Below are 72,089 nucleotides of genomic sequence, written 5' to 3'. Positions count from 1 at the left end.
CTTTAAATGTCTAGAGCAGATTCCTTTCTGAGAAGTCTTGCAAAGCTCACTTCTGCTTAAAAAAATTGCTAGCAGCAAATAATTTTTACTAGCACTGTAGAGCTAATGGAACTGTAGGAGAGAATTCTGTATTCTTTTCTGATTCATGCTTCACAGTGGAATTGTTAAGTTCCAGTTGCAGAATTTTTTTTTTTTTTCCTGGTGATGATCTATGAGCCAGAGAAGATCAGGGGCTGAATGGTTGCAGAGCTGGCACTCATGAAAGAGATTTCCTGGTATAAACTGAACAAATCAGACCAGAGTCCACAAATATGGACTCTCACACTCTCTTTTTTACCAGATCATTTTTTTCCTGGTTTATGTGTGAAATTTGGGTACTTAAATGAAATATGAAATAGAAGGCTTTGCTGAGCCCCAGTCCCACAACATGACATGCCTGGGCAGAGTGCTACACGTACAGGGAGAGAGGCAGAAGAACTCCATGTGGATTAGCTGTCTACCCATGTGCTGTGCATTAGGAGATACTTATTGAGAGGTTATTGAATTCTACTTATTGAATTCTGCTTGAATTTTTTTGTGCAACTCTTTAAAAAAACTCTTTATCTTGAAATCCTATCTTCCATCCATCTTTTTGGTATCCTTTCTCAAATTAAATGTGGTTTTTGATATCTCTTCCACTGCAGGCAGATCCTTATCAGAAGTAGGAAACAGTGGTATATTGGCTCCTTGGAGTGTTGGGGCTGACACTACCAGGTGCTTTTATGCCTTTCTATATAAAAGAGCATAGTACATGGGAAGCTGTTTTCACCCAGAACCAATTACAGCAGAAAGTGACCTAGAACAATAAACTATTGCCTTGGATAACACTGCCCAGGCCATCAAAATGTACACAGCAGTAATGAGGATGCACTGTCATTTCAGTTTTTTAATTTCCTTTCAATAATTCTTGGTCCCTGTGTTGGTTTAGTCTTCCTTATCCTAACTTCCACATTTTCTCTTGTGCAGAAATCTGCCAAATTATAAACTTTAAAATAGATGGGAGAAACTAAAGAGGAAGTGAAAGGGAGAAGGGCTTTTCAGAGAAGCATCTACATGCAACTGAGGATGAAATCAAAGCCTCTCTGCCACCAGGCTGAACAGAAAGGTTCATATAGGAGGCCTGCTGGCCCAATATAAAGCAGCTAAAACAATAGTGCTCTGAATTCTGGGAAAAGGCAGCAAGCTCAATTTATTTTGAAGTGTCAAGTAATTCAGCCATTCTCCATTTCAGGCCTAAAGAAAATCCCTCAAGAAATTCAATTTGTATCCCAGTGCCCAGCTATACCTTCTTTTCCCCTTTCATGTTGGCTGTCAGTGAACACACTGGATGATACGAAAATGAGACAGCAGGATGTCTTTTGAAAGTAGATATAGAGGAAAATTGATGCAGCAGACATAGAATTAGCTCCATGCCTCACCATGCTGTGGAAACCATACAAGTAAAAAGGGGTAAATATTGCCTTGGCCCTGAACAAATAGTGACCAAGCACCTGGAACTGGAGAACACAACACAAAACCTGTGTGAATAGGATCTCAATTTACATAAGTTCTGAAGTTTCTTTTTTGCAGTTACCTCAGTATTTTTTGAGACTGTTGGTGGAAGGGGAGAGGAGAGCCAGCAAGTGCTCAGAGGTGGGACTAGGGAAACATGTCTTGAAACAATCTGGGCAAACCAGCAGAAGGACAAAGGAGCAGGAAAGAGCTTGGCAGTGGGTCAGGAGCACAAATATAAATCTTCTGCAGGGTGCAGGATAGGGAAGTTTAAGGGATATTTTAGATTTAGAAACATGACTCAAATGTCTGGTTTTGAGCCCTTTTCCAGTCCCAGGATTTGGAATATGGTCTGCCTCTCACCTTCACATGCAGCAGCCTATGCTTGCCATGTACCTCTGCCAGTGGGAGGCAGACAAAATCTCTCTGTGACAACACATCTCTGCCCCTGAGAGGAGGGGATTTCACTGATTCATGTGCTTAGTGACTTGTCTTTGAAATACCCATGGGTGGGGCGGTGACTCCTACTCTGCCGTAAATCAAACAAATGCCAGCAATGTACCATGAAGTGTCCCAGGAAACTTGGTCCAGATGCAAACACTTTACCTGTTTGTTAGTTCATATATCACTGCTTGCAGGGATGGGACCTCACCTTAGAGTGAAATTCTGACAGAGCAGGAGCACTCATGGCAGAAAGCAAGTCAGCAGGATCCCACTTCATGTCTAGAGAGATGAAAAGGCTATTGTTTCTGGCAAAGACTGTGTTTTGAACCTAGGACTGTGAAAACAGTAACAGATTTATGAATTCCTCTTCAATACATGAAGCCACCAGCCTTTAGCCAGCACATGTGAGGAACACATATCCTATAGAAACATTGAGCATGCTGGGGATGTTGCTGGGACTGAGGAGGACAGCTAAGCTCATTCCTCACTCTTCGTGCCCATGTTATATATGGGAATAACAACAAGAAGTTGGCAGAACACGGTCAGATCAAAGGTTTGCCTAGGTCAGCATTCTAGCAGGAGGCAGTAGAAAATCCTTAGGGAAGATCTTTAAGAATGGGAAATGCAGAGACAGGCTCTGGTTGGCATCCTGTCCTGGCTTCCAGCAATCAGCAACTTAAAGGCCTGGGGTTGTGTCCAGACCACCAAGTTTAACAGCCACCACAGACTCACCCTCTCTGAATCTGTCTAATCCCTTTTTGGATCCATTACCCCATAAGCTCTGTGATAGCTGCACACACAAACCCAACTTGGCAACTACCCACATGCCTTTGTGTGGATGTGAGGATCCAAGCAAGCCTGTACTCATTAAAGGAAAAGAAAATGTAAGAAAACTTGGCTCTTAAAAGCCTTTCTTCCCTCCTGCTTTTGAGTCTGTGTTTTCCTGGCTCCTCAGAGCACTATGTATTGTCACCCCTGCTTTCTTCCTCCTCTGAGCCCTTCAGGAGGCAGATGCTGTAGGAAGCCTGGGCAGAGAAGTGGTAACTGCTATGGAGCACTCTGATGATGAGCAGCTGCTTACCACAAGCAGCACTGCCGGCAGGGAGCTCGTCAGAGGCTTGGTTTAAAATGGTCCTGATGCTTTATTTCACACAAGTGGAGGTGGGCTGAGGATGATCCAGATGAGCCTAGTAAAGCCAGGTCATACCTCATCTGCATGCTATAGCAAATAGCTCCCCCAGGGCCAAATTTTTTTCTACAGCATTTATGTGTTTCACTCCTCCTTGTTAACCTGGGAGAGAAGGAACTAAGCCCTTTAAAATCTGTCCCTTTGGCTTTGCTACTGGAGTCCCCACATCCTTAAAGAGTTACCTCATCTTGAAAGACTGGAGGTGTAAGCTGTGGCTTTGTTTGCTGACCTGGGTTTGTACCTGGCCCTGTCTGTTTCCAGGGCAGACATTCCTGATTGCTGATGCCAGTGGAAAGCTTTGCTCAAGGCTGGTAAGCTTGCACAGCAGCAGTGGGATTTAGCAGATGTTTTTATGTTAGTGCTAAACCCAACCATAGTTATAGGCCATCACTATGAAGTCCCCACCACATCAAGCCATGCTAAACACCAGATTCCCAATTTTGAACCATGTGGGTCCCACAAGTTGAAGCAGTTTTATATTCTGATTTGTCCTTATTCATGCTGAGCACTGTGAATAAATCCATACTCCATTAAATACAGTACTAATCTGGTTTGGTCACTGCAGAGTTCACACATTTATGGGTTGATGATATGTAACCATGAGGATCATTTACGTTGTGCAGAACAAGGCATCACCTGTCTCTCTAGGATCCATTTGCCTCGCAGCAGCCTCACCTCAAAGTTTCCTTCATCACCAAGTTTTCAAGAGTGTTTTTGAAGACTTTGGAATCTCCTGGAGACACCATAAAATTGCTATTGGCTACATAGGGAATTGAAGGTAAAGAGTCAGACAGTTCAAAGGAAAAAAAATGGCTCTAAGAATGTGGATACCTTGTGCTTCTACAGTACTGCTCCCCTGGCTCTGGTCTGCTGGGTGATGAAGACAAAAGAGAAGAGAATCATTCCCAGGGTTTTGCACTCCACTTCTTTGATCTGATATGGCCCCTCAAGCCACCTCACATGCATTTGCTGTGCCAAGTTATGGTCCACTCCACCTGCCTTCCTCCATCTTCCACAAGGAAGTTTCTCGTACAGTTTTGCTCTGAGGTTTTTGGGTTTGCTGCTTTTGCTGTGTGACCTGTAGCGCTGGTGATATGGCAGATGACAAAAGAAATCAAAAGCAAAGGAGCAGCTCTGTCAGACACAGCTGAATGCAATGCATCAGCCCTGCCACCAAGAATGAGAGAATCCCAAAGGACAGCCCATGCATAGAACCATCATAGTCAATGAATGGCATGGACTGGAAAGAATCATAAAGATCACTTAGTTCCAACTCCCCTGCCATGGGCAGGGACACCTCCCACTAGACCAGGTTACCCAAAGCCCCATCCAGCTTGGCCTTGAACACTTCTAGGGATGAGGCATCCTCAGATTCTCTGGGAAACCCACAACAGCACTTCACCATCCTCACAGTAAAGAAATTCTTCCTTATATTTAATCTAAAACCAAGTCCTTTCAGTTGAAAACCATTTTTCCTTTTCTTATCACTATATATCCTTGTGAAAAATCATTCTCCAGCTTCCTTGTAAGCCCTCTTCAGGTACTGGAAAGATGCCAGAAGGTCCTCTCTTCTCCAGGCTGAACAGCCCCAGCTCTCTCTGCCTGTTTTCATAGGAGAGGCGCTCCAGCCCTCTGATCCTCTCTGTGGCCCTCCTCTGGACTTGCTCCAGCAGGTCCCTGTCCTTCTTATGTTGGCGGTCCCAGAGCTAGATGCAGCACTCAAGAAAGTGTCTTGTCAGCCTTACCAGAGTTTTCTCCTGAGGTGACTGGCAAGCTAGATCTGTTCACACTGAGGACTGCTTGGAGACTTTCCTGGCACTTTTTTAACACCTTTTTTTTGTTCTCACTTTTTATCTGCCAGCAACTAAAGCCAGTTGGCCTTAATGGAGAACAAAAAAAAAGGAACAATGAAGAGTGGCTTTCCAATTAGCAATGGCAACAGACATTCTAGGATTAGTGTTTTGTCATAATACATGGAAAAAAAGGAACATAAATTGAAGAAAGCCTGATATTAGGCACTTTAATGAAAAAAGATGATGAGTTTTCAGTCCAGACTTTAGGAATGCCAATACTGTGTAATAAAGGTAAACAGAAGTGTTCAGTACTTTTGGTCTCAAGTTCCAAAATGAAAAAAGATGAAATTTTATTACCTATATTTTTAAAATCAAATACAGTCTACAGCCTTTCTCTTTGGCTGCTAATATAAAGTTCAAGATGAGCTATATATCATTACAGAGTGACTGCCCTTTAAAGAGGAAAGAGCCCCCAAATTTAAGTTTGCTAATATGACATTCATGAGAGACTATTTTAATAAAAAACATACAGCATGAGACAGCATGAGGGCAGGTGTCTTCAAGCTGGATCTGCAGCCATAATTTAAGTCCTTTGTGTGATACAGAAAGTTCAGAGTAACACTGACCATGGGCTTTGGATCGCTATCCTTGACTACATTCAGAGGTGAAGCAGAGCACAAAGTTAAGCATGATGAGCCAGAGGTTCAGCAGTAGGTGACCCATGTAATACCTTGGCTAAGAAACTGAGATTGTGTCGTCCCATAAAGTCTGGGACAAGAAGCACCTAAGGGTCATTACTTACAGCAGAGATTTTCTACCTCAATTCTTTGAGATCAGGAATGCCTCCTATTAGTGGACTTAAATTCACTATAAAGCAATGTGTCTTTCCCTTAGAAAAACTTTGAGAGATCTGCAAAAAGGGAAGAAAAAAGTTGGAAGTCATGAATCTACAGAATTGTGTAGAGCTATGGTTGCTAGCCCTGGCATCTGCATCTCATGGTGATGGGTTCTGTCACTCCTTGATGTCTGCACTGACCTAGGTAAATATTTTGCCAATGGGCAAAATATTTTTTCCTTTCCTGCTGCAGGCATTCCCAAGGTCAGACTCTATAAACAGTTCATGGTTGCTTGGTTACTTCTTGAAGCAATTTAGATCCTTCATCATAGGAGCTCCAGATAGGTGACAGAAGGAAAGTCCTGATGAGGAATGGAGTAATTGTGGTGAGGCTTATAGGCTCTGATGGGGCTGGAAAAACAAGAGCATTTTAGTGTATCTGAGAAATTCGCATGTTATAGACCAGCTCAATGGGACAGGCAAGGAAGGGACCAAGAGTGATTGGATGGCCACAGTCATATGGTGAATTAGCAGCTAGCAACAGGAAGGAAGAAATGGATTCTCAGGAAGGAGAAGTTACCTCTAGCAGCCCAAGCTTCTAGCTCTCTTGTTAGCTTTTATGCCTGGTTGTGCCATTTCATATATGTTTTAAATGAAGCAGAAGCATTTGTGTCTTCTGGCATCTGGTGTTAAGACTCCAATACCTCTGAAGGATATTCCGAAGACGTTCTGCAAACTCTTCCACTAGATATGAAAAAAAGAGCTTGGCCTCCTATTCTCAGAGGAATGTTGTCTGTGTCTCAATGACATAAGGAGAGAAGATGAGGATGTCATAATCACTAAATCATTCAATTATTCCTAAAGGGTAGATCTTTCACCCCAAGAGTTGAAGAGGGATTTCAGTTGTGAATCTTAGGAATATTTTGCCTTCTTGGACACTCCATTTCTATTTTCTGTTCACTGTCCTACCAAAGGGTGCCTCTATAAACAGAGAATAGATAAAAAAACATTTGGAATATTTATGCTATTAATAAGAGCTGGTGGCTAAACTGCATTTCCTTGTAATGTTAAATCATCTGTGATCTCAAGCATGAAGCTTCTCCCACAGGACACCCAAGCATCTTCTCCAGTTATCAAAGACAGCATGTCAGAGGGCCAGGCATCAGGAGGACTCATTTGGGAGCAGGGGGCCAGCTGACAAGGCACCCCTCTGCTGTTTTGTGACCACCAGGTGATGAGCAAGCTGCCAACAGAGGAGGCCAGGTGGCTGTCCTTTGAAAGAAGGGCCAGAGAGTCCAGCAGAGTGGAACTGCAGATGGATGGCTGGGGGGCAACTGGGCCCTGAGGGGGGGAGCCAGATGTGGGGCTTCTCTCTTCAGTCCATGAGAGATGCTGCGTGTGCCCCCAGCACATGTACTTTTGGCATTTCTGTGATACAAACCATGCCATAGATGGAGGCAAGGGACTGCAAACCTTCTGAGCAGAAAGGAGTTCTTGAGTCCTTTGAGATGTTACCTCCTCAGGAGAGCTGGATGACCTCCTCCCAGCCCTATCTCCCTCCTCCATCTTATGAACTGTATTTGAGCTTAGAAAGACTGGTAATGGGTGTGCCTAAATTAAGGCCACTGGAATTATTGATTTTCCCCTTGGGGAGGAGATAATCCATTAAACTGAAACAGAAAAAAAAAGGAATTCCCAATATTCAGTGGAATGAAACAATTCATTCTGTTTGACTGAAGAATTCGAAGTGACCCCAAACAAATGCTTTCCTTCCATTGCCTTGGGGCTTTAAAAAATTCAAAGAAGGAAAGACAGACAGCCAAAGGGGGAGGCTGGGTGTCCTAGCCAAAGCTATCAAGATAAATGCTGCCTTCCTCCTCACTTTGTGGCTGAGGCACTTCAACAGTAGAGTGGGGGGCAGGAGAGGGAGAGGTGTTGGGCTCTTGCCTGGGATGTGTACAAATGGGCTTCAAACTCTTGGCTTCCCCAGCTGAGGCTAATGAACCTGCACTGAGATCTCATGAGAAGATGAGAGGATGGACACATGCTCCGGGCGTTGATGTTTCTCCACTTTCTAAAAGGTGGTAAGGGGAGTAAATGTTTAATGAGGACTTGAGACTGGAGCTGAGGGAAGTGACATCCAACTGCAGCCAGAAAATACCCATCTTCTTTTGCCTAATGACCAAAACCCATAAATTAGTTAGGACAGCTTTGTCCAGGATGCTGGGAAGAACATGCTGATGGTGGGAAGATTAATCTTGGGAGTCCCTGTGCAAAAGGGGTATTTGAACCTATTTTCTCTGTACTAGTTAGACAGGGAAAGTTCCAAAATCAACCCCTCTTTGCAAAAGGAGCCCAAATCCCCTTGAGAAACCAACTTCAGCAGATGGAAATGTTTTGTAGCAGAAATGTCAGCACAGAGGATAAATAATGCTGGTGGCCACCCACCATTGGCTTTTGGCAAATCGATGGTGTGCCCAGCTCCTCATCTTGGAGCTTTCTCCTTTTATCAGCATTGCCACAGGTCAAGCAGGATGCAGGACAAGCACAACATGGGAATTTAGTAACCCTTTCAATACACAGTGTGTGGCACATTTGTTACCTAGACCCACTGGCTGCTAACTGTGTCATTTACTTGGGCTGCTTGTTCTGCCAAGTCCACATGGGCCATCAGTAGAAATGCAAACACGTTCAATTTTTTTTATAGGCTTTCTTATATTTTTCTTTTATGGAAAATACATTTTTCTGTCATTTTGTACCCGGAAGTTTTCCTCCTACACATCATGCAGACAAATAAACAACCCCACAATCCAGTCAGGGATGTTAGCAGGCCTGATACTGTGCTATGTCAAACTGAGCCAGTCTTTTACATATGTTATATATTCACCTTTTCTCTGGCATCTGCATTGCACTTGGGAAAACACTCGCACGCAAAGGGATGGGCTCTGGGGAATGGAGAAACATTATCTAGCACGGGAATACTCAATTAATTTTCAGCAAGCAGCTTTTATAATACATAACATACACTTAACATAATACACTTTGGTCTCGTGCCAGAGATTCTAAATGATTAGGCTGTATCAATTTACTCTTGAAACACTGATTAAAATCTCAAAACTTTCATAGCAAATGATGCATGAACCAGAATCTGAAATGTGATGATTGAAATATTGCAATGTCACAGATTCATCACACAGCCTTTCCAAATCCACTCTCAGTTTCAGCTGGCCCCTTAAATGTTCTACTCACACATCCTAGTGATCAGCTTTTTTTCTCCTGTTCTGTCTCCCCCTCCCCGACCCTCTGCCTCTTGGAAAGATAATAGCCAGGCCTTAATTGAAGCAAACAGGTCATTAAAACAGTAATTTTGTAGATATTCACAATGACAGACATTCATTCAGTGCCAAAGACAAGTAAAGAACCGAGGACTGGATATTCCATGCAGATTAATTCTACCATAGACAAATCAAAGTTAAACATCCTCCTCATTTCTTACTGTGAAAAATTTCCATTGGGAACAGAATTTAAACAAAGAAAACTGAAAAATAACTATTCAATTTTTGCCCTGTGAATGGTGCCCTAGCCTTGAAGGAGGTCTTAACAAATGGTGTCACAACTTCTCCAAAGAGAAGGAAGATTCTCATCTCCTGTTTCTTGGTGCACAGTCACAACTCATCATTTGTTGCAGATAAGAGAGCTGAAATCACCCTGATTATTTTTACAACCTCTCTGTAGGACAACCCTCATCACAGTGTCACAGAAATGCACTTAGTTCTAACTGGAATCCAGAAACTCCCAGCAAAATTGCCTGCTGCATGAAGCACATTGTCTGTCCCAGGAACCACTGTACCAGAGCTTTTGTGAAATGATACTTCAGCAGCAAGCCAATGCTGTAAATCTCATATTGGGTTCTCAAATGCCTGTAAAGATAAGTGCACTTGGACTTCTTCAAACTGTCAGCTACAGGTCCCTTCCTTAGCTGTCAAACTTCAGTGTCTCGGGGGAGAAGCCATGTGTGATTCAGAGAGTCTGACAGTGAGGATGTCCTGACCTGCTCTGGCAAAGGACAGCACTCATCACCCTGAAGGGAGACATCTGAGCCTGGACTCATCCCATCTCACTTCAGGCCAAGTTGAGAGTCTTATTACACTAGGACTTTTTCCCACAGTCTGTAGAGAGAGGCACCACCAGACCCCTTGTCAACACTCAAATGAAGATGTGTTTTTGTTCCCAGTGACCCTGAAGGAAACTGCTCCTAACTAAGTGTTCAGTTAAATGCCTAAAATGAGATGAGGTGGCCTGGACCAGGCAGCAGCCTGGTGTGGCTGCCTCCACATGAACTGCAAATGTTCTCCAGTCCAAGCCCAGTCTTGGCAGGCCAGGACCAAACATGCCAGGCCATGCCTGCCATCACACTAACATATAAGGATGCTAGCAACTGGGACTTTGGGGAAATGACCTCTGCTCCAACCATTTCAGGGACCATCTGAAGCAGGGAGAAGTCTTGGGAGAAGCACATCATCATTTCAAGGCGCAGAGTAGATGTCTGGCTAGAACCAGTGGCTGTTCCCTGGGGGCTCTCCTCCTCCCAGCTGGCAGTGCTCTCCACTGTGTTTTTGGGCTGCTTGAACCCCTGTCCAGGAGCTTTCCTGGTCCATCACACTCCACCATTAAGGGACAATTTCTGTGTTCTTTTCAGAGCTTTTACTCCGCTCCAGCTCAAACTGTATGTATGCAAGGATGAAAAAAAACCCCAACTGAATGAGATCATTTTTCTCATCTCAGACATTCAGCCTGCTAGCCAGGGTTACTGGAATAAAGCAGGGAAGCTCTTTTTCCATAGCAAGCCATCTGGTTGACATAGACTCACACTGATGCTAATCTGTTGGTTTCTTTCTTTTTATTATTTTTTTTTTTCCTGAGGAACACTTCATCTGCAGCTGTAAATTCAGACCTGCTCCCTCTGTGTGCAGAGCATTCATTTTGCACACATATTTATTACCACATTATGCCCCATTGTAGGTGTCAGGAAATCATTGTTATCCTTGGTGTGTCTACGTTGTTCTAATGTCAGGGATGTACTTTCAAATGGAAATTAAGCAATTATGTTTCACATGGGGAAACCTGACAGACGCATAGATTTTTACACCACTGGCAATGTTGCTGTCACAAAAGCAGACATTGTTCTCAGTGGACTGCCAAAGAAATATAATGTATTTCAAGAGTAAAGTGGGAGAGGGAGGGGAGCAAGAAGGGGGAATGTGGGGTAATTAACTGTGTGATTTGAGTTCATAGATCATGGAGCTGTTTAACTTCAAAATGCAGAAGCGAGGTGACAATGAGGCTACTTAACTCATCCTTGAAAAGGAGGTTTCCAGTAGCCTTTTAAAACACAAATAAATGCTTTCAGCACTATCTTCAACTCCTGGTTAAACCAAGATGCTACTGCATGTTTATTATTTGTAACGCTTATTTAGGAATTGGTCTAATTAGCTACTAAGCCAAGTGCTGTAGGAGCAACGAGCCATGCTGGTTCCCAGTTCATTGAACATCAGCCCTCTTGCCCAGCTGGTCAGGTGGTGTCCCTGGGACAGGGAGCTGGGCAATCCTTCACCTGGTGAGGAATGTGTGCTGCAGGTTGGTGCCATACATCCTCTCGGGATGGGAACATTCCGCTCGTCCCCTGTGGCTCTGTTGTTGTAACGCAGCACGCAGAGCCCATCTGGAACCTCGCACAGCACAACCCGCCTTCCCTCCTCCTCCTCCTCCTCCTCCTCCTCCTCCTCCCACCTCCCCCCAGCTATTTTTGGTTTGTTGCAGGCTTTATTCAGCAGCCTTTTGTGTAACTCTCCTCTGCCCTTGGTCATTAGCTTCATACTACTCCCCTGGGTGTAATAGACCCACAGCAGCCCAAAGCCAGGAGCCAGTGAGCTCAGGCAAAGGGCTGTACTTGTGCCCAGTGGAAAGCAATGGAATTCGGGGACCCAAGGAAGAGAATATCTTTAAAAATGAAGTATTTTAAAAATATTTCAATCAAATCCTCACGTTTTACAAAAAGGTCTGTTAAGAAGCACAGCAGTGTACATCATAAACCAAGCCTTCACTTAAATGGATTTCTAGAAAAGATCAAAAAGGACTTAGGACTCTCCAAGGAGAATTTATTTGTTTCACGGATATTTTAGATGGGCAAATCCTGTAGCCCTGAATAAAACAAAATTCTTACAATTGAGATGAATAACTAATGATCAAGACTTCTGTAAGCCAAGAACTGCATGAAAATGGCTGAGAAAATGGCTGTTGCCTCAAGGAGCTCATAGTAAAATACAAGGCACCACAAAACCACTGAGATGGGGGAAAAGTAGACATTTCTGTTCTTCCTCCCCTCTATGAGGCAAAAAGGTATGTTTATCATACCAGGTCTCAGTGGACTTTTGGAGCAAGGGAAGAAGTGTAACCAGATTTTTGGATGCCAGTCAGAGCTTTTACGCTCCTCCTCTGGCTGTACAGGTCACCTTTACCTTTGTGAGAGGGGAACAAAGCCCACAGATGTTTTCTTGGGTCCAGCTGGCTGCAGATATCCTGTGTCTGCTGCTCCTAGAGATGCAGAGCAGAAACACTTGTTGGCACCTGGATACTTCTGCTGCACATGAGACCCTACCCTATCTCCACAGCCCAAGAAGGCTCAGTGGGCAACTGTGCCTCCTGCCATAGCTCTCGGGCTGGGAAGCAGAGCTGATGTCATTTCCTTCAGGACATGAACCTTTCTTTTCTTGTCTTCCATGTCTTCCCGCCCACTCACCAACCATGGCTGCAGGCTCTAGTTTAAATTATTTTTCTTGCTTCCCAGGGGAGACATCTCTTGTTCATTAAAACACACCATTCCTCATTCTTCTTCCTGTGCCATTTATTTCTTTCTCTATCTCCTGCAGAAGATAAGCCATATGAGACCTGGAAGCTGTCCTTGAAGAGATTGAAGATCACTGGACAAACAAGTGCTGCTCCAACACCAGTAGTTTAATACCACAAAGCTCCCTCAATAAGAGGGAAAAAATCAATGTCCCACAGATCAGGTGAGAAAGATGAACCAACAGACAGAAATTATAGAGTTCTGTAGGTGCAGAAGGAGAATCAGTATCAGCATCAGCTGGCTTTCTGTCAAGCAAGGCTGGGGTGGAGGGACACATGACCTTTTTTGGCCCTCTGCAAATACACCTTTTACAGCAACTTGGCAAAATGTCCAGAATATTTCCTAGGAATACTTGCAGCTGATAGGGTGCTGAAGGAGGTAAACAAGTTGGTGACAGTGTCAGGACAGTGGGCCACAAGCAAACCATGAAGCGCTGCCAAACCCAGGTGCAGAGAGCACAGACCATCCCAGGAAGCAATGGATGTGAGAAAAAGGTGTGATGTGGGCTCAGGTCCATCAGTTCTCCTGATGGACCTCCCTCACCATCCACTGTACTGTGGCCAGTAGGGAGAATGATTCTTGGCTATTAAATTGCAAAAATCCTGAGGACGATCCAGATTTTGAATGAAAGACTCCAATCTATTCAAATTTCCCTCCTGAAAAGTGACAACTTGGAGTACAGATGGTGGTTATGTTCTCCAGCTCACAAAGGAGGAAGAGAACAAGCCCATCTCTTCCATAGAGGAGCTCCATACATCCAAAGGGTCCCTTCACAGAGACAATAATCCCTCTCTGCATCTTCCCTGCTTTGTTCCTGAGCTTGTATCAATCCATCACAACTCTCCACTTGGCAAACTCTCCACTTTGTCAGATGGGTCTCACCTGTTTCTAGCAGGTCTCAGTCCTCAAAGTGGGTTCCATAGTTTTCAATGCCTGATTCCTGTTGGCACCAAATCTGCAGCCAGGTGTTTACCCATTGAAGCTCTTTTCCTTCCCAAGCCCTTCCCTTCACTCATGGAGACCAGGTATTGTGAGCATAATGGCTTAGGTCATGTCAACCAAAAAACAAACTGTTTATACAAACTGTTAGTTTAAGCTCAGTGCTTCCAAACCCCCGGGCAGAATTCAGATACACAACTCCCTTTCTGTCCAATAGAATTTGTGTGGTTACACTTTGGCAGAGTTGAAAATACTCACACACGCATGGAACAGAACACATGGATGCAAGTATGAGGACATCTGAGAATGTCACTGTTTGTAGTTATTCTGTAAGCCCACTGGGACAGATACCTCATCTCTCAGTGGCTTCAAAGCCAAGTAGGACTCTTTTGTACACTGTAAAAATAAACAGTGAAGAACTGCTGAAAAAGGCCCTGGCAAACTGCACCAAGAATCTTTCTGATCCTTGCAAGTGCTACTGGCAAACTCATTTCTATAGTGGTTTTCTCTTAAAAGGGTCCAGTAACATTTTCTTCTTGTTGTGGAGTAGCGTGTCCATTCTAATGAGTTACTGCTTTTTAGTAGTTGCCTGCTACCTAGTGGTTTACACATACCACTGGCACAAGTAAAGAAGAACTTTTAAAGCATGACTTCCAGATAAAATGAGAGCATGGAAAAGTGCTGATCCATGGTCCTCTTTGCTTCCCCGTGCTATTCAAGCTCTCTTTTCTCTCTGCCCTTCCCACCTCCACTCCTTTATTTCCAAGCTTATCAGAGTGACAGAATCATTTGGGTTGGAAGGGCCCTCTGGAGATCATTTAGTCCAGCTTCCCTGTCCAGGCAGGGTCACTTGGAGCAGGTTACACAGGCATGCATCCAGGTGGGTTTTTAATATCTCCAGACTCTACAACCTTCCTGGGCAGCCTTTGAGCCTTTCCCCCCCCCCATATTTTCCTGCAAAAAAACCCTCCAAACAAGCCAACAACAAAACCCTCTTACCTCTGTAGAGCATTTGGCCCATGCTGTTTGTCACTAACCAATAGTCCTGGAAGGGAAATGCTCAAGTCAGGCATATGCATACAGGGACAACTTGCCTTGGAAATAAAAACCACAGCAAATAATCCTCCCTGAAGGTGTCCTCTCTGCCAAAGCTGCACTCTCTAAACAATGGGCTGGGAAAAAGATACATAGCACTCACTCTTGCTGAAATTCTGTGGTGGCACATTCATTACAGATATCACAGAATTATAGAACCACCCATGTTGGAAGGGACTTCAAAACATCATTTGGTCCAACCATTCATGGAAGAAGAGCCTAGATGAGATTATCTAGCACCCTGTCCAACAGCATCTTGAAAACCTCCAGTGATGGGGACTCCACCACAACTCATGAAATGTTGCTCCAGTGAATGATTGTTCCTAACATGAACAATTTCTTTTATGTCAAGACAAAAGCTCTCCCAGTACAACTTATACTTGTTACCCCTTGTCGTAATGACCTGGGATGACTTTATGGTGCTTGTATCCCCAGTTGTTTGTTCTGTTTATGCTGGATATTATGTTCTGCACCTTTAAGACTGGTTCTGAGAGTGAAGTGGGGAGAGAAGAAGCGCAGAGTTTGTTATCAGGGACTGCACTTGCTCCTTCTCCTGGACTGTGTTGTCTGCAGCATGGACAGACAGGGGGAGAGAGCTCTCCTTTGCTTTTTTGTTTGGTTTTTTTTTCAGTAAATTGAGGCAGAGAAGTTCCCCAGACTGTGCTTTTTTCTTTTTCTTGGAACTGTTCAAATCTGCTCTGGACTCAGAAAAACACTTGGAGCTCACACCTGTGACCCACCAGGGCCTGTGATGCTGCTTTCCAGTGCCAGAGGGACTGACAGGAGACTGAGTGAGCCAAGCTACAAGCCACAAAAAGAACTTTCTGAATTTGCCATCCCTTCAAAACAGCAAGAAGTTATACTGCTTAATATTATTCATTTTTTATGCCTGTGAATACTTTGCTTGTTAAATAAACAGTTTTTTCCATTTTTCTCCAAGGAAATCTTTTCCTGAACCCCTCAGCTGGGGGAGAGACTGCTTGAATTTGCTTTTCTAGAGGGACCCCATTTGGAGGTTTCCTCCCAAAATTTGCCCTAAACCAGGATACTTTTCCATGCGACTCTACAGGAGAACAGAGACAATTCTCTTTTGACAATGTGGCTCTGCAGCACCAGTTGCTGATGAAAGTGGTACTCAACTCATTAGGAGCCTTCAGGCACTGGTGGCGCCAAGATATTCTGAAATACAAGAAAGGGCATAGTCCAGTGGCTGCACCATCAAGAGATGATGTGACAGGACATGACATTGGGGGAGGAAATTGAAGTCAGAAGAAGGGTGAAACACATGTAAGGAGTTGCAGGCACCACACAAGCCACCCAGTGCCATCTGCTGCTGTCTGGAGATGATGTGAGCTCTGCAAAGGGCATGACACCTGGGGGTCTACCTCATATGGAAGGAACAGCAGGACTGAGCTCACTGCTGCTCCATCTGCATCTAGAGAAGAGGTGCAGCAGCAAATCCCACTGCTGATAACAGCAGCCCGATCTCTGTACCCAGTGTGCCCACTCAAGTGGTACCAGATTCCTGGCGAGACCATACCATGACTGATGCCAATAAAGGTAGAGAAATTCAGCAGAAATTAAATATAGTCTTTTTCATTTGTATCAGCATTGCTGTTGCTTTCTTCATGTTCAGACTTATTGTGGTCTTTTTCCACATTCAATTCAACAATTCGTTTTCCACTATTTCCTTCCTCCCTGCCTACTTTTCCTTCATTTTCAACACTGCCTTTTGTATCTGAGCCAGCTTTGCTGCCTTCTTAATTTCCATCCTCGCTGTTGTCTCTCTAACCTTTCTGCTCAGTTTCTCCAGTGTAGGATTAACTACAAGAGAAGAAAGTATGTCAGGTTGTCAGGTTGGGGTTTTTTCACTTTCACCCCTATTGAATCAACTCTGAACTGTTTTGGAAGAACCTCTAGCAATGCCAGCTCACACAAGGAATTCAAGAGGAAGTTGTGATGAGTCTATGCATGACTAGGGCTGCAGAGAGTTTTGAATTTGGCTGTCCTCATGAATGTGGATTCCTGTTCAGAAACAGTTTGCTCAGTTGGCTTGAAGGCAAGGGGAGATGGGAGTATAACAAATTCGCACCTTCTGAAAAAGAATCAGGTCCTCAGATTGAAAGAGAAAGGATGACCAAAACAATGACCATAATCCCAAATCAGAAGCTGAATTTTAAAGCAGAACTTTCCATCTTCCTATTAGCTTCCCCTTTTAAAAACTGATGAGCCTCACAGGGGCATTGTTTTATCTGACACACCATTGCTTGCTTTGCAACTGTCTCAGGGTATGCAATGCATTTTAAAAGGGAGCTTTGGAAAAATTAGCGCAATTTGCAATGTGACAGACCCTAAAAGACAACAGTTGTGCACAGAGAGGGTACTAGAGAGCTCAGCTTGGACACTTGAGCTATTGAAGCTCTTCAAGAATATAAAGCAATGTACTGTTTTCCTTAGTCTTAGCAATGCCTTGCAAGGTGACTTCATTGAACTAAGAAATGTAAATGCTACTTCATATTTAAATAGATGCCGTGCCATTGCTTTGTTGTTAGCTTTCTTCAGATAAGTCTTGGTGAGTGATGGGTATATGAAATGGTACAAGCCTTACTTATTTTCTTTTTTTGTTTCATTAATATCAATAAACAAACTTGGCAGTCAAATAAAATACCCATCACCTTTGCTTTGCCCCTTGTTGTCTGGATTTTATAAATGCAATGACTGTAACTATCCTAACAGCCTTGAAGCCTCATGTCAGCACTTACAATATCAGGGTGATACCAGGATAATGTTTTGGCAGAGAACAGCTTTTCCTCTGTGCTTTATTACCTGTCTGCTCTTAAAAACCATGGAAAATAATTGTTTATCAGTTCTGTGTCAGTCTGTGATGGAGCACCGATGTATCACATATGTGATGGCGAAGAATGCAAAATACGTAAAAAGTCACACAAATAACCACATCATTCTCTTCACCTCCACTCTCTTCATCCCACCAATACTCAAAGATCCACCACCATCTTCCCGAAAATGAAAATGTCCAGAGTGTGCAGGCCAGCAACTGCATGTAGACAGAGATGGGTTCTCTTTAGAACACCTGTACAGTAACGTCCTCAGGGATTAGCCTAATTGCATCGCGGAATCTGTCTAAATGAACTTGTAGATTTGTATTTATATCAGAACTCATTATTTCCTCCAACTCAGTCCAAGAATGACTGACTACCCTCTGGAGGGTAACAGCATCAGCAGCCTGACTGCACTGCATTTTTTTTTGCATTCCTCTGTGATACTAGTGAAGAAATAATCAGCAAAATATTCCAAAGGCATTTATTTATTTCTTGCACATATATTAAAAATAAAATCTTACAAAATATGGAACCATATACTGAAATATATCATCTTAATTCATACATCAAATATTTTTTAATGTAAGATAGAAAAATAGAAATTTCATTTTGGACCCATATAATAATCTTGCTGTATTCCTAAAAACGATGTTAAAAAAATATTTTTCCTTAAAAAGAGAAAGCGCACATTGCTTCACCAGACTAACAAAAATAATTCAGTGCAAATTCCTAAAACAGGCATTCAGATTACATTTCCTTTCATATATGATTTCTAAACAGTTAATAGTTCAGGTTTTTCATATTCTGAAACAGAGATGAGCAGAATCAGTTGAAAAGAAAGTTGTATATGCTATTGCCTCAGTCCTGGAATTTAGTTTCCAGCAAGGTCATAATAAACTCTTCTTGGAGCTCTTCTTTACTCAAAGTTAGTCAAAATTTGCTAGAGTTGATGTAAAATATTTCTTTACCTTTTACCTAGAACACTTAAAATATATTCATGCTTTACCAAGCATTTTGGTTATTTGCTGTAGGCATCTGTGCACTGGGGTCACAGTTGGAATTTACAGAAGTAAAATTCATTCTGTTCAAAATCCTGCCAATTATTAACTTTAAAAAGTTCTCCAGCAAGGAGTTATAAATTAATAGTAGTTTGATATACAGGCATTTAAGTTAAGAACATCAGACTGCATATGACACAAATCACTTCAGGATCTCATTAGCATCCCCTTCCTGCATGTTTTATGTAGACTCAGGCTGACATTTTGGTTGAAGCTCACTCCAGAGAAAGTGCCACTTACATTAATAAATAAAGGATAATTAGGTCTTTTTTTTTAACCTGAAAAATTACATAGGTTTTGATTTAGTTTTTAACACATGTTAATTTTATAAATGTTGGTAAGGATTTTAGTTTTATATATGTTTGTAAGTATTCAGTCCCTTAGAATAAAAGAAGTAAAATAAAAAATACAGCTTCTCCATCTGCCCTTCTGAACACACAACCTACCTAGAGCATTAGCACTTAAAGAGTCACACTGTCCACACAACCTGAGCTAGGTGACACCTGCTGTAAAACAGGTCAGCGTTAGACAAAATCATGTAAATCAAACTCAGTGAAACTACTTTTAAAAATGTAAATGTCCTATAAAGAGTCAATATTGGGTTTTTTTCCCATTTTGGTTGATTTTTTGACTGAACATTGGACTTTTGAAAAAGAAGGAAGAAATTGCATAAAACATGCGATACAAACATATTTTGCTACACAGCTTCTAAAACGTGTAATTACAGTCACTAAAAGCATACATTCTATTAAAAACATGAGTACAAAACATAGAAGATCAAGTATTTAAGACTTGCTCAAGGATGCAGTTGGTCTGATGTTGCAAAATACTTGGGCAGGTGCTTAATATTAAGCATACGAGTCATTGTGCCAAGAGAGATTTTATGGCGAACACTAATGCACAAATATTAGACTGGCTCTTCCACTTCAAGATAAGCATGGACGTAAGTGCTTTGCTGGATATGGATCAGGATGCTCAGCACCTAACAGGGCTGCAGGCACTGATCCAGCAAAGCACTTACCCACACGAACAACACGGCTGACTTGAGGACCGCTGCTCATGTGCTTAACATTAGGCATGCTCGTAAGTGCTTTCCTGGAAGGGCCCCGATAGACCAATCGTGTGTGAGCTATAAAATTTGAAGCAGAGTATGTTTAACACACTGCATATTTAACAATGCTAATCTGCTGAGATTTGCTCTTTCTTGGAACGGGGCATGTCCGATGTCAAACATTTATTTTTCAGAAAGTGCGTAAAAAAAGCCGTCAAAAGCAGCTTTGTGATTATGGTGAGTTACAAGTGAGTCTCCTTAAGCTCCTTTCATTTCTTCTTTGCACGTCTTTTCTCAGGCATCTACAAAGGAAAGAGAAAACCCTAATCAAAAACATTACTTTATTCAAATAACCATCCATGTATTTAATTTTGCCCCAATAAACATAACGTCAGATGCAACTGAACACCTGAAAGCACACTGAACCCTTCCAGATTTCAGATCTGAATGCAAGCTCTGCCAACTATGCCACCTCTTCCACTGAAAATATTCAAATCACCAATCACTTCTACAAATAGAACTAAGTTTATTACTTGACTGAAAATGATGTGCCAGTTTGACCCTTAAATATCCCTAAGTCAGTGCTTGTATTTCCATGTTTTCCATGCCCACTGATGTCAACCCATTTGCTATGCAAAGTCCAAAAAAGTGAAAATGTGAGGGCTGTTTAATCCCAGATAAACAACTATAAAATCATCACAGCTCATCAGATATTTACATGAACATGTAGAGATGTCATGTTAACCCAGAAAAAGAAATAAAGTAAAACCACATTTCTATAATAGCCCTGGCATATTGCTCTATATTATGCTAACCAAGGAAGAAATAGCAAAGCAACACTTCATAATGATCTACTGCTACTGCTGGCCAGGCAGGGTAACTATATTTAAATCCTTATTGTGGTAGGAAATATTGTTTTATGCACTTGGCACCTTATGCTCTTCATAACTTCTTACAGATACATGTCGAGGAAGTTTCAAACTTACTAAATGTATTTCTTGCTTTCCTAAAGGGAAAAGAGTTTTTGTTTTCATGTGAAAGCTCTAATGGTTTTTGGAAATGGCTTGTTTTTCTTGTCATGCACAAATTCTTGCTTAACCAAAAGTACAGTCGCTAATAAAATTACTATTGTGGTAAGTTACAGCATAGCTGACAGCTGAAGTCGAGATGTGGCACTAAAGCAAAATGCATCCCTGCACAGAGAAAGAACTCTAGACTTAGTCCTTGAGCACAGCAGCAGATGTGAAAGGCATGCATAGAGCAAGAAAAAATAAAATCTGGTACCCCAGAAGTACCAGAAGGTCAGCACAAAGGCCTCTCATCTGTATCAGATTTGCTCTCTCTCTGTCCCAAATTCCGACCAGAGAAACTGGGACTTTTTCCTAGAAGGTTCTTGAACAGCTCAGTCAATGAAAAGGCGTGCTTGGAAAGTTTATTTCACAAAACTTTTGAACTGTTAAAATCCAAATTCCTAAAACTAGCATATTTAAATATCCAGAAGAGCTTCTACCATGTATCTGTTCTGCCCCATAGTTCCCATTTCTAACATAATCCTCTCCCATTCCTGGTTTTCCAACAAGCACCCATCCCATGCTTGTCTGCTTTCTCAGCATTTTCTAGAACTGGCTTTTCACTAATAGATACAAAACTCCTTTTTTCTACCAAAACAATCCCTAACTAGTTGCTTACTGCACAGAACTTCTCCATTAACCTAACAGAATGTGCCTGCTCTTTTTCTTTCCTTTTTTCCCATAGCATCATCCTGCATTTTTGACGGGTGTTTTTCAAAATTGCCATCACTTCAGCATCCCATGATTCAACTCACATGAATTTGGGAGGTTGATTGTTTTCTGGAATTTAACCCTTCCAGTTCACAACCACAATTGCTTGTTCTGGGGTCATCAAATGATATTTATTATCAGAGATAATAATTCTGTAGATTTCCAAGTATTTTCCTCTATCTGGAATTCCAGCCATGGTGACCCTCTGCACATTTGCAAACTACATCTGACACTTTGTAAAAAACATCAGTTTGAAAGGCACAGAAAACCCAACAAGAACTACAAAACTGCACAGAACACATGGCAAGACTTCTCCTTCATTTCTGGCTGGAAGAGAGTGCCACAGAGCTTTTTAACCTAACAGACACCATCGTAATCCAAGGGTTGTAAATGACAGCAAGTAAGTTTGAAGTGGAAAAATGGCATAGTTACTCAAAAAGGGGAAATTCCTAATTTCTCTAAAACCTGCATGATCAAGGGATACAAGCAGATTCTTTACTGAGCTGAAGTAGCACTGATGTGTTTTAAGAGTGTCATTCAAAAACACACATTGTAGTTGATCTGCAGTAATGACTCAGTGCAACAACTGATGGATGACATTGATTATTGTGCAGAACTGGCTAGATCAGTACAAATGATCCCAGTGACTCCATCTCTTTTTCAGTTCTGAGATTGAGGGAAGCCACATCATCAGCTATCCCTCTAAATACACAGGAATAGTCTGTAATGATGAAAGAACGTAGAAAAGAATGGATAGTGCATTTTAAGTAACAGTCCTACCTTGTGCAAAACTTTGTAAAACTAAACCTTATCTAAGACACTCATACTTAAACTTTTGAATCCAATGCCAAACAGGCTTCTTAAAAAAAACCCCACCCATTCTTGCCTTTAAATCAATTTTTCCCTGATTATTTTTGTAAGGACCTCTTGACCTTGGAACTAAACATAAAAATACCCCTATATTGCTATGCGCTAAGAGATTTATCACATAAAGCCAAAGAGATGCCAGAACTCTTTAAGGATTAAAATTTATATACAGGAAAATACCAAAAGCACTTTAAAAATGTGCTGAAACCCAACCTAGCTTTTGAAGCATACAGCAAATACAGCAAACACAAGTTTTTACACAAAGCACTTTATTGCATTACATGTACACTGACATTCATTGCCTTTGTTTCCAGCATTTGAAAACACCCCAAATCCCAATACAGAGAGTATCCTTGCCTCAATAAAATACCACCAGTGACAATGCTTACATCAACGCTTACATTTGGGTCAAAATAAAAATGCAATGATGCCATCCTACTCTGATGTAACACTGGGTAAAAAACTTCAGAAAGTTTTAAAAAAATAATGCTCCTTATGAATTTAAGAAAAAAAAATCATCAAAGGTGGGCAAGTTTTTGACCTAGAATGAAGTGTAATGGAGAAAACTCCGTGGTGGGCTTTACTGGGCTTGCTCTAGAAGGAGCAGCAGCACAGTATAGTACCCTGCTAAGCCTTGCTTCTAGCTCACAGCACCATCTTTATGCAGCTGAGCCATCTTCCCAATCCAGGCTGGAAAATCAGATATCATGGTACTGTCTTGCCTCACTAAGGACCAACAGCTCTGTGCCCTGCCAGCTGACAGACCTCTCCATCACACTCATACCCAGACATGCCCTGCATACACTATACTAACAAAAAACTCCAGGAGACTTCTTTAGCTTAACATAAAAATAACCACTGTATGAAATTCTTTAAAGAATAGGTCTTCATTTTGATGTTTTAGGTTTGGAGCTGAAGAAAGCAGAAATGGATTTCATTCCGCTCTTATCAACTTTGGCCAGAGCCTTCTGTGCTGCAGACATCTTGGTGTTTGCCTGTGAGTGAAATGATAAACAGAAGCAGTTAAACAGCAACTCCATAGGGGGGAAACAGATGCTACAAACTCCTAAATACAGAAGTCAAACAATAAGTTGAATTGCTTTTTTAGTATACGGCTGTAAAGATAATGTGATGCAGGCTTTGAATAGTAGGAGAAGAATATTAAAAAACAAATTTGACATTGTTCAAACTGAAGAATACTTGTCATGAATTACTTAACCTCAAACAAAGACAGAAAACCAACTACAAGGAGAAGGAGGTGCAACATCTCTCCTTTCTGGAGGATGAGATATCCCGAATCAAACGTTTACTTTGGGAAAATCCCTGAGTGTACATTAATAGGAATAATGCATGCAATAGAACAGATGCATTCTCTACCCTCAGACTCAATCTCATGATTATGCTGTCAGCAGGCTGAATTACAGACCTGCATTACAGATGATGAATAATTCACACTGATTTACTACCAAAGACTATGCACAGTGAAATAAAGGGAAAAGAGATTAAGAACTAGGAATGAAGAAGGTAACTAACGTTTCCAAAGCACTTTTGAGGCCACTGGGACAACTTCCCAGACTTCTACACCTAAAACACATTTTATGAACCACATTTTATAGAGCCGACCTCTTTTCTTTCTTGTATTTTAAAGCGTTACGTTTTAAATCTCTAGCTGCTTTCCCTATTAAGAAAAATTTGCATTGACCTTTCTTTATGATACTCCTCAGTCTGCAGGACTTCCCAATTATAGTACTTGGGATCAGCTAGATGGTTATGGATACGATGGAGATAGGCAACAACTGTATGATTGTCTGTGTTACTCTACAAACAAAACCACTGCCAAAGTATTTTAAAAAGAGTAGTATACTGTACAGAGTCCAAGGGCTATCTTTTCTTTCCCAGATTCTCTCATCAATGTGCATTATTACTTCAGAAGTAAATCTTATTTAATGTTAAAATGAATTATCTCTCCTCAGTTTATTTCTATCTTTATGCTAAGTTCAAAAGCATGTAATGTGGGGAGGGGGGAGCATGCATATTTAAACATCTACACTTCACTTCACTTAGGGGGCAATCCTCTTACTTCCAAACTAGAATGTGCACTGAATACAAAAAAAAAAAATCTGGGGTTTTGGGGAGAGGAAGGAATGCATCTGTCACCAGCTGCATCTCTTTGCAAAGGGATAACAAGTAGTCAGCATTAGACTGAAGGTCACAAGACCAGCACAGCGGGCCTTCTCGGTTCCCCACGGATTGGAGGAAGATTCATTTTCTTTCAATGTTCAGAGAAATAAGCCAGTACAAGCCTCACAGCTTTGGCAGACACAGACAGGATCTATTTCTTTTCACATCTCTGTTGCTCTCCTAGGAATAGTACAGTGGCAGGCACCGCTGGACTCAGATTTGGATTGGCCTCCAAACATGCGTTGGAGCTGGCAATCAGTAAGTTCTGTGTTGACTTAACTTCATTAAGTTGACATAAGTAAGTGCACAAGCAATATTTCTAGGTAAAAATAAAGCCTGTCCTAGCATCCCTTGGAATTTAAGTAAATGCTGCCATCTTCATTTCTTTTTTGAGTTACTGAAATTTACCAGTTGCTATCACTAAGCCATAGGATTTCTCATCTAAAGATCTCAAAGAGCTCTGCAAACATTAGCCAAACACCTTAACACATGTCTGAGTCTGTGAGGCTCACTGGAATGTTCACTGGTGAAATACAGCCTGGCAGGGATAGTACAAAACAGTTCAGAATACGAAATTAAAACTGTCACATTAAACCTGAAAGAAAAGTTCAAAGAGATATAATTACAGATGTCAGACAATTTTGTATTTGTTTTGTATTTGTGATGTGTTTTGAAGGAGAAAGTTATGCACTCTGTGCTAGTATTTGCTATTCATCTGCACTTCAGCAAAACAAGTATGAATGCAAGGCTTGCTTACCTTCTTGGTTTTCAGATTGTCGCTGTTAAATTTAGTATAGTCTTCTTGTGGTTCCACAGGGACATCTGACAATTTCCTTTTCTGAAATGTTAGAGTGAGGAAGTTGCTCTGTCAACCACTTTTATGATGTACACACAGGGAAGTTCAAAGCTTTGGCTTTAAAACGTAACCATAGCACCAAAACAGGACTGGCAATCAACTGAAGAATCTGCAGCAAGAGTGGAAGATTTCTGTCTGCAATCGTCTTCTCTACATGTGAATATAAACCATCCTTACAGCATTCTGAAGAGAGCATTCAGTGTCAGGGGAAGCATTTTCTTCCTAGCCTTCTGAAGAATGACTGCTAGAAATCAGCCATGATTGTGACTTTGGTATCAGTCTATTTAGAGAACCCTCTGGAGCAGCTGTTGGAAGTCAGTGCCTGACAGTCAAGGAACTGTGGTGCTTATGATCTCATGGACCTGTGCAGCACCTCCATTGCTGTAGCTATCTGCCAACACATGTGGATCATCATTTAGTCTGTTGTCTGTTTGTTCACAACCTTTAGAATTAATTAGTTTCTACAGGCTGGCAAGAGTGAAACACTGCCATAGCTCATTCATCACTTGAATCCAACAGTATATTATGGAAGTTTGACTCTGCATGTGCTGTGTGCCTTCTAACTTCAGAAATAATGCACATGAACGATTCTAAGCACTCCACATGATCAGGCTGTAAAAATGAATATTTCTTTCCGTAAACTGTGAGCATGTGTTTAGTTTAAAGGTGAAAACTTTCTGGTATGTTTCCAAAAGGGAAAAAAAAAGTATGTAGTATTTTATAACACTGTATTTTTATTATTATTATATATCTGATATTACTACCCTGTCCTTAATATCCTGTGAAATCTAGACCGTGGCCTTCCCAGCTTTTGTGCCAAAGAGAGTGATTTTGCAAGCAACTTGGATGGTACCATACATTTTAAGATCCTGTTTTATTCATTTTGTTTATGGTGCTTCTGATATCTCTCTCTCTCTCTCTCCCCCTCCCTCTCTCTGTTTGGCACAGAAGTCAGGTCTGCAGCCTAGATTTCTCAGCTCTTAGAACCAGATCCAACTGAAGCCTTTTCTTCTGATTTCAATAGAATCTGGATCAGCCTCTTTAGGAGGCTGTTTACTGTGCTGTGATTACATTTTCAAATGACAATCTAATGAAGAATTACTTTTCTCCTCTTTTTGGAATCTGATAAACAAGTTTTTAAAACTTACAACAAAAATGCTTGCATTTCAGCAAAACATTTGCTGTTTAGTTGTAGCAAAGCCTACATATTCTTTGTAAATGTCTTTCATCATCTGCCAATAGCCAGACTCCCTGTGCTGACAAACTGGACAGTGTGATGATTACAACACAAGATCAACGGCTTACAATTAATACAAGGAACATGCAATTTTGATTTAATTATTAAATCACAAAGACCAGGCTGCACCCAGCTTGTTCTTGTTCAAGAAAGAGAATGTGTTGTTGCCTTTCAGCTGATCACTGAAGTTTCTACATCTTTCCTCCCTTCAGAGTTTAATGTAATGTACAAACATGCAATTATTTTTCCAAAACAGGAAATGCATGTTAGAACCTTATTTTGGAATAATCATATATTATGTCTGATAATACACCTTGCCCTCATGAAGAGAAATGTCAACACAAGTGATTAAAAACAGTCTGAAGGAGACGAAGTTTCCATGTATAAGCCTACCTTGCTCCTCTGAGATTGTGAAATAAAGGAGTGTTTTAATCTCTGAAGTTGCAAGGACTTAAACACAGAAACATCATACACACCCTGGTCAGTGTTTTGGAAATTAATCAGATCCTTAGCAAGGTCTCACTACCCAACAACTGAACAGTTCTAAGCCTCATTTCCTCTGCAACCAAACTGCTGAAATAAAACTGTTTTTAAAAATAGATTCTCAGAACTATCCCAACGGTATAAGAGCTATTCGTACACAATATGGAATGTACATCACATGCAGTTTAATACAGTTGTTTTAACATGCTTATATAGCTAATGACTATCAATTGGCTCCTGATGTGTGCTTAATATTTCTTACAACACATAAAGATAATTCTTAACTGAATCAAAGGGCCAAGTAACTGTGCAGCCAGAACAACTGTCCAGCCACATGGAAATAACATATCTCTGGATATCCATTGGAGAACAAATGCTATTAATAACAGTAGGGCTCAATTATTCCTCTATGTGCTAGCTGACATGCTGCTAAACAGAACAGTCACTGAATGAGCCAGAACTGAGGGTTTTTTTAGACTTTGTTTCAGTAAGTAGCAGGGACATTGCAGGAAAGGCCAGCATGATACGTAATCTCATTTCAGCAGACATGGGCTGCCCAGTTTAAAGTAAATGGAAAGGATTATCCAAAGTGGAGTTATTGGTTCTAGGGGGCAAACTTTGCAAACCATATGCCTTACTTGTCTGAGGCAAAGCAAAGGGACTTGATGTGTGAGGAAGACATTTGGAAGGGAAAAGACTGAAGAAGTGATTTTGGATCTTTGACTTCAAACAAGGTGAAAATCTTGGAGGAAAAAGCTTTTCAGACTAAACACTATAAATGTGGCTCCTTGCTCACACAGATGCACACACATTCCACCACCCCCCATTCATCCCCCAAAAAATCCAACTGACACTAGGTGTAAGCAGAAATCTCTAATGAATGGGGGGAAAAAAGACTAGGGGAAAGGAAATAAAAAAAAAAAAAAGATCGGTTTAGGGGTCAGGTAATCCTGGGACTAAGTGAGAACTGCCAAAAAGTCAAGCTGAGTTAGACCTTGGAAAGGAAATTAAAACAAACAGTACAAGGTTGTTTAGCCACAGAGGCAAAAAGGGAATTAAAAAAGAGAAAGTGAAGCTGCTGTACTGTAGGGATCTGATAGATATTAAAGTTAACCTATGTGTGGACCCAAAATGGAAGAACTCTTTTGCCTCAGTAAATCATTTTCAATAAAAATGAAGAGGTTAAGCACAGGGACAGAAGAGAGAATAGAAATCACTCTATTCAGGACAGAAGTAAAACTCAGTATGCTGATCCAGTTGGAAGACCGCATCAGAAGCTACAAGATGAGAGCCAGAACCTGGTGTATATTCTGTCAGGAAGGGACCATAGAGCAGAATAGCCACAGACCCATCTTTAATATAAGAAGGGAGAAAAAGTGATAGTAGGACTCAGGAGAAGAGAGTGGGGAAAAAAGTGAAACAAGGAAGAATAATTAAAGAGTAAATGAAACACAGAATCATAGAGTGGTTTGGGTTTGAAGGGACCTTAAAGATCATCTAATTCCAATCCTCCTGCCATGGGCAGCAACACCTTCCACTAGACCAGGTGGCTCAGAGCCCCATCCAGCCTGGCCTTGAACACTGCCAGGGATGGGAGTTCACATCTCTGGGCAGCCTGTTCCACTGCCTCACCACCTTCACATCTAATTTAAACCTACACTCTCTCTCAGCTTAAGTTCATTGCCCCTTGTCCTGTCACTACATGCCCTTGTAAAAAGTTTCTTGCCAGCTCTCCTGTAGCCCCCTTAAGGTACTGGAAGGTGCTGTAAGATCTCCCTGGAGCCTTCTCTTCTCCAGGCTGAACAACTCCAACTCTCTCAGTATGTCTCAGCCTAAAATCAAAACAAGGTAATGCCTACTAAGTTGCCTTTATTTTCTCAAATATAACACATTTTCTGGCAACGAAATGTGAAGGATTGCCAGAGGACTTGACATGGTGCCACTTAAGCAGCTGAAATTACAGAAAACAAATACTGCATAAGAAGTTTAAGGTAGGTGAGAAACTGGGGAAAAGGGGAAACAAAGGCAAATAATGCAGAAAGGGATGCCATTGGATCAGATGGAGATTACTAGTTAATTACTATTAAAGATAATAATAGAATGCTATCATTTGCTGAATGTACACCACTGAGTAGCATTATGAACACCTAAAGAGCTTTTAACACTGTGTAAAAAAGTTGGGGAACCTTCAAGACTGGAAACATTAAAACCAGATTAAACGTACAGAAGAAGCAAAAGGTCATGTACACAGAAACTAACTGCATGAATTTCTTGTAAATCTGAGAACTGATCAAGTAGAAACTGCAGTGGAAAAAAACAAACCAACTGTGTGTCTTAACTATTCACAGCACAACAGAGAGCTATCTGATCACACACCAACAGAGGCAAATGGGATTCTAGTCTGTGATGGGACAAAGTATTTCTAGTTAAGACAAGAAGGGAAGAATGCCATCATATTGCATGAGTAAAGGTTTTATCAGAAATAATTACACATTTTTCTGGTCACCTGCTTTGAAACAATTGAATTCATCTTGGAATAGGTGTAAAGAAATGTTTCCACAATGAGGGAATGGACAATCCATCTCACACAACCAAACTGGCTTCTCAAAATGAAAACACAAAGTATATATGTTTTCCCTTTACACATTGAAAGAACTAATGTTAGGGAGGGAAAGGAGCCATTTCAATTTCAAAAAACAATGATAAAGTTAGCACAAAAGGGCAGGGGAATAAATTGGCCATGAATAAATTCAAGGTGGAATTTACAGAAAGGTTTCTGAGCATCAGAGGAATGAGGTTATAGAACACTCTTCCAAGAGAAGTAATGGAAATAAAAAATCCTAATGAGACTTACAGTGAAGAATGGTCAGTGTATGAGAGATTATTCAACATGGTTGTCTGGGAATCCATGACCCAGGAGGTCCCTTTCAGGGTCCTCATAAATTATATATGAAAGAAAACCTATGAGGTCATATTGTCCCATCAACCTCAATAAAACTAAATAAGCAGAACACGTATGAAAAAGACTGTTGACCAAAACCATAAAATATGCCTCTCTTTTTCCCTCCCCTTTTTAGGAAGGAAAACCAACCAAAATATTCCTTATTAAAAATATGAGTTCCCTGGTAGATTTCTTGAGCTTGTTTCAGACTGGCTTTTCACAAGGAGGCCACCTTACTTAATGTATTGTACCCAGTGCTTGGTCTGGTCCAGTTTCAATAATAACTCAGAAAAATTAACTTACAACACATCTATCAATATCTTAATGTTCTCCTACCTTCACTGGTGGCTCTGGTGCTGGGCTTCTAAGTTCTGGGAGCCTGCAGAACAAAAGATTTTAAATTAAAAATTAAGAGAGATGAATTGCACAACCTAGGGTTTGGAAATCCTTCTTCATGAATGCTGCTTTGGTTATCAGCTGCTCACACATGGCAAGCACTTGCAAAAAAAAGCAGCTCATGGACTGTATTTCTGACTTATGAAACTGTTCAGCTATGGGGCTTCAGGCTGCAAATTGCACACTTTTCCAAAGGCCACCATAACAGAAGCCTTTGAGCAGAACTGAACTGATGAGTAGGCGCAGAGTCCCAGTGATGATCCAAGCCAAGTCTGCTGCTGGCAGGGAACACAAGGATGAGGACGTTGGCTCACCTTCCAGATTTAAATACAAACTAACACAGGTGAGATAAATAAGTCAAACCCAAGGAGCATTGAGTGAGTAGGGAAAAGGAAAGAGGATGGGGGATGAAGACTCAATTTCTGGCTCTGCTGCTTGTGCTTGACAATTCTGGACAAACTGTTCTTTTGGATTTTCCTCCCACTTGTTTTCAAACAGGACACATTACTCAGGGTTTCATCAGGCAATAGTGGTAACAGACCTATCCGACATCTCCCCCAGCTCACAGTTCTTAACACCATAGGAAAGCCAAAAAATAACCCATAATCCACATTTGAAAAATCATGATTCAAGTGTGGCAAATATAATCTCATTGTGTCATTCACTGCACTGCCTTGATGAACAAATCTCCGTATTCAACAGAAATGACCAAATGGACATTAATCCATGCCATGTAAAGCTGTAAGCCAGTTGGAACAATACTTACCCCAAGTATTTTAACAACTCCTTACTCAGATCTTCAGGAATATACTCTGATATTAACCCATGGGCATACCGTACATAGTCTTCAGGAAGAGGTCAGGGAGTGGGAAGGAGGAGAAAAAGAACATTCATGTTACAAAGTCACGTTGCTTTAGCCATGTTGCATGTGCTACCATGAGGCACAAGGTTGAATCACTCACAACAGACTCCTAATGGATACACTGTGATGCTTCTCTGCCTCGACTAGTTTATGTTATATGACACTTGTAGGTTTATTTAAAAAGTAAAGACTTACTACACTCACTTTGTCAGCACATGTTATTAATATCTGCTGCATGTACTTTACAAAAGCTGTTCACTTTCTGAGAGTACTAGATATCGTGTATTTTTCCGAAGAAATTAAATTTTAAAAACCTGCAAAAGTAAAAAGCTGACTCAACAGAACATGCAATCATTAATTTTAAAGCATCTGGATCTTACAATTATTTGGCAAGGGCTTCAGTACTAAAGAACATTTTCTGGCTTCAACTGAAAACAATTAGATGAGACAATGAGTCTATTTCAAAGTCTTGTACTTAATTTTCAGTACTTTATAGAAAATGCCAAGGCCTATCTAAACATCACTGGCAAGACAGGATAATTATCTGTGGAAATATGAACTACTAGAAGCTGTTTTCAGTACAGGGCACTCCTGCTATAAATGTTCTTCTGGAGACTGAGGAAAAAAAGTGACCCTTTTATAACACAAAGTCCTAAACCAGATCTTTTCCGGTCACGTTCTTCACAAGCATTTACTGATCATGGGCTGGATTTTTTAAACTTGCTGTTGTTGAGGCTGCTAGGGAGTAACTGCACCCATGCACAGGAAGCATTTGCCAGACAGATATTAAGCTAAAATCTCCCCTCGGAATTCCAACTCCAACAGGCCAGTTTATCTGCTCATATGCCTCCACACTTAAAGAGTTCAGAAGTACATGGCATACCAACCTTAAGGTGGCAAACAGCTATTACTTTAGTGCCAGAGATAAATTTATCTTTTTTTCCCCATTTTCTCTTTTTTTAACCTGAAAAGCCCAATGCAAACTGGCATTGAAGGAGAAAGCATTAACAAACTGACAGCAGCATACGCATTTCAGTTGAGCTGATAATAAATTCTTACTATCACATATCTGCACTTCTCCTTCCTTCACTGCCTAGATTCATCAAAGATTTTTCACTCTCTAAGCCTACTTTGGGGTCAGGAGAGAACACAAAATAATTCCAACCCAAGACAATTTCACTTCAGCACTTAATATGTCCAATTTACTGCTTAAGAAAAATATTCCAATAATTTCTCTCTTTGCATTATGACACTGAATGGTGAGTCCAAATCAACTGCTATTATTTCATACTAAATACAAAACACATTCCCTTTGCATTTCTGACTTGAAGCCATCTTCACTATCTTCCTTTACTAATTTAAAAATACCACTCTTTGCCTCCTATGGAGACTGTGTTCTTACACCAGCCTATCTTGTTATTAATCTTTCATCAAACATTAGGAATATTGCACACTTCCCTTCTTTGTCTTCTGAATGAAATAGTCAGGTCCCATATGATAAACCTCCCCTACTTCCCTATTTGCTCTCGTTATATCCTCCCCTATTTTTGCCCTACAACTCTGTAGATGCTAACTACATATACCCATCTATTTTTAAGGTGCTGAAATTTCATAATACCCCAATGAAAACAATTCTGTACAGAAATAAATTGCACTGTCACAGCAGTGAAAATCAGACAAGAAAATGAGTCTTACTAGAAATAAGTGTTGAGTAATGCCCATTTGACTTCCTGTCATACACCTTGCCACATACAGCGGGACTGCCTCCAAAACTCACTTACTTTAGACCCCAGTATTCCCAATTTCAATGCTGCTCTCTCAAATATGAAAACCCAAGGTTTTTAAAAAGACTACTATAATCATGTCACTACAAATAAAGAGCAGGGTGGGAAAAAAACCACTGCGGATGAAATATTTAATTATAAATTTCAGAGAAAAAGTATTTAACCATAGTCAAGATGGTTGTTGCCAGGACACTTTCCTCTTTCTTTAAAAAAGTAGGGGTTGGGAAAAAGGTGAAAAGCTACTGTGAAGTTAAAGCCACAACTTTTGCAATTTTATCTCTTTTTAAAAACCATATATAACAATCTCTGTTCTATAAAATTGTCTATTTGCCTTGTAAATCTCATTTATGTTGTTTCTTTTGATATCATGACTTGGTAGCTCATTTTCCACTTTGTGAGCAAGCTGCTTTGTTTCTTCTTAATTTTCAATAGCATGAAGACTTCTGACTGTCTTTGTAATAAGAAACAATTTGCCTTGGTTCATCTTGCTCTAAACTGTTCTTAATTTTCATTAACATTTGAAGATTTTATTCCGAATCCATTTTCAGGTTTCTCTACAGAATTTTGTGTCAGTAACATTCAGAACATTGTCCTCCCCAGCAAAATGGTGAATAGAAGCAAACAGGATCCCACGAGACTTTTTGGTAATAGGACTGTTATAATTTAATACATCTATTATCAAAATTTTGCCCTTAATAATTACACATTTGTGCATTTTGTAGTGGGTTGAGGATGGTAAAATGCCAGTGCACCCACAAAAAAGCATCCAACTTGTACATTTGTTGCATGAAGTAATGTTTGGACCAGAAGCCTTTTCTCTGTGACCATGACTTCCTACGATCCCTTCACCATTTTGAAGAATTCTATGAATGCTAATACTCCATGCATCCTAATAAAAATAATAATGAAAAGAAGCATGTTCTAATACAGACACACTTACTGGGTGGGAACTCATATACATTATAAATATGTGTCCTATTCTTTAACACAGTCTCAATTCAGCAAAGCACTTCAGCAAATATTTCACTGAGAAAAATGTTTCCTCCTTGAACTGTGAAGAAGCTAAGAGAACCCCAGCTGAGACCACTGTAATTGTTAATTACAATGTCATCTGATGAATATAGCAAAGAACTTGGAAAAGCCAAGGCACAGAGTCGCAACTTATATGGAATTTTTTGTACAGGGTATAAATTTACTGCAAAGGACAATTTCAATATATTTTAGTTTCTAATCATGTGTTTTATCTCTACTTATGTGACTTCACAACAATGGAATTCATTACGATGTTTAGTTTTCTTACCTTCCTGAGCATCTGTGATCTGCTTACTGTTGATAAATGTACTTGCAAGCACCCTTTCACCTACTGATATATTGTTGCTTTTAAGTGCTTTCACTGTTTGATTAACCTACAGAAAACCAAAGAATGAAATGCCTGTATCAATATTGTTATGCACATGTTAATGCAGTGACAAAGCTCTTGTAATTTTGTTTCAAGCATATAAAACACTCAAGTTATGGACTGTGGTGAAATTTAATATACATTTGTAATGACTAGCAGATGAGCTCAAAAAACCCAAAGAAACTAGCATGTCTTTGAACATGTTGCCTTGGCAACACAGCACCACTTTTGCAGCACCCTAAGATGAGCTGAGCTACTCAGACTCAACAGCCATGATTATACAGGTGAGAAATACACCTGCTCAGAGAACACTCTTGAGCTCAGCAGGATGGCAAAGGCAGTCCTGGTGGAAATCAAAGATTAAAGACTTTACAGGGCACTGATGTGCTGGATCCAACAGAGAGAGAACTGTCAGACAAAGGTATTTTCAACAACACAAACAGGTACCTGTTCACATGTAAATATTCAGGTAATCATTGCAAAATAGGTATTCATTCCCATGCCTCATCACTGCAGAAAGTGGACCAGATTTTGTGCTTGCATTGATTAATTTAAATGACAAGGCCTCCTCATCATGTGATGCACAACCTCTTTTTCTATAGAGCGGCATCATGTTAAGGGCACATGTGCATGAGTCAAATGAAATTGACTTTCTTTATACCGAAACAAAGACCCCATCAAGCTTAGCTTTAACACTAGTTTATTACTGGCAAACTCTACAGGCCTCTTGAACAGCATGATTGGATCAGGATAATAGCAACCAAACCAGGACCATTCTGAGTGAACTCTGCCAAAACTTCAGGAAACACATTTGTAGCACAAAACCAAGGTAGTTCTGTCAGCTTCAAAGCACAGCAGAATTTAGAAACTGTAACAATTAAAACCCTCCTCTAGCCCATCTATGAAAGGGACAAAGCAAAAGCAAGCCCCTCACCTTATGCAAAGCCCACAGCAATAAGCTGACAGCATCTTCTTCCTACCCACACCCCATATAAGCCCCTTTCATGGCCAGTCCCGTCAAAAAGAGAAATGCAACAAGCTTGTTAATATCTCTAACACCTGATCACATTCCCAAGTGGAGCAACTTTACTGTGATGTCTGTCCTTCTTGGACAGGACACGTACCTTGAACTGAGGCACAGCACATGGTTCCAATGCAAATATGGACAAGCTAAAAAGCATTTCCATTTTAAACAAATAGCAATTTTAAAGCAAAAGCGAAACACAATACCTTTTTCTTTAACCACTTCAGTGTCTTCTCTCGGCTGTATTTGTGGAATTTCTGACTGCCAATCTCTGAGAAAAAACAAGCAAGGGGAAAAATGTCATGTCTGGTTTGGATTGCAGTTTCAATACCTTTAAAATCTTTTAACTTGTAGATAGAATATAAAAGTTAATTTGCATCTTGCACATGTTTGATATCAGGGCAATAAGTTTAAAAAATATTGGAAGCAAAAAAAAAAAAATAAACAGGCTGAGCTGATATGAACAAGTCTGGACAATCTGACAGTTCTTTAATTAGGACCTAATCCAGCAAAGCACAGATTTTATTTATTTATGTGCAATCTTGGGTTCTCTTATTCACTAAGATTCTTCTCGAGCCCTTGTAGCTTCATTCACCTTCACTGCCCTGTGTCACCAGACTGGTGATTTTAACTACGCAACTTATAACACAAAATTATGGTTCCACAATTTTATTTTTTTTTAAACAACAGATTATCTTAAATCTTTATGTACTGGATTTCAGCACCTAGTAAGGGACCAGGACAGAGAGTTGGTTACTGAAGCTAAACCATCCACCTCTTCTATAAACCCTTTCCCTATCAGTTCTCCTCTCTCATGTCAGAGTGACTAAAACAGGATTTTTACTTCTATCCCCCTTTTACATGATTCAATAAAATGTTAAAAGAAAATACAGAATCCAAAATAGTGAAACTCACTCCTTGTGGGAGGAAGTACATGATTCACTTATGATTTATGGAGCAACACAAATTAACTTGATGATATAAGAATTCTGGAGAGTGCTTCCCCTGTGATAACGAGGGCATCATGAGCACTTGCTATTCACATGTGATCTGGAGATACATCCGTTCAAAACATCCAGGCAAAAGAGACAATTACAAAGGCTCAGGGAAATTTCAGTATAAAAATTCAATGTTAACTCACAGAAAGCTACATTTGGGAAATGGAATCAGATGCCTAATAAGATTTCACAGGAGATTTTGGAGCCTGCTGCTTCAGTCCTTTTCTTTAACAGGTATTTCAGTAAGTTTTGATCTCCTGTATACCATTCCCATAAATACCTACATCTGTTTCATGTCATTTACTGATACAGTGTCATATTCCAACACTCATTTCATGGATTTTCCTTCTCCCCTGGCAAACAACAACATATTATTTATGATTCCTTCAGCATTTCCTTCTTTGGGGTTTATCTTGGCTCTTCCAAATTGCACACTAACAGTGAACTATTATGTGCTCTTTCTGCATGCATGGCAGGGGGTATGGAGAGGTCAAGGAAAGCTGCTTGCAAGATAAAAGTTTAAATCTCTCTCAATAGTTGTATAATAGCAAAATGCAAAAATTCTTCAGAGCAAAAATGAAAAAAATACACTAATGTACACTTTGTTTAATGATGAGCTGCAGGTAAAACAATTAGCTGTGACATTGCTGGCTGCAGGCTTTAGGACTTAGAAGCTCTGAAAGAAAAGGAGCAGAAATGGAGAAACTCTCTGGATACTTGAACCTGCTTCTCAAAGGGCTAACGTGGTTTGGGTTCAAGCACAGTGAGTACAATTCATGGATTCCTCTCTTATCTAAGAAAGTTTGAGGAAGGGACATCCTCTGGGCCCCATCCCCCAACCCATGCTGAAAAGTAATTCTAGTCTGGATTCCCAGGCAGACTCCCCCACAACAGCATGATTCAGAGTGACTCAGGGAAAGGAAATGTAGAACTGTGAAGCCATTTTCATTAAAACATGTGAAAAATAATTACACTGAACCCTTCAGAGATCACTTTGTTTGAAAATATTTTGTGTGCTTGACAGTTTTGACTATTAAACCCTAGAAACTGACAATATTCGAGACCTCTGAAGAATTAAAGTGAGTTATGAAAGTCACAAACTGCTGACAAAAGGATTCAATATTGGAACGTGGATTTAACATGTGATGCACATTTGATATTGGTGAGAGTTAGTGACTACATTTGATAATATGAGTATATATTGGAAAGCCTTTTGTTCCCTAATGTGTCTGGTGCCTATAAAACTGGTCTGAGACATCTGGAAAGATTGGGTTTGAGAAATACAGATGGAATATAAGTGGTTCTACAATTAAATAATATGTTCAGTGATCGGGTAATCGCTATGTAGACTTGGAAGTTTCCCTGATGTATTGTTGAGCAAACTGCCTAAAGCACATTTTAAAATCCATTTTCTCAGTGTTTTCCATAACTCTGAAACTTATAGGGCCCCTTTTTTCCTACCTCCTGGGAATACAAGCTTGGCAATATTATTTAGTTCTTCTAATCAGGTAAGTTTTCTTGGCTCTTCATGTTAATCACATCAGACAAGATCATAGTGCAGCTTTTGCCTAGCAAAATGAAACAAAGAGTAACACTCTAGAACTGGAATTCATAACCCTTTCTTAAACCCTCTCTACTGTACATTCAATCCAATGTCAAAATTTATTAGCAAACAACCTGCCTCACCCAGACTTAGTGAGCTGTAACACACCCTTTCCACAACTACTAAAGCAGGTAATTCAGAATTTAATTCAACTAAATGAATTTTCAGTGCCCTTCAAGAATGAGGCCAGGGAAGCTGGATTTTCTGCTAATTCAGTAAGTGTAAACTGTGAGTGCTCTGGGGTAAGAATTTCTTAGACAGATGTTAAAAGTCTTAAGACTAAATGAAGAGTGAAATAATTATGTTGTTAAGTTCTGTCAAGCAGAACAGAGCTGCAGAAGCCTTAACGCAACTGGTATTTCTTGCCCTAATGCTCTACTCCTAAAATGAGAAAGGCTACAAAGTGGACAAAAGCTCTTAAGAGCCAGAAACAGTGAGTACCTGAAGTCATAATGCTGGTATTTTTTACAAGCAATAAAAGACATGAGAATATGAAACACATAGAAGTGGATTAAACAGAAAGGTGATGTGTGCATGACAGGCAAGAAAGTGCCAAGGGGTTTGTTGCATAACAGTACTCTTGGTGTTCTATAAAAAGAAAGAAATCCTAAGAACAAGCTCCACTGTAACCCAATCCAAACCTGAACAAGAAAAGAAGTAGCATGTACAGGCAGGTACATGCCTGGGAAAATCCAAGAACATCACATAAAGATGATGGGTGCGTGTGTGTACAGCTTTTATGACAAAAGCATTGTTGACCTCACATTTCAAAACAAAACCCAGGAAGCGAACACACCTTTAATAGCTAATACAATTTGTTGGCAAAATGACACAAACTTATGGGTGTACATAATAGATTACTTAAAATGGAAAAAACCAAGCAGTGAAGCATCTTCACTACTAAGAGAATACAGTTTATGGAAAGATGATCCCAGATGGATAATAACTGCAAATACAGTATCAGAATGGATACAGAAGTTAGACCAAGACACAAGATCTTGTCTATAGCAAAGACTTTAAAAAAAACTTTTGTTTTGGGAACATAAATACTGCCCAAAGGCTTTACTGTTGTTTGGAGGAAGTGCCCCTTCAAAAAAAAAATCCAGACCTTGTCCTAAGTTCCTATGCAGACTCAAGTATGACAGCCAAAAGGATGTGGCTCCATTTTTCCCCTTCTGAGATGGGCAACCAACCTGACTTCCATTATGATAATGTGATCTCCTTAGTGGATGAGGGAAAGGCTGTGCATGTTGTCTATCTACACTTCTGGAAAGCATTTGACACTGTCAGCTCATGGCTTGGACAGGTACCCTCTACACTGGGTAAAAACCAGTCTGGATGGCCAGGCCCAGAGAACTGTGCTACATCCAGCTGGGAGTCAGGCACTAGTGACCCCAAGGCCAATTTTTTATCTGATATCTTTATCAATAATTTGTATGGGGGGATTGAGTGTACCCTCAGTCAGTTCACAGACAACAGCAAGCTGGGCAGGAGTGTTGATCTACTGCAGGGTAGGAAGGCTCTGCAGAGGAATCTGGAAAGGTTGGATTGATGAGCTGAGACCTAATAGCATGAGGCTCAACATGGACAAATGCCAGGTCCTGCACTTGGGTCAACAAACAACAAACCTCTGCAGCACTGCAGGCTGGGGGCAGAGTGGCTGAAAAGCTGCTCAGCAGGAAGGGATCTGGAGGTGCTGGTCAACAGGGGCTGAATATGATCCAGCAGTGTGCCCAGGTGGCCAAGAAGACCAATGCATCCTGGCCTGTATCAGGTATAGGGTGGCCAGCAGGACCAGGGCAGTGACTGTCCCCATCAGCACTGATGAGGCCACACCTCCAGTTCTGGGCCCCTTACTAGAAGAAGGACATTGGGGTGCTGGAGTGTGTCCAGAGAAAGGCAACATAGCTGGTAAAGGGTCTGGAGCACTGTCTGATGAGGAGCAGCTGAAGGTGCTGGGGGTGTTTACTTTCAATGAGGCTCAGGGGGGACCTTGTTGCTCTCTACACCTAACAGAAACAGAAAGGAGTTGCACTGAAGTGGGGGTTGGTTTCTTCTGCCATGTCTCAAGTGGAAGGACAAAAGGAAATGGCCTTAAGCTGCACCAGGAGATGTTTGCATCAGATATTAGAAGAATTTGTTCACTGGAATGGTGATCAGGCCTTGGAATAAAGTGCCCAGGTCAATGGTGGAATCACAGTCTCTGGAAGCGTTCAAGAGAAGTCTGGATGTGGTACTTGGAAATACGGTTTAGGAGTGATTATGGTAGTGCTAGGTTGACACTTGGATTGACAATCTTGAAGGTTTCATCCAACCTTGATGGTGTTGTCATTGTGTACACAGAAGTTTAACAGCTCTTCTCTCACCCTGGCTACCATGTTACACAAGCTGTAGGGCACAGCAATTGCCTGAAAGCTTAAAAATACTTTTTAATGGAAATACTTGTCACTTCATGAGAAGGCAAAAAGGGTTTTGCTTTTCAGATGCCCCTATCCTAGAGAAGCCTTCTCAAAAGTCAGAAGTCACCCAAAGAAAAAGATTGTTTGGTCCAAAATTATACAAAATGTAACTAAATGTTTCTGTAGGCTCTTTTGGAAATGCAGGAGGAATAGTAATATTACTCCACAGTTATGTGTTTATGGAAGCACATAATTCCAACTACTCCAGTCCCAAAGAGAATGTGACAACAGCCTTGCTACCTAGATTTTCTGCCCTGAAGTTCAAGTGCAACTTCCCTACCCTACTGCACATGCACCATAAAAAGCTCAAAACACTTAAACTTGTTCACCTAAATTAACTTACAGCTTCCACCCCTCACAAACACCTTAATGTTCTATACAGCTAGAAGGAGGTCTGGTCTTTTACTTAGCAGACACTATTTTTTCATCACCTTTCCTTAGCCACTTCCCAATTATCTGTAGATCATCAAAATATTTCTTCTTACATATATATATGAATGATAAGGGTCAGCTTGCTTCGTGAAAGCAAATTCTTAATGTTTGTAGCTTTCAATCTATCTTTTAACTTAAATCTCAACTGCTTGGAGCAGCTCTGGTGCATAAGAATCAGACAGCTTACTCCTTTTGCATTTGGTGGTGCAAAAGATTCCTGTATGTTCTCCTGTAGGTCTCCATGTGCATGCAGGGAAATCTCCATTCCCTATCAGGGAGTTAGCAAGCCTAAGTAGAATGCTATTTAAAGGACTGAAAATAAAAACCGAGGTCTTGCACGTTTTGTGTATCTGCAAACCTACAAAAATAATGTCACGCTTCTGTCCCTTCCCTAGAAAGCATATATTGTCCTCAAATAAAACGAAAGCCCCCACACCAAAGGGAATTCTGAGCAAAGGCTGAGGAAACTATGTACAGAATTGATAGCTTGCTAACTTTTTCCATTTGAGTTTTCTCACTCATATACATATGCATCCCAATCAATTTTTGTATTTTAAAACAATTAAGTCTTTAAGCTTAAACCCACAAAACTAAATTATGCAATGCCAGAAAATTTGTGTTCTTCTTTCTCAACAGCATATTTCTTCTTCTCCAGCTTTTTTCTACTTGTTTCAATGGTTTGAGACAAAGGATTAAAAAAAGTAAAATGGACCTTTTCCATGCCAGACCATCCTACACTAAATAAAGAATTGAAAGAGATGTAAGATTCTGATCCAAGTCAAAGAGACTTCACAACATATACAATAATGTCAAGAAGCCAGCTATGATTGGTTTATCATTTGTATGACACCTAGCAGCAAGACTCCATGAGATTTTCAGACTTGCAGCAGATAATCTGAGATCCACATATTTCTATTCACAAGACTGCAATGACAAGCTCTAAGCCTAAGCTTCTGTTTTTAAAGTACAGCTGTGTCCAGCACTTCAGTTGTTTGGTAAAGCAAAAAACAATATTTAAATCTATCTTGTAATGAGGTGACACTAACAAATTGAGTCTTTTTTTATTTGTCCTCCCTCCCTTCCCACCCCATTTTTTCACCTTTTTCTTCTGTTACGTGCTGTATGTACTGTTTAACATCTGCACACTTCAGCAGCAGTGGGCAGCTAGGGTATTCTGAGTCTAGCACAACTTGATCAAGTGGCTGGAACTTTCCTTGCTGCTGAAAATACATCAAAGGGATTACAAAAGCATTACTAAAATGTTAAGACACATATATACACACTACACATATGTATATAAATATATATGCATGCAATGGCCATAGCTTTAAAATAAAGGATTTAAAGAAGATTGTATTTTGAATGGTAACACATGACACATTCAGAAACTGATTACAAAGCAAGCTATAAATATTTATTTCAGACCAGTAAATACCTGCAAAATGCTGAACTCTTCAAACACTGCGCTTAAAAGGCCAAATTTAAAACAACATAGGGAGAAACTAATGTGAAGTACAGCAGGATTTTTTGGAAGATGACATAAGACACAGTAGTCAGTGTGTGCCAATAGTGTTTTAGACCAAAACCTGTTGGATTAAACCCAGTGTCATAACTTCCATTCAAATTTTGCTTTTCCTTCCACAAAGATAAATCTCAAAGGAGCAGGGCAGCTTCTGGAACACAGTATTAACCTTTCACCTCTGCAAAGTCAATTCCAGTTTGGCCAGAGTAGGGATATAAAGTGATTTTGGCACAACTTAAATAGCCCCACACATGACAGAATCATCAAACAAATTTTGCCATTGCCAAACAATGCATAATCATTCAGCATGGTTTGGCACAACTGGCAACCTTCCCTTTGGAAAGATCCTTTAGTGCATCAGTACAAAGAGTCTGTGAACTTCTCATGCTTAGAGAGTGCGCGGTCTCTGCAGACAAGGCTGAACTCATTATACTGGTCAGCATGAAAAAACCCACTTGGGGTACAGTGCTTTCATTATTAATTAATTCTCTTTCTAGACACTCAGAGGCTTAATAAAAGTAACCATCTATTGTTAAATCACAATAAAAACAAGAAAAAAAGTCCCAAACAAACACAAAAAAAGCAGAACCGAGAAAGTATTTAGAGGGTTTCTTCTCCTTAAAAGGGAAAAGGCACAATAACTGTGGCAAAAAGACTTTAGGAGACACAAAAATAAAACTGCAATAAGCTCTTTCTTACAGATAACTGACCTGCTTGTATCCCAAAGCAAGACAGCTGCATTTACCTCATGCATGGGCACAGAGCCTACGCCAAGAAAGGTGCTGTATAGGAGATGGCTCTGCTCAGAGACACACAAAGCAATCCTGCATCACACTATCAAAATCAAAGGACAGTGCAAAGGATGATTCTATGATATCCAGTGATGCCCATTAGTTCAAGCTGGAAGCGACTGTGCTGCATTCAGGCTAACCTTGCCACAAGACTGCAGAATACACTAACTTAGGCAAGGTGCTGCAGGAAAGCATTTGCCCTTTTTTAGGACCCACAACAGCTCTATGCATTTATCTGGCATCATGCCTGGCCTAGAAAACCAGAAAACCTAGAAAACAATGTACTGAAAAAGTGAAGGGCAGCACAGGACTCTTCCCATGCACAGAAACAGCAGCAGTAGCTGTCCTTTACTCAGGCTACCTCAACACCACCCCACATAAAGAGAGATTTACTACTTCCCTAATTTAAGTTTGATATAAAGCTTTCAAAGGAGTGATGAATTCAGAGTGCAGTGCCCAGGGAACAAACTGAACTACTTGTGGAATGACCTCTTCTGATTGACCAGCCTGACCAGCGAAATACAGAGTATCTGCACACCCTATACCTTAAATAATTAAAAAATCACAACAGAACAGTAAGTTACTATTACAAAAGTATAAGGTGACTTTATATCTTCACCATAAATAATTTTTTCTCTTGCATTCTCCACTTGCAATCTAAAGCAGAAAATAGCAAGCAACCTTGTAGAAATTCTTTAGAGCAAAACGTCTTAGGATGCACAGAGTGCATTGTCTCCACAAAACAAAACAAACAAGCAAAAAAAACAACAAAAAAATCAACATTTCAATATTATTTTGTGCCCCTTTTTTCAAAGGCTGCTTATTAAAAAATATCAGAAAATTTGCCTCCAACTTTTGATATATTTCAGAAATTTAAGTGAGGTTTTGCTACACCCACAACAAACCAATGAACCCATTTTTTAATTACCCAACTTTTGGATACTCAGTCATCCCATTGCTGTTCTATGATATGGCATCTCTACAAATGTTGTTGTTTCCTTTCAAGATCAAACTGCCACAGAAATGTTCCTCCTTCCTCCTCCATAGCATCCAAATTATTCTTTCTTTTCCCCTTCTTTCCCAAAATAACCATTTTACTGATGCCTCAGAAAGGGCACTAGTTTGTTTTGATCTGATGACATGTCAGCATTTTAAATTCAATAGTTCTGGGACAGGCTCCCACAAAAAGACAAAAGAGATTCTCTTCTCTAAAAAAAAGAAGGTGATTACTGCTTGCTGAGATTGAAAGCTGACTCTTGTAGCATAATTTACCAACCAAAAAACTTGATGGAAACAAAAATACTTCTAGGTATTAAGATAATACTGCTTTAAAAGCAAATTAAATTTCCATTATTATGGAAAGCCACTCTTTGTAAAATTAACATAGCTTCTGCAGAACTGAAGTCAGAAATAATGTTTTGTCCTGAGAATTCCAGAAGAAAAAATAAAGTAGGCTTACCTCTTTGTCTGCCTTTATGAGGTAGTAAAGTATCAGAAATAGGGGGTCCATTGGTGTAACAAACAGCAGGCGCCCATCTAGGTGACAGATATGCAAAAGTAAGTTTCCACAATATAATGACTTTTTGGGGCTTTAGGATGTTTTTTAGGAGTGTGAACAACTTTTTTTTTTTAATAAGAATCCCAATATTTTAATAAAACAAACAGGAAAATAGTATTTGTAATTTCATATTAAAAATACAGATATAACTCTATTCTCTACCCACCAAACCAAAACACAAACTCCACTTCAGGACTTCTGCTTTGTGTACTCTGAGTTTTGCCTTTTTTCTGGCCTGTATTAAAACCAGCAAAATTGAAGCTGCCCTCTATTGGCAGATTTGGGGGCAACAGAAATTGGATTGGTACACCAGAGATATTCAGCAATACTCCACCTCTAACACTGGGCAAGGTAACACTGCACTGGCAGAAGAGACAGGCAGGACAAGAAAGAATTTCAAGGGCTAGTTAAGTGAGAGCTGCCTTCATCTGCAAAGGGAGAATCTGATGCAGTCTCCTAATGGAACAAAATAAACTTAGATCAGAATACATGGCTCAGAGTGCTGCATTCAAGGTTACACACAAAGGAAGAACTTGGTCTCCCATTGAAACAGACACCTCTGCCCATCTGGAGTTCATTGCAGGACAATGGCTTAGTCAGGCCTTTTGTACAACTGCAGATAATTGAAACAATGTAAGATCAAGGAAATTCACTAATGAGACCAAATAATTGATGACAATTTGACAGTAATTAGCAAACCAAAAGCAAATAAATGTAATTATTTTTGTTTTAAATCACATGATTAAGATAATTAAAGAAAAGGAAATCCTATTATGATGGCCCTAAAACTAACAAAAGATCATGTGGGAAGAATGTGTTTTGGGCAAAGCTGATATCCAACCTACCATGTGTATTGCCAACATGATGCTCAGTGTGAGGCACGGCAAGCATCAGGGCTACTTACAAACACGAAAGCTTTGATATTGAAATTGGAAGGAAAAAGACCCACTAGCCACTTTCTAAAAGCTTCCATTTAAATGCTTTCCACCCAGCCTCCAGGAGGAGTTATTTTTGTTTTTCTAAAGATTCAGACTCACTAGAAGTGTATAAAGACCTCTGCCCTTCTCTGCAGATAACCAGATAAATTGTTTTAACTGCAAACACACAGATTTTTTTTTTTTATTGTTCTTCTCCTGACCTTTTCAGAGATACAGCAGCCCTAACATTCAGGAACAATTTTTCTACTGTATTTTTAAAAGAAAACTGAGGGCATGATTTCTTAAGGCAACTGTTTCCCAAGGGCCAAAATAAAGGTTAGAAAGGGAGAGAGAATACAATGTGGACATAATTGGGAGCAGGGAGCAGACCCAGTCTGTTGGCTCACCCCCAAGACAGAGCAAGGAAAAGCTCAGAGACATACTGCTTGCACTGCTTTATGTGCCTGCAGAGAATGTTTAAAAGGTAGCACACACTTTGGGATATCACTGTTAAAGAAGGCATATGTCTGGAAGGGTTGCTTTTATTTATTACTATAAAAGGACTTTTCTCTAATGAAAAGGAATAAAACAAATATACCTTAATCTCCTGAATTAATACTTATGGACATGCTGGTCTGTGGACATGCTGGCAGAGAAAGACTGCTACAATAACATCCTTACTGAAAATGGATTGTGAAAGCCATCCCAAGCAAGTTACACAAGCTTCCTCCTCATTTTCACAAAGGTGAACAGGATCAGAGAATGTCCAGGATATTACAGACCAGCCCCCTTCAGAGAGAACACTGAAATGGCAGCTTCAGACCTCTCCTGAGAACTCAGCACTTAGGCTGGGGACTACAGAGGCAATTTAAAGAACACAAGACCATACATTCCAGTGCTTGGAGCTCTAACACACCACTTTGCTTGGCTAGCTAAGGCCTTCCAGCCCTTTCTTTTCTTTCCCATAGGACAATACATATAAACTTACACAGAAGACTTGCTGGTGTGATTGACAAGGAAAGCTAACTATTTTATGGCACTTCAGTTTAAACACAACTGAATTACTTACCCCTCCTTCCCCCTTCAAAAAATGACAAATGAACATCAGTCTAATTGAGGCTGCCAAAGGCAACCTTTTAAAGAGAAATGACAAAGCCCCCAGCCCTGGTTAAATCCATATGGCAAATGAGTCTATCAGAAGGTGGGGATATGATGCAGCATGTCTCAAACAAGGAAAAACACCTGTAAATTTACTAGAAGAATGAGGGAAGGTCTGTGTACAAACATTAGTTAAAGATGGGGGAAAGACACATTATGCAACTCACCCTGTTGAACAGTCTGACCTATAAACCAGGAACGACGTTCCTCGTGAAAAGCTTTTACTTCAAACAGCTGCTGTGCACCACTATTGAATAAGTAAAGGGTTGCTTCCCCTGTTGAAAAGAAATCTGGTTTGTGTTTGTAAGCTTTCAGAAAAATCAAAAGAATACCCAATATGTTTGAAGAATGTGCCTTATATACATACAGACACACAAACATACACACAGTCTACATAAACTCACTACAAAGAGAGCTCAGACAAAAAACACTATTATATACAGATGTTCATTTACCAGCTCTATAAACGAAACTGAATTTGAATCAATAAATAAGATGTGTGAATAGTTCATCTTACAACAGAAAGCCTTTGATCCAAACCCAAATCAAAATCACTCAAGAAATCAGCTTTTTTCTGCAGTGAAGAGGGAAGGTGGAAAACAAGAGAATTTCCTCTCTTTCCATCATGTTTGTCTTGAGGATACCAGACTCTGGGTTAGGGGAACAAAAGTCTCAAACTTTTCATGGACAATCTGAAATATTCTTTTTTTTTTTTTGTGCACCAAAATGGATTGTGATGACTCTGTATGGGTAGACATATAAAGTAAACAAGGAAGCTAGAAGAAGTTGGTTTGAAGTGCCCATCAGAACCTTAATAGTTGGGAAAGGAAAAGGATAGCTTTATTTTAGGTCATCACAGTTCTACCATTTGACATTAGCTTTGGGTTACAATGGAAGGGTGACAAACACATTGCAAACAGGACTGGCATTTTCCATATCAGAAATGGGAAGTTGCCACAACTACAGAAGGGGCCACTGAAATGTGGTCACCTGAGTCTGTTGGCTGGACTGCTTCCATCTTGGTTATCAATCCATCTTCAGGAAACAAGAGCAACTACAGCAGGGCTGTCCTGCTCAGAGCACATAAATTGCAAAGATGCAGTGACTTGCAGATGATGGGCTGGCTCAGAGAAGGCTCAGTGTAAGCCCTGAAAGCTGACATCAGCACTGCTCTTCTCAGTCTGCGGACACCCCCAGGTGCAGAGGGAGGTCAGCAAAAATGGGCAGACACATGAATTCCCAAAAATGACTGGTAATGCATTTTTTTCCCCCTTTATCCAAAAGGCTGACCAGATGTTTAACCTCACTTAAGGATATAATTTCAGTACTCTGATAATTTTTCTTTTGGGTAGGAGAGGAGAGGAGCAATGAGTAGTCATAAGGGGGGAGCAGAAGTTTCAATCATTACCATGTGCACCCTCAACAAGGGTCTACACCACAGTTTGATCAGCCCCATATCAAACTACTCACAGAAGTGCTGACTGAACAACTTAAGACTCCTACCAGGGAGTGTGCTAGCCAAATCCAGTGGTGAGCTATGAAATCTTGGGAAAAGAACCCTTTTTATTACCTAAGTACAGCTCCTTAATTTATGTCATTATGCTAAAAGGACAGTCACCACGGGTTCCCTACAGTACTGTTAGACAGGAACTGCAGGGGATGGAGAGAGAACCCGGACAGCTTTGCTCACAACTTCACTAATGGTTCTTGTAGTACTTCTGAATTGCAGTCTGATCCTACTTTATAGTCTTTGTAAGGGATAGAAATCTTGTTCTTTTTACCTGTCTATATAAAGGATGAAGCATGCTTTTATTTAATAAAGTGGTTAACATTGATTCTATAGTGTGCTGAGTCCTTCAGTGCCTACTTATACAGTATCTGGCATCAACAATTCATCTGTTAGACACAAAGGTAAGGAAAATACATTAATAGTGTGTTCTCAGTTCTTCCATTTTCAGACTTTGTATGTATAACAGGCTACATAACTCAAAGTCTATGCAGGCCTATAAATAAGGTCCTGTAAATTCTAAAGGAACACACCCAGACAATCATTGCACTTCAGGTTTTCCCCAGAAAACTTCCCCAAGATCTCTGATTCGACAAGGTAAACAGATCTCTTTTTACACAGAGAAAAACAAATTAACATCTATGCTTTTAAAAACATAACAAACTACAAAGGCAGTATGCTACAGCAGGAAATAATAACACAGGTGGAAAATAGATGTGGCTTTATATTCCCATTGCAAATCTGAGCAATCAAGAAACTGGCATCATAATGAGTAAGTGATTTTACATTCTGTATTATTATTTTTGACAATTTTCCTCTTTCAAGAACAAATATGGTTCCTATACTGTGACAATAAAATTCATCTGAAGATTCAGTTACACACATATATGTAAATACATATAAATACAAGCAGTCAATTTCAAAGACCAAAACCATAAAACTTTAATCTACGGAAAAGAAACTAGCTCAGGCAAAGAAAAAAAAACAGCATGAAAAACGTTTTTCAAACAGAATGTTAACCCTAACAAAGGCTTGCTGCAAGTTTCTGTTGCAGCATCACACACTCCAATTATTACTTAATCATAGAATAATTAAAAATCCTTGACCAAAAGAACAATATGACTAGAAGAAAGTAATGGTGGGATGGTGGTGTCATTGAGTTGCCTGCATTTGCTGGTCTTTCTAATGTATTTTGAATTCAAAGTGCCTCGTCCTCTGTTAAGGAGAAAAGGGACACCATGACCCAGGCCACAAGAAGAAAATTAGATTTAAAAATGAAAAGACCCAAAAAGCTTGGTAAGTACAATTGAATCACTTCTTCTAACTCTATTTATTTTATAGCATAAGATGAATGCTAAGAAGCCTAAATTCGGATTTAAAAAAAAGACTTGGACTCAACACCCAACACTGTAAGCTCCCCAAAACTAATGCACTTAAAAACAGAACTTAAATTACACCCCTTTTTTGTTCTGCCAATATTTCTGATGAATAAACAGTTCAACCAATTAAAATTATAAAAGAAATCCTAAATGTTTGCACAGCATTAACCATCTGGCATAACCAGCAGTTTCTTTGGCACGTAAGATTTGTACCTATCATCATTATTTCAGCTTTGAGAAACATGAATCTTTTGGTGGTGGAGAAAATCAACCAGAATTTTAACAAGCTCATGTCACAGTTCCAGAACTTGCCTGTGCTTGGGTTGCGCAGTTTTGTAAACAAGGGTTCGCTGTCAGGTGTCTTTGGGGGGTCAATTGCAGCCTCTGTAAGGGGAGAGGAAAAAGTTAGGAACTTGTAAATTGTGAAGTATTTCACATCTGCTTCACCAAGACGTTCAGAATTAATTGGATTGACACTTTTTGAAAACACACACACACACATCTGCCTAAAAATTGTATGCCTCAGCCCAAATTCATCCTACCTGATCAAGGCACTTAAATTATGATTCCAGACTTCCTGGCACTCTCTATCTGTCACAGGAAAGATATGCACCTGGGGATGATTTAGATTTTGAAAACCACTTCCCCCTAGAGAGCCTTCAGGCAAGAGAGCTCCTAAATTTGACATCCCAGTTAAGTAAGATGAACTGATATGCTGCCCTGATTAGTCACAAAGACAATGAGAATGCTTTGGTTAGTCAGGCCAAGCACAATGCGGACATTAAGAAAGTCCAAAAGGTAAAATACACATGGGGAGAAACTATCCTTTAAAGCTTTCACGAAGTCAGATTATGCAGGAATTAGCCTATTCTAGTTGCTATGTCTGTGAAAAACATGCATGCTTATTTATCTGTTATGTATAAACTTGAAATATAAAGATTGCATTTAATTCCCCCCACAAGAAAAAGAAGCTGAGAGAATGCAGCACCTCTGGCTGAAGCCCCTTACAGATATTTTCTTTCCTGTACCTTTGAACAAACAGAAGATAAGCAAAGCCACAAAGGTATAATTTTTTCTGTGAAACCGAAAAAAGAGGGAAACAGCTACCACAAGGACGCTGACTCAAGTACAAAAACCACATCTATAAGTATCCCCAGTTAATTATATTCTAGCCAAGTTCTCTTTGTAGGGAAAGTCTAACTTATATTTACAAAAACAACTTCCCACATCTCAGTAAAGAGCACCATGACAGAATCATCTTTCTTAGCCTGCACGCTGCCAGTTCTGCCTCAATTCCTTTCATACAGGCATTCATCAGAGCAAGGAAAATTACTAAAACATTTCACATATATAATGAGTATCCAGACCCCAGAGAATGGAACTGACAGAGATCAGGCTGATGTTTGTGTTACAGTGCTGCTGAGGAAAGCAGAGAGGAGCAGTAGAGGCAGACTGCATGATTGTTCAAAGGAACAGAAGGTGCCACATTGTCCTTCCCCTTTCAGTAACATCCAGCAGGTTTGGGAAGAGGGAGCTGGCACAATTCTTTGGCAAACAGGGAAGTAGGAACAACTGAAAGTAGCTGTCCTTCACCCTGGCTGAAAGCCCGAGCCGTATCTGAAAAGGACAAGTGGACTTCTCACACTTGGATCTTCACTAACACCTCATGGGCAAAAAAAAAAAAAATGCCCAAATAGCTCTCAACCTTCATATCCACCCCTTGTTATTCAGTTGTGCCACCAACAGAAGTTGCCCAGATAAAGACATAAGCGGGACACAAAAACCAACTGTGTTTAGTGATAAAAGTGTTGGAGGGTAGTAATAATTCTCAGAGCTGTTCAGACAATTTAAAGTAATTTTCTTCTCTTCAATACCCAACTGAGTCTTCAGGTGGCTTGAAAAAGTGCTTCAAAAAGTTTCAATATAAGTTGAGGGCTTTTAATGGAAAAAATCCGTATTTGCTAAGCAGACTTGCTTCATATGCTGATACATAAACACACGGTTGTCAAGCTACATTTGCCCTGGCAAAGGCGACTTTCCAATTTCTAGAGCTGTGTATATTTCAATTCTTGACCACAGTTTAACATTAGTGTATTTTTTGTTACTTTTTAAAACACTGAAGTGATTAATGATAGTGAAAGAAACACACTGCACGTGTTTACTTTGATGTGTTTCACATGAACATATTAAAATATACACAGTAAATGTGAGTTTCAAAATTTAAAACAAAAAGCAAAACAAAAAAACCCCAAAGGAACTTTCAGCGCTCGTTTGCTCTGCTTTCTTCATGCATAGATTGATGAACACTGGGAATGAGTCCAGCTGAGCCCAAAGTTGCATCTTGTCAGCAATTAAGTCGACAATCCCTCCTAATTTTTTGCCGGTTTTAATGACATTTGCATCTTTACTGGGTTGAGATGTTCTCTTCCTAACCTGCTAGTAACACACTGAATTTATCCATCTCCGCTAAGCCTGGGGGACTTCCCTAAAAGTAGGGAGCACTAAGTGTAACAAACCCGAGAAATACAGTGTCCCTTCTCTTCCTCATCAGTCCTCTACCTTCCCAACCAGATAACCACCTTCCTTCATCCAGGCCTGCCCCATGCTATCCCAGGCTCAGCACCCTCTCTCTGCCCCTCTGGCCCTGCCAGGAGCTCTTCCCCAGGTGGTGAAGAGCCGCACAGCCCTGCCCATGGGGTTCTTTGGTGCTCCTCAGGCTCCAAGGGGCTCAGCACGGCACAGAGGGCAGCAGAGATCAAACCCCAACCAAGAGCCCGAGCTGCAGCCTTCTGTCCCAGTATCTCATGATAATGAGATCAGAGTGTACCTCACATTCTCCACACAGCTGCCATGGAAAATGGTTTGCCTGAAGGGACACGCACATGCACAAGGAGAAGGGAAGGACCAGGCAAAGGCAAAAGTGGTTCTTTGAGTTTCTTTAACATTCAATTTCCTCAAAATGTAGGCAGTATTCCATTCCACTTCCAGGGGCATCTGAAGTATATTTTTGTTATAGATTGGCTTACTATGTGTCAAGCTGGCAGACAAAAAAAAAGAGGCAATTGGGAGAATGCCTGCTTGGAAAACTGGATGCAGTATTAATATGGCCTTAAGGGCAAAGAAGGCCCTATTTATCTGAGTTTAAATACCTCATGACTAGGAAAATGCTGAGCAAGGGATTTTTGATGTTAGGTGTCCAAACCTAACTTATTTGTGTTCTGGACTGTAGCCAGGAAAGGTAACTGGATTTCTTTAATGCCATTACATTTATCAGTCCTTCTACTTCAGCAAGGATCTCTTATAGCTAAGTAAACACAGACTTCTTAAAAAAGCAGTACTGTAGCCATTTTCTAGCAAAACTGAGAGTTAAACTAAGTTAGGAACTTTTTTTCAATATTAAGGTTCACTTCCAGATAAGAAAACATCCCCTACAGAAAATAAACAGTAAAAAGTAACATTACAGGAAGAGCTGTTTTGTTAAATTCTAAAGGAAAACATCAGATGATTGCCGCTATGCTTATTATAACAGTTCCCATAGCTCAGCCCTGACAAACTCGGTCATGTACAAGAATACTTGGGGGGAGAGAGGTGAGAGCTTTTTGAACAGTACACCCTCTACCAACCATGGCCCACAGTCAGGTCAGCTTACTAGCATGTGTCATTACTGCATGATTTTCTCCTAGGAAAACACACACTACAATGATTTAAAAAAACTGACAGAAGGGTACAGAGGGGCTCTATTAATCCTGTCTGAAGGAGGCATCTCAGCCAGCAAGTCACTCTTTAAACAAAGACAGAAGGCAGACACTTCCAGGAGGCAGCTGAAGAAAAGGAGAAAAGATTACTGTGTTTCATGGAGGTCAGACATACAACCAGGCATATTCTACCAAATACATAAACAAAACAAAATGAAAACTAACCAGCTTTCAAAGGATTTCTGGCAATAATTTCTTCCACAATGGATAGATATGAGGCACTAATGAATCTGGTTGTTAAAACCAGAAAAAAAGCGTTACCTGGTACAGCAACATAAATAAATTGAAAAACAACATAAAACTCCCACTAAGAGCTATGAAACTGTTATGGATGATGCAAAGTCTATTCTCCTTTTTTAAAAACATGCTTATAGAATACTATATATAACAGACTAATATCAAGTTATATGGAGTTCCCATGCAGAAAGCTGCCAGCCAAGCAAGCAAAAAGGCTGTAAATATCTGTCAAATGCGTAAGAGGAAAAAACCCTCTGAGAGCACAAATTTCCCAACCACCACCACCCTGCTAAGAAAAAGGACTATTGAAGTCTGGAAATATAAAGTTAAGATTTCATTTAAAAACAGATATTAAACCATACGTCACCTACACAAGTCTTTTCCATTCCCTTCTTAGCTTCTAACTGTGCATGAAAGGTGTGTCAGATGGAGACATTATGATGGAGCCCATTAAATAGACATTTTATGGAAGACTTTAAACTGTGTAGCCTAAGGGTATAGATAGGTTAGATCTATTAAACATTTTATTTGTGTTATTTTTAGAATCTCAACCCTCAAGAAAATGGCTTTAATTCACTGTCCATGCCCTTCGTTGTGCATGTCCTTCCTTTTTCAGCATGCCCTGAAAAAAGCCTAGTGAAAAATAATTAATAAATCCAGTACTTTGTATCACCCAAATTTTTTATAATTTTTCTAAGTTACAAGGTAATTAACTGCAAGTATAATAAATGAATTCCGGTATGCACAGACTGAGAATACAGTCTGTATCATAAAAGGTTTCAAATGACCAAAGATCACAGTCCATAGAAAAGTGCAGTCCTGGGGTCTCCAACTCTGCTCCCTTCTTGTTTTGTACCACCAAAACTAGCAAGTTCATGGCTCTACAGCAAGTCAACTCAGTTCACTCATCCAGCTGAGAAGTAAACAACCAGAATGAAGAAGTAAATAACTTTCAATCCTATCAGTAAGCTCACTGGAACAAGAGACAGAACCCATGGCAGGAGCAGATGGCATAGAATGTTCCCTACTCCACATGTGACACAGGTGTCTTTGACCAATGCACACGAATTATAAAACCAGATCATGTGTGAATTGACAGAGTTGAGGAAGCAGGAGATGAGCCACAGGTCTACATTGCTGCTTCCTTGGCTCACAATACTCAGGGGAGCATTGAACAGAACACAGCTCCATTCACCTCTGCAAACAGCCAATATTTTGCAGGTGCTTACATAGAGGGTAGGGGTTTGTACTTGCCCACACTTGATTTTTGGAAATAATCTTAATTGTTACTCAGTTATATAAACTTGATGTTACCTCACCACCTTACTCCTCCTATGACTGTACACAGTACTCGCTTCAGTGAGGGGACTTTTGCCGTGCCCATTGTAAAAGACAGAATGATAATCAGTTTGGTAATCATGGCATTTATTATTTGGTGCCCTAAGGAAACAATGTTCAATGTGACATAATTTAGAACATTCCACAATAAAACACAGTATCGAACAAAGGCACTGGTTTCTATCTTGACCACAAGTTCAGAAAGAAATGCTACTTGACAGTTTGAATGGTCTTTTGCTCCAGGACATAGCTAGGCAATACAGCTAAATTTTAAGACTTAAGCCTGAGAGCATCTTTTGGCTTCCCTTTATGCTGGCATAATTCACTTAGCCAAAAAACCTCCATGTTCATGGAGTTCACAGTACTAATTCATCCATTACTGAAGTCAAGATGCCTGGCAGAACATGCAGAGTTTCAGCTGAATAAAGGGGAGGTCAGTCTTGAGAAGTTCAAGAACTGGTTATCACTTGAAAGGATAAAAGCTACAGACTTCCCTTCTCAATATTTATAGGGTCAGCACTGGTGCAGCTGTATTACTGGCTGAATCAGCCCTATTCCCATATGCAGAGAGGCCTAAGTTGGCATAAGTTGGTCTCTTCCAAGCCAGATGGCAGAAAGCAGAAGTGGGAGATGGTGTTACACATTACAACATCTCTTTTCAGTTATTTTATTTGCTATGCTTCCTTCTGGCTCCTTAGCTTGCCAGTTATATCTGCTTTATTCACAGCAGAGCTCAGTATGCCTTTCAGGAGATGACATGTCAGAAACAGTGCAAATTACCTGCAGGCAAAGGGCTTTGTTCAGGAGATGCAAATGCTGGTTTAGGGGGAGGTTTAGTAAAATATGCCCACAGAGTGCTAACTTTTAAAGTAAGCATATTCACATCCACCTTATTTAAGAAGTATATAAACATGTGCTATTATTTAATATAGGTTTTCTGATGTTTTGACTCAGGTGTTAAAAAAAAATACATATTTGTTTATTGCAAACATTATTTCCAAGTTCTTTACCTAGATTATTCTGGGAAAGTATTAATGTTCAATTATTCTGCTCAATTTTGACACTCATTACAATTTTTTAGTCAAGCACCCTAACAGCCCAGCAGTGTGATGTATTTCATAGCAGATAAACTGATTTTTTTTAAACAGTAAGTGAAAGCATGTATCAAAGTGCAAGGATGGAAAAAAAGTTAATGCAAAACCTGTCTACTTCTGTTTTTAAAGCAAACCACTTTCACAAATTAAGTATTCCACAACTTTGCTATGACACCTTCTCTCACTATGACCTAAAATTTTCAAGTCAAATACTTCCTCAGTTACTGCATGGAGACAAAAGTTCCTTAGTCTCAACTGAAAGGATGGAGGATTAATTTAATGTGTGCTGATGCCCCATGGTTTGGCATCACAGTCCATTTATTTCTGCCTCCATTTGACTTTTGGCATATATGAGATTTGTTCAAACAATTTGCCAAGTATAATTTGAAACTGCTCCTTTTATTTTTGAATAAGTAATTCCTAAAAATAATAGGATTGTTAAATTTCCCTCCCCCATTGCAACCCTTCCAGTTCTATTCATATGGCAGTTCCCATAAAACAATGTAAGAGCTAATCAATTTACTGTTTAAGAAAACAGCAGACTGAAAAAAATGTGCTCAGCTAAACTTGTCTAGCTCAGAAAAATAAAGGTTGAGAATAATTTTCAGCATGCAGCTAACCTCTACTTATTTTCCTAATACAGGCAAAGACAGAACATATTAAACACATCAGTCTTAACTTTAGGTGTAGAGTGGAACATCACACTTAGAAAACTGCCTTCAATTCCTGACCTCTTTGCTAAAACCCAGTCAGGGAAGCATATAAATAGTTTCAGTTCTGACATAACACCTATCCCTGAGGAATACTGAAAAAGAGACTGTCCTTCACACCAACCCTGTTAAGCAGCTAGTGTGATTTTGGTAAGACTGGTTTGAAGCCATTGCATAAGAATGTTTATTTGTTATACAGAGCTCAGATCACATCTATGTCAGACACAGTGACTTTACTGCAGTATTTGAGAGTTTTCCAAAGCTCCACCTTCCGATTTAGATAGCCCTAAAATTAAAAATCTTTAGATAGCCCTAAAATACTGCTGGGTCTCAGCAATATTTCTCAGTCTAGAAAATAACTTCTAGCTCTTGTGATTTTCAGAGAACACATAAAAAATGGTAGTTCCATGGGCCCAGCTGAAAAGGCAGGTAGAAATTTCCTATATTCACGTTAAAAAGTAGCAGTATTTTTTTTTAAGTACGCGGATACTCAGTAAATACAGACAGAATCTGCTCTATTAAAGCACATCATTAGTAACTTTGTAGCTGTGAGAGAGCCAAGGTTTAATCCCCAGGAGCTACTACTTTTCTCTTGTACCTGATCAGTAGCTAGACCAACAACAGAAAGCCAGTCCAGCCATTTCTACATTCTCACGGAAAAACAGTTTGGATACAAGGGTAATGTAACAGCCTTGATTACCCAACTCCCACTCAAAATGCAGGAAAGCACTATCTGGAAACTCAGCCATCCACCATTGAAGCCCGTGTGGTCCTTCAGGACTCGTTAGCACTTCGGTGTCTCTGTACCACCATTCCTCCAGAACTCCAGATTTGGGAGGTCTTCTTAACCAACGACGTCAACTACTCTGCACAAAGCAAGCTCAGATCCAGATTTCCAGCCAAGCTAATAAAATCCCCTGGAACATGGAGCACAGCACAGAAACACCCAAGTGGGTCTACACAGAGCCAGCTTGGTCCATCAGGACTTATTAGTTCAGACACTGTCTGAAAGCAGCTGCACGGCAAAGCTGGTTCTGGAAACAGCAGAGATGTGTTAACATGGCACAGCACTTGAACTAATAAACTGCTAGTGCTGAGCCGAGCCTGCCCCAGGCTAAATCTGGTGCCTGTATATCCACTGCACAGTTAATCTGCAACTGCAGAAACGGCCCTAAGAGCTGACTCTGTTTCAAGGCCAGCATGCACAGCTCTACCACTACCAACACAACCAAGTTTTCTGTCCTTTCACCCTCCTCCACAACAACCAATCCCTCCATCTACCCTCTTCCAGTTTGTTCACTGTTTTCTCTCCTGGCCACTCCCATCCATTTCTCAACCTTTCACTACACATCCCCAATAAGGCTGTACAAGGTACATCAGCGGCTTCCAGCCTTTCTGGAGTGACGAACATTGTTACCACCCTCTTCTCACCCTGCCTGAGCAGCATTTCCTAACTCCTCTCCCACCACTTCTGGCTTCCCTCTTTGTCCTGCCCCTGGTGGTTCAATCCCTAACCAAGGAATCATTACACTTACAAAAACAAACAAACGAAAAAAAAAGATTGTATTTGCATGTCAAATTGTCCTGTCTTCATGGAAAAAAAGCAAGTATCACAGAAACACCATCACAACACCTCTCACCAGGCCAAGGAAAGGCTACCATCTCTAAAGGTAAAATTTCAATCTCACCCAGAAGTTGCTTAGCAGTCAGCTCAGACATGACTGTCTGAAGCTCTCCTTTTCCCTTCCTGCAAATCTCCCATGCCAAACAATCCAAGTGTCTTGGTGTGGCAGAAGGGCTGGTGAGGGCAAAGACTGGCTCAGTCAACCCTGCTTCCCCTCCCCACCTTCACCCACCTCTACAAACCATGCAAAGTAACTGCTGAGCATATGGTTCTAGCTCTGCCCTGTGATGTGCAGGCATGAGAGGACCACTAATTACCAAACTTTTACAGTCCTGGAAATTTGACAGAATTCATCACTTGCTACAGAAAGTGACAGTCTGTCCCTCTACAAACAGTTCACAGCATTGGTAAAAAACTCACTCTGACCGCATTCCTCTAGCCAGAATCATGACTTCAACTAAGAACATGTGCAGTTCTACCTGACAGAAGAGATTCCTTGTTTCTGAGCTGTTTCCAGAACACTGAAACCAATATAAAAACTACAAAATCAAAAATAAAACTGAAATTTGTCTCGTCAGTCATCACACATGCTCTGAAATGGCAGAGCAGCAATTCATTATCCATGCAATATAACAGCATATAAACGTGTACTTAAACAAGGAAATCAGTAGTAATTTCATAACCTTCCATATTAAAGCAGACAAGCATTTTTTAGTAGACTCAGAGACAAATGGCATTGAACTCACACCCAGAAACAGATCCTGTGCTTATCTGCACCAGTTGTTTTTAGGTATGTATGTAATATAATGCCATACAGGTATTATGAAGATAGAGATTGTCATATGAATAGAATTTTACCGTCAAAGGACATTTTTGTTCTAAATCCAACTGCAACCATCTTAGTTTTTGAAAGTAATCAGGTCTTCCTACTACACATTCTGCTAAACAGCCAATGAAAAATTTCTGAGATTCATTCAACAGAGCGCAAAATTGTGAAAATGGTAATATGTTAACTTAAAAAAGTTTTTCTGAAAATAATGCTAAAACAAAAAATCATGAAATGTTTCATTTGGCTGGCTCTCATCAGCTGTGGAGTTTGAATTTATCAGCCACAGACTTTTTTCTTAAATCACTATGTGCTTTGAAGTTCAACTAAGGCTTAATAAACTTTCTTACAGGTCTGGAGTACTATATAAATTTTGTCAGAGCTGTGCTGGCATAATTGGTAATACAAACTGTCTGGCTTCATGAAAGTTACAAGCTCTGGCTCCAATCCTGCAAACACTTACTGAAGAATTTAACTTACTGCACAGAACTGACTACTCATGCATAAGCTAAGCATATTTGTAAATATTTGCACAGTATGGACATCTGTTGGCATAGCCAGTCATCTGATATGAGATTCAGCTTTAAATCCTAGTCTGCATAGAGTCAATATTAAAAAAAGGAATTCCTCACTTTATAAATTCCTTTCTTAGGCATCAAACACGTCAGATACCAAAGCGTGGAACCAAAAAGTTAAAACTAGAGGAAGAGAGGAATCAGTGAAATCATAGTAATTGGTTCTGCTCCTCATGTAACTAGAGAAGCCTGGTCTCCTATGGGCACATGTCTCAAGATTGAGCTCCTGTCTTATTTTCAACCTTTGCTGAAGGAAGCTCTTGCTATACCTTTCCTTCAGTGGTGCCATTTACAGCATTTCTCACAACATCACAGGCAAAGCTCAGAAAATTACTCCAAAGAACTCATCCTTTTTATCAGGCTTGGTTATTAACACTCTCCAGTTATGGGTGAGTTAGGAAATAGCCACAGTACAAAGCTGGCCCACAGATAATCATGGAAGTTGCACTTCCTTAAAAACCAAGCTAGAAAAAGACAGTTATGTCTCCTTCCTCTAAATATCTTGGCATTTGAACACATCCGGTTTCACTCATCCTCTTTAACAGCAAAACATTTTGTGATCTGTTTGTTTAAACCTGATACTGGGCAGAAATACATGTAAGGAGCAAAGGCATCCTCCCACTGATTCAGCGCGACATGTGATAGAGTGAGCCTCCGCAACGCAGTGGATATTGCACCAGCAGAGCTGCCGTGGGGAGCTCTGCTGCTTCACAATCACTGAGTGAGGAGATCTCACTCTGGCTTAGCACTGGAGTCTGTTTGACAGCTGTGGCTTAGGGCACTAAATCGTTTCCTTCAAAATCTGCAGGAAGGAACTGAGGGGATGGAGGCAAGGCGGGCCGCCAGCTCTGGCGAGGGGACAGCCAGATCCCATCAGGGACATCGGTGGCAAGAGCCCTCGGCAAAACCCTAATGACAGACATAAATTAAACGCACTGATCCAGCGAGGGAAACGGGGTCCCTGGAGAGGGAAGGGCGGGTACCGTGCGGGGCCTCGTGTAGAGGCCGCGTCCCAAAGCGGCCTTGCACAGCCGGGCGGGGCCCGGCCGCCCGCAGCGGGCCCGGCACCTGCCCCGGGCCCCGGGGACAAGCACCCGCCTCCCGCCCGAGCCGGCCGGCGGGGCAGGAGAGCCGGGCGCTGCGGCAGAGCCGCCCCTCCGCGGAGCGGCCCCGCGGGGTTACCTGGGGCAATGAGCACCCACTGCGCGGGGGCCGCGCCCTGCCCGCTCCGTGCGCCCCGCATGCTCCGAGCGCCCCGCGATCCCGCCGCTCCCGTTCCCGCCGCCGCCGCCGCAACATGGCGGGCGGGGCGGGCCGGGAAGGGAAGGGAAGGGGCCGGGCGGCGGCGGGGCGCGGCCATGACTCGGGATGCGCCGCCGCTCCGCCTCTTCCCCTTCCCGGCACACGCAGGGAGCGGGCGGTGCGGCCGTGGGGGACCGCCGGCGGCAAAGCTTCGGCTCTCCACCGCCCCGCGGGACTCGGGCGGGCGGGATGTCCCACCCGCCAGGGGAAGGTAGCGCCCGAGGTTCCTAAACGCTCGTGGTCCAAAGTAGCGACAGAAGTCACAGGGTCCGCAAACATTCAGAAATTTTTATTAGTGAATGGTGCACTTGGCGTGGAAATTGTTTTGTTAGTCCCTGACCTACTGTGTAAGCACGCGGCAGTGGGTTTTGGATATAGGGGTAGGTTGAAAAGAGAGAAAGGAAGAGATGAGTTAAAGAGGGGCAGAGAGAAAGAGAGAGAAGAAAAGAGAGGGAAAAAGAGATCACCAGTCCTGACTCCGGCATTGATCCAGCTCACGGTCCTAGGGGTCAGGAAGGGCTTGGGAAGGGTACCTTTTTATGGACAAGTTTTCTCCACCCTAAAGACAGGCTTCTCACTTTCCGTGTAAATTAGTTACCAAGTGCAGTACGATCTTTATTATCTTTCTAGAAATGGGTTGGAGGGCTTTGGGGAACTTGGTTGGTCTTGATCCCTCTCTACAGTCCATACTCACCTCCTGGCTTCATCATTCCTGTGCTTGTCCTCAAACTGTACTGTGCTATGCCCATCTACAGGAACTGGAATAAGGGTGTTTGTCCAGGAAAAGTGCTGCCCCACCTCTGCATGCCCCCCTTCTCCGGCCACATCTTGTTCTATCTCATGACATGTCACTACTGTAGCAGTTAGTTCTTTCTAGGGCGTCACACAAATGGCGCAGACTGAAGGAAATTCCATTTAAACGTAAGGAAGTGTGTCTTTAGTGGAGCAGGTTGTCCTGAATGACTGTGGCATCTCTATCAGTGGAGGTATCAAAAACCAGGCTGGGTGTTGCTCTGAGCAGCCACTGTAGCTGCAGCCCTGCAAAGGGAGCTGGACTAGACCCTCTCCAGAGGTGCCTGTCAGCCTTGGCCATGCAATGGAACCTCAGTCCTACAAGGCAGAGCCACAGTTCTCTCATAGCTGTCATCCTGCCCCGCTGTGTGGGTCATGTGTACAACCTGATCCTGGTAAATAGGTTCTTTACCTCCAGATCTCACTGAGAAGACATAGCCACAACACATAATGCATATTTTCATGCATATGTACATAAACTTGGCTTTACTCACACAAGACTGGATGGATGGCCACCTTCCCAGAGATTTAGGAATAAATATTATGTTATCAAAAGTATTAAAGTATACATATCAATTGTAAATCTCAGAGATATGAAACAAATATTAAAAACATACTAACAGAGCAGAACTAACCAAGGCCAGCATATGCAAAACAGCTGAGCTGATGTAAGGCTGAAAAAAATAATTTCCTGAAGTTTAAGCATATACCTTCATCACTGAGATTACATTAATCTAAATTTGTTTTATTTTAATTTTTCTGACTTTTTTTTCCACTGATTGAAGTAAGGAAAGATTTAAGTGCCAAAGACCGCAGTGCACCATGTGTTTTGAAGTCCCCAGAGAAATCACTCGCTCTCAGAGTGATTGCAATTTGCCGTGGCGTATGCCTGGATTGCAACACTCACTGATGGGTCTTGTAAAATTCTCCTCACTTCTTAGGAGCAAAGAGAGAAGGAAGCTCATCAGTTCCACTGTAATCTGTACAAAACTGCTGGAAGAGCAGAACAGAGCTGATAGCTGTGTTTGAAACCTTCCTAGAAGGAAAGCTTTCCATGTGGAAAAAAGGGTTCACCATAAGATTTGGCTTCTAGTCCTGAAAATGGCGGCTCTTAGCATGTTGTGCACCACTGAGCTTAACAAAGCTCTAGAAAAGCCAGGAATCCAAGTGTGCCAGCCTCCAGATGCAGCATGTGTCAGGATCAAGTCTAGAAGCATAAGCTGCAGTTGTTCCAGCGCTCCTATTTCCTCCTTGGCTGTAGTGTGTGATGGAAATGTTGCAGCAAGTGTTGCTGTATGTTTACAAAACTGACTTATTAAGCTCACATTTTTCAAAGCACCAATCCATCCTTATTTAGGCACCTGGTAAGCAAGCTAATTTTCAGAGGTGCTGAGTACTCCTACCATCAACTGAGCTGAATGGACATTTCAGCTGTTCGTTTCTTTTGATTTATGAGCATCTCCCACAATCTCTAGATGTATATTGGCCCTGGGATCTATAATGTCCTTTTCCAGGAACTTTCAGATAGAAATGTTTTTCTCAGATACTTTGAAATGCCCCAAACGGAAATTCTCAAATAGGCCTGGACAAAGCTCTAGAATGACATCAGTTTTGGAATAGAAATTATGCAGTAATTTATATGTATTAAATATTTAAAACTTTCTGCTGTTACTCATCCACACTTGATATATACTGTTCCCCTTTATAAACAGAGGATATACTGTATCATTATAAGCAAAAGATAAACTAATTAGGGATTTCTGTCAAGAGCTGATGATACTAAAATCTTATTTGCTTAAGAATTAAATACCTTCAGGCTTGCCAACACTTTTAAGCTGTAATGGTGTCTCCCTGAAAGAAAATGCTGATGTTTAAAACACTAGACTGATCTGAACTGCCGCAGTGATATCCTTTTTATATACTCAAATCTTAATTTCATGCACATGGGCATTCTCATTTGGGTCCATATGACTCATTAAGTCCAGAAAGTTAAATGCATCCAATATGGGAATAACCCTAACCCAATCTGAGGACAATTGTTTTCCACATTTCAGAGCCATTTGATTTGCATTCAGACTTCACCTACGTGCTGTCTGTTCATTCATTTCTGCTAGGCCTGCTTCTTATAATGCAAATATCTGTGCAAATGCAAGCATCCCTTTTTGCCAAACAAAAATTACTTACTTTTGGTGCCAAAGAAATGCTACCTCTTGTCCACCTTCAGCTGCAGAATTTACTCCTTCCTTCTACCCTACATTAGTTTTGAGTGAAGGCAGTTTTAAACTTTGCTCAGAGCAAGAAACAAAAGACGGTATAGAAAGAAGTGTGATTCATTTTTAAGTAGAGGTTGTTTAAAAGAGAAAATTATTTCCACATAATTATGTTTCATTTTACACTGTTTCAACAAATATGGGCCAAGTTTATCTACTTTATGCTTCAGTGGTTCAAGCATTTGCATGCATGGCTTTAAATCCACTGCTCTGCACATGTAAGGGTCACCTGCATGTAGAGATGCAAGGGTTACATTCAATGCCAGTAAAAGGCCTAGTGATACATCTAACTAGCTGATGCACCATGATAATTATGGTCCATTTTAAATTATCTAGTTTAAAATACTGATCTAAGTTAATCACAGGCCAAATTATTGCTTTGTTTGGTTTTATTCAAAACAAAGCATATGTGGCATTGAAACAAATTGAAATATGGAGGCCAGACACAGAGATGGCACTGACTTGAAAGAACACATACTGGCATTATAAACATTTAAAATCATTTGAATTTCTAAATTAAATTTCAAGTCAAGCTGAAAAATAATTATTTTAAATTTTTGTTGATGACAGCATTTGTCTAAGCAAGTGCTTCTCTTATTGAAAATAGTCAATTTTAAGGAAAATAACAGTATTCATTTAAAAGCACTCAAGCAATGGTGAAAAATATTCTAACCAGCTCTGAGCAGAAATCACTTTGTCCTTTGCACTAAACAAAGTTGCATCACCTTGGGCACCTATAGGTAACAATTATAGTTTTTTGCCTTAATAGAAATAACCTTCTGACTTCAAGAGTTTGGCAGTATGTTGAGTCAAATACCAGTAAGAGCGTGAAAAGGAAGAAAGCAGAATTAGAAGTGAAAATATAGGCACACCCACAGAAACCAGAGGATTCATATTGCCTAATTTTATGCTGTGAATGTGTAGTTTCAATCTGATTATATAGTGTCTTTTTCTACTAAATGGAGAGAAACAGAGTAGCATCCATCTGGACTACTTCCTAAGTTTATGTCAGAGTTAGCCCACCTATCTAGAGGTAGATATCCAAATTGAAGATACCCCAGATGAAATGTAAGAATTTTCTCCACTACTTTTTGGTGTGTTTGGGGTTTTTTTCCTTCTTTTTGTCTCTACTGGGAGAGGCTCCTGTTTACATACAGTTGTGATCATTGTTATCATTCTCCCTTTCCCCCTGTTTTTGGTACATCCATCGCACCCTAAAAATGGATGAGGACCTTACTGTGGGGTTAGCACAAGCAGATATTTATTGACACAAGTATGCTAGATCTAAGAAGTGTTATTGTTCCTCTGTTTAATCAGCGAGAAAATTCACTTATTGGAGGTGTGTTGCTATAGCAAGCAGACCTCGGTCTGTTTATAGAAGCTGCTCAGAATGATGTATACTGTTTAGAGAAAAAAGTTGAATGAGTATACAGATTGTGAGCTGGCTTGAAATGAACAGTAGCAACACTTGTTTAATGTGCTTGATACATTTATCCACAGCAGTAAGTTACTGCAAAATATCCTCATTATGACTCAGACACTGGTAAAAAAAAACCAAAACACACACACAAAAAATCCCAAACCAACCCCCCCACCCCCAAACCAACCAACCAACAGCAAAACAAAACAAAACATAAAAAAAACACACCCAAAACCCCCCCCAAAACCAATCAAATAAGAAAAGCCTACGAAGGCCCTGAAATATGTTTTTTTTTAAAGCCAAACATATGAGTCTTTACTAATATTTTCAGATTAAAAGTTGTTGCATCAAAAGCATTATAGCAGCCATATTAACCCTGCCTTCCTTTACTGTGTATTTCTACATATTTCTCAGCGCCATTAGGACGTTCTCAGAAAGTAAATGTTCACTTGAAAAGCAGAGTATGAATAAAAGCTATGAAACAAAACATCCAGGTTAGTAAGAAAGAAATTAACACTTGAGATTGAATGTTACAGTGACCCTTGTAAGTGCTGTGTTATGGCATTATTATTGATATTTTTGCTGTTACTATAGTTGTTGTTATTATTATTAGCTAAAAGTACTTTGACAGTCTTGAGGCTGCAATTTTCCTCCCAGAGTATCAATGGTTAAAAATGTAATATCTGTAGGATAAAAAAAAAAAATATTAACACCTTTCTACCACAGTTTATGTACATGGATACATACACTGTACATGTATCAATGTATATTGACACAACCATTTAAGTCTAAATTTTTCAGACATTTGTGAGAATACTACTTACCCTAGAGTATCCCAAAGTACTATTAATCCTAGGATACTATCCATGTAGTTCAAAAAATGCCACTTATTCTTCTCCTCAAACATCTTTAAACATCTAGAATTTCTGTTGTTCTGTGGTGTTCCTATTTCTTTTCTCTGAGGAATCCTCTCTGAACAACCATGGTGCGATTAATGGATGTTTTTCTGCTATTTTTTCCCTCCCTGCTGTATACTAACAGCAATTCTATTATTAAAGGAACACATTCATAATTCTTTTATCCAGCAACAACTAAGATGCCATTACAATGGTCCCTTATGGTTAATTAAGAAACTTAAAATAGTTAACTTCTGATTTCCGACATACAAGTCTAAACCAACACACTTATGCTCTTGCAGAAAACTTACTGGGTGGAATCTCAAACAACAGAACTGTTTATAATGCCATCTTCAGAGAGATAATTCCATGCAGACTTAATTTCTTTCCTAGCAAATACTGTGTGCCCATCTGGGAAGCACAGCTCTCACCAATGATGGTCATTTGTGATGTCATCTTCAAACACAGACTTAGTCTTGCAGCAGACCCACTGAATTTCTGTTATTGGGGCTGCTCTGTCCTCCACCATCAATAGAGTAAGACAGGGAACCAACAGTAATGGTAAAATGATTATGGAAACTCTGAGTGGTGTTTATAGCCCAGTCTCCTAAGGAGGTAAGGCTTAGGGGAGCATATTGTTTATTTGTATTCATGTCTGAGTCCTCCCTCAGTAAGTGGTCACTGACTTCACACACGTTTGATGCAAGTTCATATTTTATGAGAGTGTACACCCAGGCTTAGGGAACAAACATCTTTCAGGTGACATTCAGCTCCCCCTGAAACAAATACCCATCTCTGGACAGCCCATCAGCTCCCTAAAATTCATGGCATTTGTTGACTTTGGGCTCAGCTTGGTTGCAGAGTGGGAACACCTGGCCATCCAATTCTGGTCTAGTAGGGCACTGTCTCCCATAGGTATTTTGTCATAATGTACATGTGTCAGATACCTTAGGGTATCTCAGATGACATTAGTGACCTTCCTAGGGAAGAGAAGGATTGTGACATAAAGAAACACAAATTCTAAATGCCTTAGTCGTGAGTCTTCTGATGTTCAAATGCCATAAGGTAGTGGAGTATCAACATCATAGCCAAGATTTCTCTCTCTTAATTATTCTTTCTTCTTGTCATGCTTTCAGCTGGGATAGAGTTAATTTTCTTCTGAGTAGCTGGTACAGTGATGTTTTTTAAAGTTGGTATGAGAATATATCTCAGTGTTGACAACACACTGACGTTTTCATTGTTGCTAAGTAGTGCTTACTCTGAATCAAGGGCTTGCAGTTTCCCTTGCTCTGCCAGCCAGCAGGTGCACAAGAACCTGGGAGGAAACATGGTCAGGACAGCTGACCCAAACTGGCCAAAGGAGTATTCCATACTACAGAACATCATGGCCCGTATTTAAACTCTGGGAAGTTGGCCAGAAGAAGCAGATCACTGCTTGGGGACCGGCTGAGCATCAGTCAGTGTGTGGTGAGCAAATGTATTGAGCATTGCTTGGTTTTGGGGGGTTTATTTATCTCCCTGTCCTTTTCATTATGAATATTGTTATTATTATAATTAATATTTTTCATATTATTAATATATTTTATTTTGTTTGAATTGTTAAACTGTTCCTACCTCAGCCCATGAGGGCTGAAGATTTTGATGATTTTCTGATTCTTCCCCTCACCAGGAAGGGTGGGAGTGAGTGAGCAGCTGCAATGGTGCTCAGCTGCCAGCTGGGGTTAAACCACAACACATGTAGGTGTGAATATTCCTGAAGGCTTCCAGCTTTGAATAATAGCATTTGTAAAATGGCTAACATGTGCATGGATTATGTGATGTCTAATGAGAACCTGAGCTTTTGCCATAGTTCAAAGGAAAATTCAATCACCTACAGAACGCAAAATCATTAGAAAATGAGCTTCACTAGTGAATTTGGAGCATTATTTTGTTGTTGTTATTCTAAACCCCAGATATATTAGAAGGGGTTATCTGCCTATGCCCATCTGTGGTCATGCACAGAAATCCCACCATGGGGCCAGAAGTGTGGGCTGTGTAGTGGTTGTGAGAGAACCAAGCTTTGCCTACAAGTGAAAGCAGGGTGAGCTGTAAGGCACAGGTATGAGTGGGTTTAGAAGGAATAGGTCTATAGCAGTTTGAGACACCTGAGTTTTAAGTCCAAGAAGCTTCATTTGACACAGAATATAAACACTGTTCTCACAGATGAAGAAATTTATGTAAGACAACTTATTGGTTCTTTCCCTGTTGGAGTGGCCAATTCCCATAGAACACAGATGTCTTCTCCTGCTTCTTGCGTAATTCCTGGTTGTGGCTTCTTTACTTTAACTGTGACTGTAACTGTATCAGGAGAAGTGAAATAAAGAGGGTTAGAACATGGCCTCAAACACTGTCCTGAAACCTGTCTAATTGGTGGCAACTCCAGGCTTAATCCTGTGCCATGTAGTGAACTTCCCAGACATTGCACAATGCCAGGGACAACAAGACTTTGCCCAGTAAGTTGTGTGAGCAGTGTGAGTTGGGTTTGCATGGCAAGGTTTTGGTAGTAGGAGGGGCTACAGGGGTCGCTTTTGTGAGGATCTGCCAGAAGCTTTCCCCATGTCTGAGAGATCCAATGCCAGCTGGCTGTAGGACAGACTCTCCACTGGCCAGGGCTGAGCCCAGCAGTGACAGTGGTAGTGCCTCTGGGATAGCAGAGTTAGGAAGGGGTAAAAAAACTGCACTGTTGCAGACAGAAGGAGGAGTGAGACTACACGAGAGCAGCAGTTCTGCAGACACAAAGGTCAGTGGAGAAGGAGGGGCGGGAGGTGCTGAGATTCCCCTGCAGCCCCTGGTACAGACCATGGGGAGGCAGCTCTGCCCTTGCATCCTGTGGATGTGCACAGTGGAGCAGAGATCCACCTGCAATATGAGAAAGACCTCACCCAGAGCAAGTGGATGCCCCAAAGGAAGCTGTCACCCCATGGGAAGCTTGTGCCAGAGCAAGGTCTTGGCAGGACCTGTGCCTCTGTGGGGACTCAGGCTGGAGCAGGGTGAAGGACTGCACCCCATGGAAAGTACCCGCACAGGAGCAATTTGTGAAGAACTGCAGCCTGTGGAAAGGATTCATGTAGGAGAAGTTTGTGAAGGACTGTTTCCTGTGGGAGGGACACTGCTGGAGAAGGGAAAGAGTGAGTCATCCTGCTGAGGATGTGTGATGACAATGTGTGATGAACTGACCGCCGCCCCCATTCACCATCCCCCTGCACCACTGGCAGGGCAGAGGTAGAGAAATTGTGAGTGAAGCTGAGCCCTGCCTGGAAGAAGGGAGGTGAGGGTGAGGAGAGTGTGTTTTAAGATTTGGGTTTATTTCTCATTACCCTGCTCTGCTTTGATTTGCAATAAATTAATTTCCTCAGGTTGAATCTGTTTTGCCCATGACAGTAATTGTTGAGTGATTTTTCCCAGCCCATATCTGTATCCAAAAGCCTTTCCTTATATTTTCTTTCCCATGTCCAGCTGATGAGGAGAGTGACATAGTGGCTTTGGTGGACATCTGGCACTCAGGGTCAACCCACCACACAGGGCCACCCTTGGGGGAAGAGTACAGTGTCAGCAGCATGCTTCTTCCCTTGGGCCCATGGAAGGCACTCTGGGTTGATTTATTTGCTAGTTTAGATGCAGCCATGCTTCACTATGGCTCATAACATGTCCAGTGAGAATTTTTGCCAAACAGGACGACTGCAAGCAGGCACAACAGGTCAGTAGTCCAATAAGTCTTGCAAGGCTCACCTATTTCTAGGACTTGTGGGTGAAGATTTCGTTGGCATGGCCAGTTCATGCACTGTGAGCTTGACATTTCTGGAAGTGTAAGACTTACTGCACACGAAGAAATATTACTGTAGATCTGCATCTCTGTGAAATAGACTGTGTAACAACTGCAGATGTGTGCAGATACTGGTGCATGCACCGTGTCCATTTACCCAGAACTACCAGCCCAGGCAAAGTGATTGCCATGGCTCCAAACGGACAGCCAGTCATGTGGGGATCCTTGACCATGTTTTTTTTCTGACAGTAGAAATTTTCAGGAAAAAAAAAAGGTCTTTTCTGTGGAATGTGAAGATATACTTAAGAATTTGGAATTTTCAGTTGTTTCTGAGTTAATGGTTTCAGCTCCTTTACCATATAAAACTTTTCACTTCACAACAGTTTTTCATTTCTCTTTTAAGTGTCTCCTGAATTCATGGGCAAAAGAAACCTTACTGGAAATTAGATATTGGTGAATTCTTAGCTTGCTGCATGTGTTAATCATATTGAAACTAGCTATACTCTCAGGTTACTTTTAATTCAGACGAAAATCAGTATTCTCAGTTGAATTATGTATTGGCTTATGAAGTGTTGCATCTTCACTAATGCAATTAAGTCTTATTTTGTGAGCACTGCAAAAAGATTATATTGTTAATATATATAAAATTTGATTTCAGCCAAGTATGTTCTCAAGGGAAGTTCTAGGAGGAAAAGGGTCCTTGTTAGTTGGAACATCATTAATAGTATTTTGTGACCTTCAAGGCAGATAATTACAATAACAACTTGTTGAGGTTTATGTACCATCCATAGCTTTATTGAAACAAAAGACCTGTGTGCGATGCTGTTTCTAAGATTCTCTACAGATCAAGAATTGTTGTCTTTTACATAACCCTTATCAAGAGCATCATACCAGAAATAAAGAATTGGCAAAAAAACATCCCCTGTACTGGATTTGGGAAGTAACCAAACTGATTACAAAGAAAGATTGTAAATTGATTTAAAATGTGAAAGGGTTGTATTAAACTTAAAGACTGCTGTACTTGTTCCATATCTTTAGAAGTGACTGGCTGAAGACTGACTTGCCCATAGTCTGAAACAGACCTTTTATCATCTGTCTGCTGGATGGAACAATACAGGCATGTTTCATTTATTTAGAATATGGCCAGGGGCCAAAGAAAGATTAAAAATGTAAGCAAGAGTCAGTGCAATGGTTGTTCCTGTAAGAGTTAGGCATTTGGACTGCAATATCAGCAAATCCACCCACAAAAGATATATTCCTACAACAGAGGATTTTCATTTGAGGTCCTGGAAAATTGGTACGGTAAGGACAGGCTTACCCATTACTCCAACAGTTGAATTTGGAATGCATTTGGCATTTATAAGAGTAAACAAAAGCAACTGACACACTTGAATAAGTTGTTTTGTGCGCAGCAGAACTAATGAATGCAAACAAATTCTAAAAGGAACAAATTGTTCCTTATGGAATTCTGTCTTTGTTCTTCAGCCTCCCTCATCATAAGCCCAGCTCCCCTGCCCAGGTCCTCTGCACTTTTTGAGCCAGCTGAGACTCATCATATGCTGCAGCTTACTCAGAGCTGGGGTGTGCTGCTGGCCCCCAGGCCCTGCCATAGCTGAGCTCACTGTGTCTCTG

At 40.6% G+C, this 72,089-nt stretch overlaps 1 protein-coding gene across 4 annotated transcripts; it reads right to left on the bottom strand.

Moving 5' to 3' along the window:
* Positions 1 to 18,039: 18,039 nt before the first annotated feature.
* RNASEH2B (ribonuclease H2 subunit B) lies at positions 18,040 to 61,289 on the bottom strand. 4 transcript variants are annotated; one of them, XM_054654903.2, is made up of 11 exons: positions 61,158 to 61,289; positions 50,129 to 50,200; positions 47,098 to 47,205; positions 44,757 to 44,833; positions 42,084 to 42,204; positions 35,699 to 35,763; positions 34,370 to 34,475; positions 31,190 to 31,268; positions 30,364 to 30,406; positions 25,268 to 25,348; positions 19,996 to 23,324 (listed from the first exon to the last, which is right to left on the bottom strand). In XM_054654903.2, exons 1-11 carry the CDS (start codon positions 61,216 to 61,218, stop codon positions 23,217 to 23,219), a joined length of 921 nt encoding a protein of 306 aa, XP_054510878.1. In that variant the 5' UTR covers positions 61,219 to 61,289; the 3' UTR covers positions 19,996 to 23,216. The 4 variants fall into 4 exon arrangements, with proteins under 4 accessions (XP_077029828.1, XP_054510878.1, XP_054510879.1 ...); XM_054654904.2 differs by having other exon boundaries at positions 42,084 to 42,201; XM_077173713.1 differs by lacking the exons at positions 19,996 to 23,324; positions 25,268 to 25,348 and adding an exon at positions 18,040 to 19,983.
* Positions 61,290 to 72,089: the final 10,800 nt, after the last annotated feature.

This window comes from Agelaius phoeniceus, chromosome 2 (assembly GCF_051311805.1).
Source record: "Agelaius phoeniceus isolate bAgePho1 chromosome 2, bAgePho1.hap1, whole genome shotgun sequence".
NCBI classification, from domain to species: Eukaryota; Metazoa; Chordata; class Aves; order Passeriformes; family Icteridae; genus Agelaius; species Agelaius phoeniceus.
The sequence above is the reverse complement of the archived record's forward strand: the minus strand, read 5'-3'. Positions and strand labels throughout refer to the sequence as shown.

Excerpts from the sequence above, each read along its gene's own strand:
- RNASEH2B (XM_054654903.2), bottom strand. The coding sequence starts at position 61,218 with ATGCGGGGCGCACGGAGCGGGCAGGGCGCGGCCCCCGCGCAGTGGGTG. Across the intron at positions 34,476-35,698 it reads TGAAGTGGTTAAAGAAAAAG|GTTAATCAAACAGTGAAAGC; the intron begins GTATTGTGTTTC and ends GGTTTTCTGTAG. Across the intron at positions 31,269-34,369 it reads GATCACAGATGCTCAGGAAG|ACTATGTACGGTATGCCCAT; the intron begins GTAAGAAAACTA and ends CTCTTCCTGAAG.